Source organism: Poecile atricapillus, chromosome 1 (assembly GCF_030490865.1).
Source record: "Poecile atricapillus isolate bPoeAtr1 chromosome 1, bPoeAtr1.hap1, whole genome shotgun sequence".
Classification (NCBI taxonomy): domain Eukaryota; kingdom Metazoa; phylum Chordata; class Aves; order Passeriformes; family Paridae; genus Poecile; species Poecile atricapillus.
Window position 1 is genome coordinate 84,653,710 of NC_081249.1, and position 72,089 is coordinate 84,725,798.

Consider the following 72,089-nt stretch of genomic DNA (forward strand, 5'->3'; position numbering starts at 1 on the left):
AAGGTCTGTCTGGCAGAAAGCCTCGTTTCTGTACAGAGTTTTGGGTGTTGATGGGTTTGGGTTTTTTTAATTACAGAATCTGAGTGTAGCCAATCATGAGACTACACTAAATAAAAAGGTGCTTCTGGTGCATTCAGCACTCAGTCAAAACAAAGAGCAAAGAGGTTTCATTTTCTCTGTGAAAATTCACTAATCTATTTTTATCCCATGGTACAGGATTGTAAACAAAATAATTTTGTAGTATCCATTTCATTTATCAGTACTGTAAAATTTCAAAGCTAAAACCTTAAAGCTTTTTTTCTGCTTCATTGATTCAACCTGTATTTTTACTCTACATCAAGCAAAAAAAAAAAAAAAATCCACTTTTAAATGGCAGTGTGTGCAGGGGTTGTCTTAATGGAGAGAAGTCTGAACTGGGCTTCAGAAGATCTGTACTTATTTTCCCTTTAACCTACAGTCTTGATGTGATTTCATCTAACAAATACACTAAAAGATAGCTCAAAAGTAGAAATACAGAGAGCTCATAGACTCAACAGAATTTGTAAGTGATACATAGATGGTTCCCAATAGACTGGCAAAACACATTTTTAAAATAAAAAAATTCCCTGTCTAAGGGTGTTCAAGACTTACAGCCAGACTCAGTCTCCAATAGAGAGCTTCTCATTTCATTTTCACTCTCAGACTTCATCTGGGATTAGAAAAAAAATAGCCTTGTATTACTTGAAGCTGGGATTCTCATAACTGCCAGAAATTTTCTCTATCTGCTGGATTTTTGCTGTCTTTGGAGGTTTGGATATGCTCCACAGGAGAGGCTCAGTTCTTGGAAGCTTATCTGAAAATCACTGATTATATGGAAACAGAGAGCAAGACAGACCTTCATGAGATGTCTCCTAATTCCTACTGGCTTTGGGCACCCTTTCATTCTTTGTGACACCAGTCTGCAAGTGCATGCCAAGAAACAATCAAAACACATTCTTGAAAGTTACATGTAACTTAAAACAAGTAATTTAAAAGTTATGTGATTCTTTGAAGAGCCAAGAAGCTTCTTTGGGTGTCTCATCTTTCCCTGGGCTCATCTAATACAGCTCATCCTCCACAGAATGGAGGGCAGATATGATCAGGATAATTCAGTGATGTGTTGGGGAAACCTAAGCAAGTTCAGAGTTAGATGGGGAAGGTAAAAAGTGCTGGAAAGAGTAATTATATAGGGATCATGCTGAGACTGAAGGTGGCAATTCTCAAAGTCATCACCTTTTCAAAGTTGTCATGCTGCTTTCCATTCTAAAGCCAGTCTGAGGGATTTTTCATTGTGCTCATAATATAGAACAAGAGCACCCTGAATTTCCACACACCTTGAGCTGTAAACCAGGTAGTCCTTTGAGGTCACATCTGTCTCTTCCTAGCCTTGTATGATCCAGGGTCTGCAAAAATTGAAAACCTTTTTTCCTCTCTCTCTACTCACAGTCAGGCTGGAAGGAAGAGATATTTATTTGAGTCAAAAACAGGTTAGAAACAGAACAACCTAGAGAATTAAAATATTAAGAGCAGTGGCTCTGCAAATGGAAGACTGAGCATATAGATTGAGAGAGGTTAAAGGCAAGCAAGTGGGCTGTGTGTGCATCACAAGGTGTTGGATTCAGGAGAAATGTATAACATCACTGTAGGTCCAAGGATGATGAGGAAACTGAGGCCCGATAACAAGCAGGAGGGAATAAAATGGACTGGAAGAACAAAATAAACTGGGAGGGATTAGGACTGAGGAGAAGTACGTGAAAGCAAATGTGGAGTTATTGAAGGGAAATAAGAGGATTCAAAAGGACACACTGAAACTGAACAACAAAGGAGGAAACTGAAAGGCTGAGGAGGAAGGAAAGAGCCACTCCGGGCTAGAAGTCTGGGAGTAGCACTAGGAAAGATTGGAACAGGATCCTTTCATTAGCAGAGTCATAACAGGTTAAGAAACATAAACAGCAGTTAAGAAAGGCTGATTTTTTGTTCATCTAGAGAACCCATTCATACTACTGGTGTTGTCTGAGTCGAGAACGAGCCTGTGCTCGGTACTATCAGCCCACACGAGTAGTCTGCACACCTATCAGCAGCTGCTTTACTGGCATGCTGCTCCTTTTAACAGCCTGAAGAGATTTTGCCAGTGGAAACTCTGCAATTCACATTTGCAGCATAAAGGTTTATGGGCCTTGCAAAAGGTGTGCCAACCATGCCTTAAGAGACACATCTCTGCTCTTGGTGTTACCTCTTATTTTAGTGGCAGAACTCTGTGAAATCATGGAATCTTAGAATATGCTGGGTTGGAAGCAGCCCACAAGGACCACTGAAATCCAACTGGCTCTGCACAGGACAGCCCCAAGAGCCTCACCATGTGTCTGGGAGTGCTGTCCAAATGCTTCTTGAAGAGCTGTTTGCTTTTCTGCTTTTTCCTCTTTCAGTTACGCTGTGTGGTACTGAGGGAGTACATCAATGGCCCTTAAGCAAAAGAACATGGTCAGGAGGTGATAGAAAATTTAAAAGAGGAATCCACAAATCACAAAATGTCCTCCTGTGATAGGGAACAAATTAAAAATCCTACTGTCACCCTTGCCAGTGGAAATGGCAGAAATTCCTCCTGCAGTACTGTGGGGGACAAACTCTTCATGTCAGGAACATGCACAACCTGAGGAGGATGTCCTCCAATTTCCCTGGGCTCCAGATTGAGAATGCTAGTTAATGAGAGAGAAAGACAGAGATCCATCCTTACATGGTGGTTTTTTGGCATGTAACACAATTTAAGGATTAGAAAAAAAGCCTGTGCTTTCTCTGACCTGCTAACACTGAACTGTAGCATTCCTCTGCACCTACATGGATGATATATTGACATTTCATCCAGTAAAAGCATCATCCTAATCCACACCTAATCTAGGTGAGAAAAAACTACACAAGAAAGGAAAGTTTGATGAAGAAATCAAGGGAGAAGGAAGTTTAATAAAGAGAAAAGGGATCCAGCAAGAGAGTTATACAACAGCAACTGCATTATAAAAAGTTAGTAATCCCAGAAGAAAATTCTTATAAAATGTTTATACTTATTAAATCTTTTAGATTACCATTCAGGAGCTCTTAATTTTTAATTTCGTTGGATATAACTAAAGTTTCCAATCCTGCCAGTGAATCATGTAGATTTTAATACTATGTCAAGGGATGACTGTTTTGTTTTTTACAATTGTAATTTTTGAAAATCTAATAATCTACTGTGAAAACCCTCCCTAAAAGCATAATTATAATAAGAATGCAACAATCTAGCATCCAATGGCTAAATGCATGAGAAGCCTTTAATTTTATTCTTTTCTCATACTCTACCCTGCACTGAAATACAGCTGGAATTCATTAATATTTTTGAAACATTTCAAATGACATAAACTCCCATATGGAAATGAGCAGAAAAGTTTGGCTAGATAGTGTTCAGAAAAAAAAAACAACAAACAAAACAAAACAAAGTAAAACAAAAAACTAAAAACCCCTCAAAACAAAACAAAAGAAAGACTTCCATACAGTATAAAAACAAGAAAACAACATTCTGTATTATTGCATTTCTGTAAGAGAGATCAGGTCACTCAGAAATAATACTATATGATCATATAAGACATACAAATACAAACACACACACATATATATCTATATATACATACACACACACATCCTTTAGGTCAGTTTTGGTATGAGGAGATGGATGCAATAGCTTGGCCTGCTGAAGATGTACCTCCACAACCTCTCTAATATTATAAAATGCACACTGAAAAGTCAAACTAAAATTTGTTTCCCTCTGTCATCTCAATGAAATGACTTGGTGATCCATCAAAAATAAAAATAAATTTTAAAAATAAAACTATATTTCCTATTTTTAAGTCCACTTCATTTTCATAATCAAAGGCAACCAGCTTTGAAGGTGTGAAAATACAAATCATAAAGGACTTTGTTCCCTTTGTACAATCCAGTTTTCTAAGGGTACAGCTGAAGAATGTTCATCTACGAAGCAAGAATTACCAACAAACACACTATATAAATTTTTATCAGTGTCCTCTTTACTACAGATTATCCAAATACATATATTAAAAAAATGCAAATAATGTCTTCACAATATAAGAGCCTCTCCTGAGAAAATGTTCTGCCTTGTAATATTTCTTCCTGTGAGGTCAAAATGAGAAAATGGGACACCCATGACAGATGTTTCTTGTAATGCTGAATTTTATGCTATGAAGGCACTCAGCCTATACTGAGTAGATCTGCAGCCTGAACACTCAATAAACAGGGTTGGTCTTCTTTCAAAAGGTGTTTCTGATTAATGTTGACAGATCACTGTGGAGCTGATGATCAATTAGTTAATGTTTGTACAGTACTTTGGAGATGTAAAACTCTGTAAGTACTGAGCATTGCTATTATTACAAGTACACTTCAAGATCCTTAGGTAACTGTTGGGAGTACAGTAGACACGATCTTAATCTATTAATAGCCTTTTATAAGTGCAGTAGTTCCGAGACTGCCAAAACATCCCTATTGTAGCATAATTCTTTTTCTTTTCTTTTTTATTCCCAGATAGCATGGGTGTCATGAATGTTAATAGCAAGGAACCAAAATTGCTCCTGTCATCTTCTTCCCATTTTTATACATACAGTGTATGAAAGAATCTGTTTCCTTAAAATGACAGGAGAGAATCACATCCTCCTAAGACTCCAATCCTCTGCAAAAGGTCTTTAATTTGGGATTTGAGTGCCAGATAAATAGTAGTTGAGGTAGAATCACACTGTTTTGTGAGTCCCGTGGCCCAATTAGTAAATCAGATTGCAAAAGGTTACTAGAAGGGGTCTTTAATCTTACCAGCATTTTACTGTTATTGCATGTGGCAGACAGAGTGATACATCCTGTATCAGGGACAGGAGAAAGGAGAAATTTAGTGTCATAGCAAATAATCTGCTGGTGAAAATTGGTACAGCTCCTTATTTACAGCAGCTCAGAACTTGGCTCCTGGCCTTATAAACGCTTCACATAGTGTCTGCAAATGGGTCTCCAGTAGACACTAAGGGTAAGTGGAAAGCTACTCAGTGAGGATGCACATATCTACTGATGTAAGGCAAAACCCAATAATCCAAAAACAGAAGTAGTAAGCTTTCTGAACAAAGAAGTCAGTGTAAATTCAATTAAGACTAGGGAAGAAAGAAAAAAACACAATTAGAACAATAAAAGTGTATTTTTGAGTGGTTCTCTGATGTCTGCACATGCAAACATGCACAATGACACTCTCACAACCCCAAATGTGTAGCAGCATTTGTAACTTCTGAGAGAGGGTTTGTCAAAAGGATGTGTTCAGAGACAGGGTGGGGCTGCAGGTAAAGGTCATCAGGTGGCTGATTTAATGTTTGCTTTTTCCAACCTGCCCTGATAAAAACACCACGCCTGAAATGGGGCCAGCAGGAAGGAGCTGGAAGGACTTTCTGCCAGTCTGCACTGATGCTGGAGGGAACATAACTGTCTGAGGTCCCCAGGGGTCACCCAGGGTCGAGAGAGTGGGAGCAGCATGGGTCAGAGAGAGACACCTCATCAGTGCTGTGTTCCAGTTGTGCAAGAGATGGGAGGGGAGAAGACAGGATGGCAGAGGTGGCCCAGGAGCTTTATCCAGTGCATCACAGCATGCTGGGCAACAACTGAATCTCTGTTCTATTTATGGTCTTTCCCCAAAATGAAGTAACAACTCCACAAAATGCTGTGTGAATGTGAAGTAGTGGCAATAACAACTCTGTTTACAGGAGTATTTGTTCCTCTCATTGTTACAGAAATCTGTTATTAGTCTCCAGATCTCATTTAATTTTACTCAGTGCTGTCCACACGATTACCAATTCTCATTATGAAAATAATTGCTGCCTGTATCACTGTGTTTTTGTTTGATAATATATTTTATGTTCAGAAGGGCCTATTAAAATTATCTAGCCTGACCTCCCACACAAGGCAAGCATCGTATTCTCACTGAGACATTCTTACAACAATTCTCACAGTGGAGCTGTTAAAAATAGCAGCATATGTTCATTGTCCTCTGTACCAGACTCATAACAAGGCATCACCCCTTCCCTGAAAAATTAATAATTTCACTGGATCCTGCAGTAGGGTGAGAAGAAAGAAATGTGGCTGTCCTTAAGATTATTAGTAGAATATGTGGAAAGCCCAGAGAATAAATATAGCTCCCACTGTATTTATTGTTTTCCCTCCACAGCCATCCTTCCATCCTTTTTGTGATGACTAAAAGAAAATCTTCCTTTGTTGTGGTAATTTTCCACCTCCTCTTTTTTAAATCTGTGCGATTTTTAAAATAATATTCAATTTATTTCCTGAGATAGGAGACCTCTTCCAAACCTCTTTGGTTCTTAAGAACACCTGTGTCGTTGTGACAGGATTTCTGCCTGTGCCATGGTCTGATCTTGCTTGATATTACACAGCACCCATCACTGTCATAGCCAGCAAAGGAGCCTCATGAAGATGGAGAGCCTACCATGTTAATTTTCAGAGCTGTGCTCTCAGCCTGCTGCACGGGGCATTAGCCTCACAGCTCCCATTAACCCCCACTGTGTTGAGTCAAGAACCAAGTGCATAAAGGATGTCAGGCATTATGCACTGGCAGTAATCAGATTTGCTGGTCACTTAGCCCTATCTGCACTTAAAAATGTGTGTTTGGAATAAAAATATTGAATAGCAGCAAAGCTGAAGTGCTTGACAGCGGGGGTTGTTTTTTCAAACCATCTAAAATATACTTGAGATGTGAACGTACAAGGAAAATTGTCCCAGATTGCTAATGCAGTGTTGGAATTTAAGCAGACTTTTACCCGAGCCGTCATTGGTACTGTCAGGGCAATTAAACTTTTCAGCACGGTTTTCCTGCATGTGAGGAGTTATTTATATGATTGTTTGCACTGTCCCCAGGCCACAGTCTCTCTCAAGCCTCCACTGTGCTGAGTGTTGGATAAGTCCAAATAACCAGACAGTCCTTGCTCTGTTGAGCCTTCAGTCTGCAAAATGACATCCTTATTCCTCAGCTTGGTGTCACGGTTAAAGCAAAAGCACCCTGGCTGGAGGGGAAAGAGCTGAAACTGTAGGAGTGGTTCTGTCTTCCCCCTTTCATGGGGGAACATAACACATAACAACAGCTGGCTCCTTCCTCTTCACCCTGTGCTCCTGCTGTCAAATCCTTCTTGCTGCCGTGGCATCTGACAGCCAAACCTTTCCTTCACCCTCACCTTGGACTTCTTGTTTTATAGAACCACATTATTAGCAATATAAATTATGGTCTGAGAATGTTGTCACTGAGCACACGGGATTAAAATCGCATGCTTTAAAATAAAAATGCCAGTCAGACAGGTGGACACAGCCAGGTCTGGGGAGTATTTTTAACAAATATGAGATTTCTTTTAACACAGAAGTTTGTAAGGGAAATATATTTGCAAATTCATTTCAAGTTTGAGTAAGAAATTAATATCAATATATTTTTCTAGATATTCCTACAATTCATTAAAAGTAATCTATGCTGACAAAAGGAAGATACGTGGAATTACTAATTAATAAATGTTACTTCAATAAAATAAAGCATTGAAACTGAATTAAAAATGAAATATATTAAGCTTACTCAAAAAAAGCAAAATATTAGGGAGAGAAATACACATGGAAAATAACATTTTTTCAGCTCTCCTCTCAGCTTCTTGATTTGTTTCAATAAACAAGCCTCAGAATTGTAGCAGTTATGCAGGCCTGTTTATTACTTGAATTTTAGGGGCAGTTTTATTTAAATGTCATGGGAAAAGAGTTCCAGGGAAAGGTCACTTGTATTTGAAATTGTCCAGACAGAAATTCCCAATACCAAAACAAAACTACAGTGGGGGTTAGGTCTGAGGTCAGACTTGGGCTCCTCTTCAGCAGCAATTCAAACACTTTGGACTTGTGCACTACATTTAGATTTGCAAATGCAACAGACAGAAGGAGTTATTTAGGTTGTTTTGGGCTCATGGAGAGTTTGAGATGAATATTTCTTATCTTGTTTTGAAAGCACTGGACATGTTATAATTAGAGGTGTGATAAAACGTCTCCATCCCTTCCAGCTGGCATGGCACCTCTGTTAGCCCTTTATTAGCTGTGAAGTTTACATCAAAAATTTGCATTGTCCAAGAACACATGGAAACTTCAAATTTCAAGTGGCAGTACAAGGGAAACAGGAATATTTGTAGATCCCTCTTTAGGAGTGACACCACTGGTGGTTGTGGGTCACTCTGCTTTCTAAATTCCTCACCTTTCTCCTCTAGGACCCTAGATGCAAAAACCACAAACTAAACTAATCCCTTCTTAAATAGTGTTTAAAAGTTCAGTTCTAGTGTTTCCTTTCTTTTCTTGTGTTTTCTTGTGTTTTCTTCAAAAAAAGTCACCCCAGGACACATGTGCAAGAGTTATTGTGTGTTGAGGGGCAGCAGGGGTAGAAATTTCCTTCTAATTATATTTTTACTTTAATTTGCACAAGCACACACTGGAGTGGATCACAGAGAGGCAGTAAGAGCTTTCTGGGCTCATCTGAGGGCTCTGGCAGCTCTGCGGGGTTTCAGCTCTCAGCTCTCTCAGCAGCCCTTATTAGATTATTTCTGCTAAATACTTTGCAACATTCAGCTCTCACTTAGAGCCTGGCACTACTTGTCCCTTAGTTTGTGCCTGAGGATCCATCCCTGAAGTGTATTATTTTTCCCCAGATCTGTTGTTTTCTGCAGGACACCAGAATGAAAAAAAATTGCAGGCATTTCTTCACTGAGGTCTAAATGTCAAGCAGACAGCTCTCTGCAGCTTACTCTCTTATTCTATTTCTTCAACAAATTTAAGGAATAGAAACTTTTGCTGAAGAATAGGTCTATTTTGTGTATCAGAAATATGTGTCACACCAATATTAAAGTGGAGTAGCAGATCACTTGGCTACAGCTAGAGTCTTTTAACTTACCATCATGAAAAAAAGAATTCTTGGTAGGACAGAGGGCCCCTAAGGCTGTGCAAAAGCAGTCATAAACATTAGTCTTAGATGAGAATAGCAGAGAAATTCCAGACAAACATTCTGGCTAAGATCGGACCACACATGTATTTTCTGATAGTGCAAGAGACTCTCCCTGAGAAGCTGTGATTGCAAGATTACAGCTGGATATTGCTGACAGCATCTTAGGCTTTTTTTCTTCCTTCTACAATCATTGCTAAATATGAGCAAAAATCTTCTCCATTGTCCATAATTTGAGGCATATGAAATGGGAATAATAACACATTAAACAAGAAACCACAATGCTTGTAGGGGTAGGAGGCCCTTCTCCAGTAACACACAGTTTATTTGCTGCATTTAAAACAACCCTTCTGCTCTGGCTCTGAAGTATTCATCTATTTTCCCCCAGTTTCTCAACACTTACACTGAAAAATTCCTACTGACCACTCAACACCCCAGGGCCTTGGGTCACTGGTAGCCCATGCAATGGACTTGTACAGGCATTACAGCAAGAGCTGAGGACTGAGAACTTCATGACTCTTCCTCCTATGGTCCAAGCTAGTCCAGGAATTGTTCAAATACATTTGCCTAGGTCTGTGACTCGCTAATTAGTCCCACCGTGGTCACACTTGTTTTTAATATTTCAGACAACTTACCCACCAATGTATATTCTGCAATTTCAGTCCTAACTGCAACCCAGACCTCTGCTGGCTCGCATTTCACCATCACAGAGTGCTGTGCTAATATATTGACTCCTCAGGAGCAGGCACAGGTTTCCTTCAGAGTCATAGAGCTGGAACCAGCTGTCACTTCTCAGTCACTAGAGTTCTTTCACTGGAAGCAGTGCAAAAATAATGAGCTGGCCATTGCCTCATCTTGCAGGGCTGCAGGAACCCTTGCATGTACCATCTCGCCTTTCTGAGACTCCTGGGAAAGCACAATTCACGTGTTATGTTAAGGTGAAACACAGAGTTTGTTTGCTGGGTCTGTGCTAGCTGTGTGAGGCTTTGTCCTCCAGAAAGCCCTGTGAGTGTAAATCCATAGAATCACAGAATAAAATCATAGAATCATTAAGGCTGGAAACAACCTGAAGCTTCCCAGTGGTGTTCTGGAGGTTTTTTGTGTTCTTTCTTTATGTGCTCATATGAATGTCTCATCACTTTTAACAAAGGTTTTTGGGCAGTGATAAACAAAGGAAAATTCCACTAATATGCAATTATCTTCATTGAGAAAAAAATTCAAGAGCTTAAATGCTCTCTTTTGTAAGATCTTTAGAAAATTTACCTTTGTGGATTTATAATAAAATGGATAGGCAGTATCTTTGAGAAAACCGAATTTGCCTTTAGGGAAGAATTAGACCATCTAAAAATTCCTCTCCAAAATATCTCTTTTGTTGAGCAATTGAAGCTGCCATAATTAAGCAGCATTTTGTTCTGCCACAGGTTTGTTTACATTTGAGAAAATGCAATAGAACAATTAAAATTTAATAATATGGTAAACAAGATCTGAATAATTTATTCAGAGCAAATAAAATGAACGTTGATAACATTTTTTTTGAGACTAAAAAGAAAAAACTGACTTCTAAGACTGTATAGAAATTTTGTTATTTTTCTTTTGGAACAAAATTTGATTGGATCCATCATCAAAGAAGAAAATACAGGTATTGCAAGAAACAATTACTAAACTCATAAAATGCAGATTCGACACCATTTGTGGACCATCTGAGGCTTAATGTCTCCTGCAACCAATGGAGAATGTGATGAATGTAGGACCAGGTCCTGTGTCATGCCTGGACTGAACTGAAAAACAGCTTTCAAACAGCATAGCAGAACCCCGAGAAACTTAAAAAATAGCTCAGTTCACACCGTGTTTTGCAGCTGCGGGGCTCAGACTGTCTCCCACTGCTGTTCATTTCTGTGGAATCAAATACTATAAGAAAGTAGAAAAACTGAGGCCCATAGCACTATTCCAAGTTAACAAAAAATGGGTCTCAAATTTCGGGATTATTTTCCATTCATGTAAAAGGCTACAATCCTATGTGACATCCACAGCAATTTACAGAGTCGTTCATGTAAATATCCATCTAAATGGTCTAATTGTTCTTTTCATATCCTGTGCTTTTTCCCTTTCTGTCCTATCCCAGTCCCTCAACCTAACATTAATCTAGAGAGAAAAAAAATCAAAGGATTACCCTCCACATTTCTTCTGATTGCACAACTGCACAAAGGTTAATTTTGAATATTTTGGTGCAAGTTTTCTCTTTTTAGAGTGATAAATGAAAGCCCAGGGCTTGGGTCTACAAATACCTCCTCAGTGTGCTGCTGGGGCAATGTATGGCAATGGTATGAAGGATACAGATATCAGAAAAGTTAAGTGAAACACCAAGTTGCTGAAAAATTTGAAGTCTGCAAGTCTCCTCTGGTCAGTGTTGAACCAGATCTCCACCATTGTTGCAGTAAGTGAAAAGAACCTTTGACATGCATTATATATTTATGGCAAATGGTTCAGTGTGTCCAGAAAAGTGTTAAAACAGAGAGGTTTTTGCTTTGGCTGGGGAAAATGGGCTAAAGATTCATTCTCCACCAGTAGAGCTTAAATAGTTTGAAGACCACATATGAAATGGGGCATATGAAAGGGGATCACCACTCCACCATTCCTCTGGGAATGTGGTGTGAATTCACTGCAGCTGAGGAGTAAGACAGCTTCCGTGAGCCTGTACACACTCATAGCATAGTTGTGATGTTGACATGCCAGACTGGAAGAGATACTTGCTGTGGTTACCAGAAACAATAACTTTGAAATTTGAGAACATAAATTTGGTCTTCAGGCCTAATGAAATGTATAGTAAAAAAGTTTTTCTGAAGTCTCCAAAATCTTGAAGTAGCCAACACAGTAGCTAGAAAGAGCTCACTGAAGTCTTCAATCTGTGCTTCACTGCAAAATCCATGGCTTAACCTACAGTACCAACTCCGATAATATCAGACATGTCGTGTTAACTGCCTGAAACTGCTAAAGCTCATTAACTAACCTAGAGGTTTTTTATTATTGCTGTAAAGTCCATAAATGAAAAGATCCAGTCATCAAGTACATAGCATAAATCATTTGTACCTGCAGATTGTGTATTTAACAAATCAAGAAGTCGTGTACAAGCAACAAACAGCAAAAGCCCAACAAAAACTCACTATGAACCTAGTCATCTTGGCTGGTTTTATTCTTCCTCATCCTTCACCACAAACTCTTGTACTTTATTCTACAAAAGTTTCTCATTTTTAGCTCTTTGTTATCAGTGAGCAAAAATGCCTCCTACAGATGAACAGATATATTTTTTTCTCCATCTGTTGAGGCATTTTCTTTGCTGTGCTCTGGAAATTTGCCAGAAGGGAAGGAGATAATACTTCTGAACACAGGATGGATGGCAGACATAAATCCGATGAAAAGATGGACTACAGCAGCTGACCGATGATTTCACAAAGGCTGTTTTGTTGATTCTGACTGAACCTGAGGTTTTCTCCTTCAATTTGTGTCACTGAGAGCAAGGATGTTCAAATCACTCACTGGAAGGAAGTGCAGGGTATTTTTTAATTACATGACTTTTGTCCTTCTTGGATCTTTAGCACTCCAATTTAATGGAGCCAGACCTTACCTTTACAGGTGGGAATTCACTGAGGAGGTAAGAAAGTGCTACACAAGGTATCTGCCTATACTTCCTAGCAATAACCAATTGTATTTTCACTTTTCACTGTGTGTGAATTATACAGTTTAAGAACAAGATATTGAGATAAATGTTCTTTGAAAGCTGTTCAAGATTTATGGGTTTTGGTGGCCTTAGAAAAAAAACCAAACAGTTTGCTTCAATCAGGGTATCTTGCAAGGCTGAAGTTTTTGTTCACAATTAGCTTGCATTAAGATACAGGAATAGTGGAAGACATATTAATGATTTCAACCTATGTAGCATTCTTTTGTGGAATGTTTGGATTTTCCCTTCCAACTCAAGGAGGTTATACCTCACCAAGTCCAAGCTGGTGATTGACTCTTTCACATAAAATATCCATTCAAGCAGCAAAACCCTTTTGGCCCAAGGGAGGGTTTGATATATGCCTCAATGTTAGTTATGATGCCTTTGCTCTAAAGAGCAAACACAGGTACTTGTCCAACACGTTGGAATTCATTGTGTGGTGGCTGCTATTGTTGGATGATGCTCTTTGATTTACTGACCTAAGGATAAATCCACCTCCCAATGTCTAATGGTAGTCAATGGAAAGGCTCCCACTCTATCAGAGCTTTATGGATTAGGTCTCTCCTGTACAATTAAAAGTAGCTCCTTCTTAGAGAAAAAGAAGAGAGAAGAAAACAAGCTCTAAAGCCAGTTAAGAATGCTCCTCATTTTTTTCTGAGGGCTGCTTTAGGCATTGTATTGAACAAGTATATACAAACAGCCTCTCAGCCTCTTGTGAATTACAATTGTTATATGTTTCCTTTGAAATAAAGATTTGGCTCTTTGCCCTAAATAACACAGAAGTTGCATTTTTTTGTTGGTTTTTTTATGTTTTTCCATTAAATTACAAGCAGAATATTAAGTTTAAACACTGGCTTTCTTCCCTAAGGAATAGAATGATCTGTTCATGTCTAGGCTAGTGTGTCTCTGTCAGACCTTTTTTCTCCCATTCTCTTCATTTATGTTATGTTTAAACAACCTTTTTTTTGTTTTTTTTTTTTGTTTGGTTTTTTTTTGTTTTTAAAATGTGTTTAGCTTGGACAAATAAATATCTCTAACCCTTACATAGCAATTTATGAGAAAAGTGCCTCCTTTTACTGTCCACCTGCAAGTGTTCAGTGAGGCTACTTATCATTTTGCAGTTATCCTTTTCCTTCCTGTTAATATGGTCCTGTTAACATACAATATTCAAAGGACTTCCTATGGGACTTCCTACTTTACATGTGGTATTTCAACAGAGATCATATAATTAAACAGCAGAATGACAACAGGAATACACATCAGTCTAACTAGATGAGCAACAATGATGATTTACTAGCACAAGCTGTAAACCCAAGTCCTCTTCTAGTGGGTACATCCAGTTGCATTGATAGCTCTTTTACAATTTGTTTATGACAACATTGCAAACTTAGCACTGCAACCTGAAGAAGTCGGATCATTTTTTCCAGCAGCTCCCACTTGGAGTGTCTGCAGTGGTTTGACAAACATCAAACTGGCCCCTAAGAAGGGGCAAGAACAAGGATCACAGAATCATGGAACCAAGGAATCATAGAATCATAGAATGGCTGGAGTTGGAATGGACTGTAATGATCATCTACTTCCAGGCCTCTGCCATGGGCAGGGACACCTTCCAGTAGACCAGGTTGTTCAGAGCTCCATCCAACCTGGCCTTGAACACTGCCAGGGATGGGGCATCCACAGCTTCTCTGGGCAACCTCTGCCAGTGCTTACTACTGTTGCAGTATTGAATATCTTATCATCTAATCTAAATCTACCACCTTTCAGTTTAAAACCATTTCCCCTTTTCCTGTCACAACATGCTCTAAGTATCCCAATAATAGACGTCACATCCTCCTCCCAGATGTGTCAGCTCCTAATAGGCTTAAGTTTTTAATTTAAATTCTTATGAGAAGTCCTTCATTCCTTAAAAGAACTTATATATTTCCTAAATTATATCACTAAACTAGTTTCTGATACCCTGATGCAGTAGTGAATTTGGCAGTGTTTTGATTCTAATTTTAAACAGTAATTTCGTTTTAATCAATGTATCATCCTCTCCTGATTTAGTTAGCTACAACAGTACAATGACCCCAGAAAAGAGGTAACGGAGTAGAAGAAGTAAATTTAATGAGAAAATTGTTTCTGGACTGTCTGGTAGAGGGAATAGTGTCTGATTTTCCTGCCCTCTCAATTTACATAAGGCCTGTCCGGCCAGGAAGAGCTGACCTTGGGCAAAGCTGGGAGTGGCAGTACCATAAGCCAAACTTTCCTGCATGAGACAGTCTTCATTACTGAGGCAGCATGCACTCCTTTAAGCAAATCAAGAATTACAGAGCTGAATGAAGATTTATTTTAGTGAGAAGTTTTTTATGGACTTGCATGTGGCTAAGTCCTCAGTGACGCAGCAGTTCTAGCACCATTCTGGATTGGTATGCTGTGCCTGAATAGGTTAGATATCTGAGTCAGGGGAACAAATTTTATGTCACCATCCAGCCTAATTACTGAATTATTAGAGGATATTAAGGATTTAAAGATGGGTTGCTTTTCAAGCCACCCTCTTCTCCAGAACTCCTGTGGTCATTCCAGTTTTCAAGGTTTGGCATTTTCTTCCCTTAAGCAGCTTCTCCAAATGTAAGGCTTATCCTACCTTCTCTACCAGCTGTAATCAGCACCAGGTCAAAGCAATTAATTCTCTTCAAAGAGTTGGAGCTGCACAGACCCATATGGTTGCTTCCCATGTGACTCTGTAAGCTAATTAAACTTGACTTTATTTTGCCCTATTCCATTTTCCTCTACCTGAGGAATCTGTTCTCCAGTGCCTCAAACTCTGCACCCATGTTCAACCCCTTTGAAGTAAACTTCTTGCCACTAGGAAGTTTTCCTATGTATTAAACTTAATTCTTCCATATATTTATTTCAATTACATCACTTTAATTGTGTAATTTTACATCTCCTTAAGCAGGAGGTTTTGGCACAGGTACAAGTTTATAGCTGAGTAGATTTAAAGGGACTACTGTGAACATCTTATTAGAGAAGAAGTCTACGTTTATTCATGCCATGTTGAGGAGCTGGGCTTAGGGCAGAGAAACCAGGGCAGTTTTCCAGAATGTTAGATGCTGGGGTCAGCAGGCCAAGTTATATGGCAAAGAGAATTATTCAATCTAGAAACAGCTTCTGCTTGGGGCAACCACATTTCTATTGCAGTTATTTGTATGGTTTTAAGCTGAAAGGGGGTAGATTTAGGTTGGATATTAGGAAGAAAACCTGTACTGTGAGGGTGGTGAAGCACTGGAACAGGTAGCCAAGAGAAGCTGTGGATGCCCATTCTTGGTAGTGTTCACTGCCAGGCTGGATGGGGCTCTGAGCAACCTGGTCTAGTGGGAGGTGTCCCTGCTCATGCAGGGGGTTGGAATGAGATGGTACCTAAGGTCCCTTTAAACCCAAACCATTCTCTGATTCTATAAAGTTTAATTTGCATTTGGTATACAGTGGTTTAGAAAGCAAAACTAGAAAAATATTTCATTCTTATGACATCCGACTGCAAGATTGGTCTTTATACTGTATTTTTCCAGTCCTTTGTACAATTTAGTTTTAAATATAAATTTTATATGATGAAATGTCTCAGTTCAAGAGATTTATCAGAATATGAAGTTTTCCCTTTGGTCAGTTTAACAAAAAAAGTAAGAATCCTATTCCTTGTGTGACCTCCTCCCACATACTTTCACTCACTCTTTCTGTCCTCCAGTTCTAGATCTCACACTGAAGTTGATGAGTTATGAGAAGCCTTCTATAAATTGTTAGCCAGTCCTTTGATATTTATGCATTTTCTAGAGTGGGCTTGTGTCTAAAAAATGCAGATTTGATTCATTGGTGAGTAGAGAAACTTAAGACAGACTTTTGAGGCAGAATAAAACATTTTGTTTGATCTGTTATATGGTCTTTTATTTCAAGGTCTCTTTACCCTTTCTTAAAATCTCTTTCAAAAATGGAACTGATTTTGTCAAGAAACAGTTATTTGAACTGGAAAGTCAAAACATATTGTTTTAATGTTGAAAAAGTAAAGCAAATAATATAATTTTTTTGAGCTTTTTACCCTGGGTAAGGTTGGGTTGTAACAGAAATGGGTGAGTAAATTTGGTCATGTTCTGTCCATCCTGAATCAGCACCCTTCAGAAAGAAAATATTGCCTGCCACTTCTGCAGGTAGCTTTATGGCTATAATATTATGGTTATAATATAATATATTGTTATAATATAATGATTATAATACATTAATAATATTATGATATTATAATTATATATTATATATTATAATAATTGTAGAGGAGTTTGTAATTAATTTTTAACACAAGCCATTCCCTGTAACACTGTCCATCATGTTCTCAGAAATATTTGGTACAGAAGACAGCTCCAACAGGATCAATGGTTTTGGTTTTACCTCTTCCCACTGTCTGTTTATTCAAGGCTTTTTCTTCCCTTCCACCACCACCACGCCCAAAAAAAATAAATCTGTGAATAAAATCACAGAATGGTTTTAATTAAAAGGGACCCTACAGATCATCTAATTCCAACCCCCCTGCCATAAGCAGGGACACGCCCCACTAGATCAGGTTGCTTAGAGCCCCATCCAACCTGGACTTGAACAATTCCACTGTTCAAGAAGCCATATCTCTTCTGAGCTTCAACAATATCCATCTATTGTTTTATGTATTAAGTGGAAAATGAAATAATATCATTTTTGTATAAGGAATGAAATAGTTAACATTCTGAAGCCAAGATCATCACTTGAATCCCAATATACCTCCCATTTAATCCATCTGCTGAAAAGGGTTGCAATATTGTCAGTCATCAAGCAGGAGGATTTTAGCTATGCCCATAAAAATACTTGCATGAGTTCCCTTAGCTAAATGTTAATTAAAACACAGGCTTAGCAAAAAGTGGCCTGGGAACCCTAGTGGTTTTTCTCTAGCTTTGCTATGTCAGGACTCTCCATACATGAAGTGCTCAAAAAAGTTTGCTGTTCCTTAGAGACATAGGCTAAGTGGTCAGTAGACCTGATTCTGATCTTATCTGAGCCACAGAGAGCTTGTCCAAAATATTTTCTTCTGCTTCAGGTTCCCCATGCACAAAACTGCTCCGATAGCATCTGCCTGCTCACCAAGGAGCACTCGCTGTGAGGCCTAATTAAGAGAAGTGTAAAGTCTTCTTGAAATTATTGGGCAAACACTAGATAAAAATATAACAATTGCATTTATACACAGCAAAAATACCATTTTAGACAATTCCACAGGGAATTTCCTGAGTGAAAATGGTTAAGCACTATCCTTAACCTGACAAAATACAAACTATTAGGTATACTGTCTACAGCAAACAAGCAAATAACCTTGAGTGAATGAATCAAACAAGCAAATAACCTTGAGTGAATGAATCAAACAAGCAAATAACCTTGAGTGAATGAAGTTTGGAAAAGAGCTCCAAGATCATCAAGTCCAGCCTTTGGCCAAATGCCATCATACCCATTTAAAGCACATCAAAAAGTGACATGTCTACTTATTTTATTAACACTTTCAGGGACGGTGACTCCACCACTTCCCTGGGGACCCTGTTCTGAAGTTTAACCACGCTTTCAGTGAAAAAAAAAATTAATTGGTGACAGAAAGCATCTGCCTAGAAACATTCAATAAGTATGATCACCTTTTTTTTCATTAATTTTTGTTTCTTTTCTTTATTGTTGGGAAGATCCAGAAAGAAGAAAATTTCTTTAGAAGTACCTATAATAGGTGTAATTCTCTTTCATTTAGTGAGATAACAAGGTGATTTCAAACAGAATTCTTTCAGGGTATGCATGTGAGAGCTGGCAGTTTTCTTCCCTCATAGTCTCTCATATAGATAAAATTATAGAACCCATAATGTACATAGTAGAGTAACAACACTGTGCAAACAACCTTTAAGTCTTACAGGCTGGGTATTTCCTAACCCCACCATTATTTTTAAAAATTTCTTCTGAAGCCTTCAAGTGACTCAAAGCCCCATTTAGAAAAGTGTATCCAACCTTATTAAAAATGTACACAGTTAATTATGCCGTGCATAATTTACATACAGAACAGTGTCACCACAGCAGATCAAGCCAAATTAGTGTAAAGAAAAAGTACCAAACCTTCTGGCTTAATGAGTTTTGCTCATGACATGGACAAGTGCTGTCTTCCCTCTGCCTTGCCCTGGTGTATATAATTGACCATAACATCACATGGTTAATTATTTGAACATTTAATCTCAACATGAAAAAATACAGAATGCATTACCACTTTCTTTTGTCAACAGTTTTTATAATTAATATTGAGGGATTAAAATAACTGATTATAGCTTACATTGCCATAGAACTGTTGATACAAACTGTGAGATCATTAGTTTGAGTCACACAAGTCTCTTCTTATCCAGCTCTGCTTTATGATTCTTAGTATGTTCTGGCAGCTCATGTGTCTTTTTACATGGAGCAAAATTTCCCCTTTCCTGTTTTATCTAATTTGACACCTGCAGTACTTCATTTCAGAACCCCATAATATGCAAGCAGAATGTGTGTCCTGGGAGACAAATTTTCTGTCTTAGGTTTAGGGGACTGTGGGTTGAAACCTTAAAGGGTTTTCTTTATTACATATTTTGTATGCCAAATTCCCTCTCACTGGAATATGGATGGCTACATTTGCACCACAAAATTATCTTTATTGCCTATAAACAGGCTGCATTTGACTTGAACATTTCAGCTTTTTTTTTTTTCCTAATGTCTGGCAAAGAAACAAAACCTATAGTAAATTAAGTCTGATTTCCATGAAGCTCTGTGTATGTTCAAAGCTTGTTATGTATTTTGTGTGAAGTCTATAATCCTTGTATAAAATGTTTAATTAAACATTAACCTCTTTCAGAACATTTGTAATACATTTCCATTGAATTCATGGGACTGTGTGAGCACCCACTGCTGGCTAAATTACAAGAATATGTTTGCTTCCACTTCCCAAAATGTTGTGTGTAACCTAGTGGATGATCCTAGATACAGATGATGTCATTGCTAATTTTATTGCTATTTACACCAAAAAGATTTGTGTATTTTTTCCCTTTTTTCTATTTTTCTTCTATTTTTTTTTTCTTCACATTTATTCAACACAGGGAGCTGAAAGGTCTGCTTTGCTGTTGGTCTTTTTCTTGTAGAATACCATGGTTAGCAATGTAAAGCATTTGTACTGTTACCAGACTGAAGGTTTCTTATGATTTATAGAAACATAGAGACACTGAGGTTGGGAAAGACCTCTACAATCATTGAGTACAGCCATAAGCCTAACCTTTTAATGGCCATCCTTGCTGTGCCTCAATGGCCAGCTCACAGCCAGCAGTAGTTGGAGGCGCTTTTTTACAAGTTATATCCTCTGAGATGGGCTCAGAACATGCTCTTCAATGGCTTCCCCCAAGTGGTCTCATTTTGTGCCAGGGAAAGTTCAGACTAGGTATTAGGAAAAACTTCTTCACTGAAAGGGTTTTCACTTATTGGAATAGGCTGCCCAGGGAAGTGTTGTAATTGCCATACCTGGAAGGTGTGTGGATGTGACACCCGAGGACACGGTTTATTCACCCACACTGTGGTGCTCAGCTAATGAACAGATTCATTAATCTCAGAAATCTTTTTCCAGCCTTAATGATTTATGATTCTTTGATTCTATTATTCTTTGATTCTATGGTCTTTGTTCTTGACTTTCCCAGAGGTAAAAAAGATCATGTGTAGTTTGAGCCTGGAGAAAAATGTCCTTTTCTTTCCACCTTTGTGGATTTTTGTGCTAAGAGGAAGAACTTCCTAGAGTGGATGATTATAGAGGAAAAGGCCTGTTTGTTTATAAAGTATGGGTGATCAGGCAAACAAAGATTAAGCATAATCTTTGGATATCTGACAGATGCTATGAAGGAATTATGTGTTCAGGTTCAGCTGTGTTGACTGGGTACAGGGAAAGCAAGGACAGAAGTGATTGACATGGTATGACTAACGAGAGGCTTCATAAAGCAGTGGCCAATTTCCAGTTGAAACACAAAACTAGGCCCATGTTTGGGCCTTTTTATGAAATTTTTGCTGCAGGGCTTCCCCCTTACCAGGAAGTCATAAACTCATAAAACTCTAAATCTTAGTGGTTACCTCTACTTCTTGAAGGGGAGGGGACATGAGTAGAGTGGAAAAGAAATAACCAGTGCACAAATTTAAAAAAACAGTTAGAAGAGGGATAGAAGTTATAAGAGACAGAAATGCAATTGATACCAAAAATTCAGGATCATGTATCAGCTTTTTCAGCATAATATCTGGCCTGTATTACTTTACTCTGGGAAGGGCTTCCTTACCTTTTGGATAAGATTTAAAACAGAGGGCATGAGATATTGACACAGAGCTGAAAGGAAAGGTCTTTGTATTATGGATACCTTCCAAAATACCTGACAGTGACACTGTCCTTTACACTGGCTGTAGGATAACTCTTAGGTCAGCATTTTCAGGGGAAGATGGAAACACGCAATTATGTACCTGCTTTGACCTCTCCATGAGACATACAAGATGTGTGGTTAAGGATTAAGGTTACCTGTAACAGGGTGCAAAGCCACCATTGGCAGCTATCCCCAGTATGGGTTTTTCATAGGAGAAAATGGCTGCATGTGAAAGTAAATCTTGACAGCAGATAGCTTGGGAGGTTGTGAGTGGTGAAAAGCCTTTTGTGAATTACCTTGGCCTCAATGTCTCATTTTTGGGAGATGATTAGAGGTGTTATTCTGGGTATGTCATAGCACAGATAATGGACTCCATTGACTCTCACATGTATCCATCCCTGTGGAATAGAGATAGCTTATGTTATTGCTAATAAACTATTAAAAAGTCATAAAAATCGGCAAAAACATTCTTACGATATCAAACAGTTACAGAGGAAGAAGCTGACTGTTCTCAGTGGTCACCAAGGTAACAATATGCTGATGTTCCTTACAAGTTATTTCAACAGGTGAAAGGGAGAAGAAAGAAAAAAATAAAAGGGTCGTTATTCCTGTGTCTTTTGACATGTTTCATCGAGAGCAATGTTGGATGCCCTATGGGTACCTCCTTTCTACCCCAGAAGGCTCCAGGCTTATTTCATATGACTTAGTTTGCACCAGTGCTCCAATGATGGGATAAAGTCTTTACTAGATTTTATCCCTTTATCAGGAAGTTATTTATCTTTAAATTTCCCTAGCCTGCTACATACTTCTCAACATAATATTTGATGTATATTTTAATATATCAATCTATTTCATAATATCTATAAATACTGATATAATACAGTAGATCTATAAATTTATAGGAATTTCTTCCTTCAATCTGTGTAACTATATGGACTTTCCCTGACTTCTATTGCCACAAGCAGCAGTGAGGAGCAGTGCTACAGCTCTGGCACTGGATTTACACCTGAGATGCTGTGTTACACAGCATTTGCAAATCTATCTTGCCTTCCTTCCCCATGCTTGCAATCTGCCAAAGGAGATATCCTGATAATACTTGAAAAACACTTAGTCTGGAACCATGTGCAGATTTTTGGTTGTTGGTTTTGAGTACAAGGGAAAAACAGGAGAGGATTATGCAGCTGAATGAGCAGTAGTGATAAAAAAGAAATTCAGGAAAAAAATGCCTTTTTCCTGGAAAGTCAGGCAACATCTGAGTCTGAAAACAGATCACTGCTATGAGACTCTCACTGAACAGAGAAAAACAACTGACAATAACTACCTGGAAGCTGCCTGCTGTCCCTAACTGCTATTACATTCTTCCATGTCAGTTTGACACAAAATAATCTTTAGCTGCAGCGGTCTGCATGAATATGGTAGTGGCATGATAAAATGCTGGTATGGATATCTGAACGGGAGCAACAGAAACAGAGCCCATCTGTGCATCCCCTGATGCCTGGCCTACAGAACAGAGTAACCAAAGGACCCTCTGCAACTTGATCACACTTTCCTTTTTGAAGAAAAATGAAGACATGGTGACAGGAGATAGATGCCATGAACCTTCTTCTGAGGGTACCCTCATCCCACCTACTGCTTGCTCATAAAGCCTCAGCCAAGCACTCTGACCACAGGAATGAGCTCTTCAACCATCCAGGAGCAGCTGCAGTTGCTGTTAGCCTGGGCATTTCAGCAGTTTGGAGCCCAGAGCACATACTTAATATTTGGCTTGAGAGACAGAGTGCTGTTACCTGTCCTGTATTGGGGTTGACAGCTGCATCTATAAAACTGCCCAGACAACTGATTCAGTGAAGTGATTTAATCATCTGGGGACACAGACAGCAGCAGGCAGGGACAATTCATGCAGAGGCCGTGAGCAACCCTTTAGAAAGACTCAACAGTACTGCCTGAATCTGGTCAACCTTGGAAAACCCTTAAGAACTTTCTAACTCTTTTCTCTTTTCTTGTGAGCTTTGAAAACACAATTCTGTTTGGATAGGGTGGACTAGAGTCTTCTACAGAAATAAGGCTTTCCCTCCCTCCCTCCCTCCCTCCCTCCCTCCCTCCCTCCCTCCCTCCCTCCCTTCCTTCCTTCCTTCCTTCCTTCCTTCCTTCCTTCCTTCCTTCCTTCCTTCCTTCCTTCCTTCCTTCCTTCCTTCCTTCCTTCCTTCCTTCCTTCCTTCCTTCCTTCCTTCCTTCCTTCCTTCCTTCCTTCCTTCCTTCCTTCCTTCCTTCCTTCCTTCCTTCCTTCCTTCCTTCCTTCCTTCCTTCCTTCCTTCCTTCCTTCCTTCCTTCCTTCCTTCCTTCCTTCCTTCCTTCCTTCCTTCCTTCCTTCCTTCCTTCCTTCCTTCCTTCCTTCCTTCCTTCCTTCCTTCCTTCCTGCCTTCCTTCCTGCCTTCCTTCCTGCCTTCCTTCCTGCCTTCCTTCCTGCCTTCCTTCCTGCCTTCCTGCCTGACTTCCTGCCTGACTTCCTGACTTCCTTCCTGACTTCCTTCCTGACTTCCTTCCTGCCTTCCTGCCTTCCTGCCTTCCTGCCTTCCTGCCTGCCTGCCTGCCTTTCTCTTGGAAATATCTCATAGAATCACAGAATGTCTTGGCTTGGAAGGGATCTTAAAAATCCTCACTTTTCAACCACCCTACCATGGGCAGAGACATCTTCCAATAGACCAGGTTACTCAAAGATCCATCCATCTTGGCTTTGAACACTTACAGGGATGTGGTATCCACATTCTCTGCACAACATGTTCTAACACCTTTACCATGCTTTGAGTAAAGAATTTTTTCCTAATGTCTAATCTAAATCCTCTTCTTTTGGTTTAAAACTGATTTTCTTTGTCCTATTGCATCCTTCTACACTCATAATTCTGTTATATTGAAAAGAATCATGGAGTTTTTGATGTTCCTGGCTTGCAGACGGTGGCCAAGACATGGGAAACCTCATCAAATTAATATCACACAAAATGAAAAAAGGAAGCTGGCAGAAAATCTAAAGAAGTATAGTACCATACCATAGACATTCAGGCAGGGAATTAGGACTTAGTTATAAGGAAAATGCAATGAAGGAAGGACATTAAAATTCAGTGAACTGAGTATTGCAATGAGCATCACACGAAACACGGGTGACTATTATTTTGATATGAAAATATATCTGATCTAGAGAGCACATTGGTGTCACTCTTAGTTTTGGATTGTGATGCAACTGATCCAAAGTGTGTGTTACTGATGCTACAACTGTCCAGCCTGCCTGGGTGACATAGTTGGTAACTGGCAGGAGACAGAACTGACATTTCTAGTCTAAAAGGCACTTGTGTTCATTTCATTATGTCCAGACTACTGGCAGTTAGCAAACTGACTCTGAGACATCTGATGTTACATTGCTATGACTCTTAAGCTTCATTGCAGCTAGAAGATAGAAATCCCTGTCATCTGATAACATTTGTATTTTTAGCACCTATTTTACCTTTGTTTCTCCTCAAAATGCAAACAATTGGGCATTCCTTGCACCCTGCTTTTGTATCACTGGTGTGCACCAAACATTTTTGCTGTGGAGGTGGCAAATGAAAGAGATGCAGGGAGGGTCGCAGAGACCACCACACGAAAGTTTCATTGTAGAAACTGAGGGATGATAACCAATGTCCCAGCAGGGAGCTCAGGAAGGACACTGAGGGATCCTACTCAGACCATAAGACAGCACCAGCACCAAAAGGCTTTGGAGAGTCCCAGTTGCCCAAAACAATGATCTTAGGAGCCATAAGCTAAAACCCCAAATGCACTATTGGAAGCCAAGTCAGCTTTGGCCTGCTTTCTGCCAGGAATGGATTCCTGGGAGCTTGCCTTTGCATTGTTTTTGAAACAGAAGTGTTATTCTTATAAAATGAACCATGTCTGTGCCCAAGCTTTCAGTTACTGATTTGCTCACACACAAGGTTGTGAGTGATGAAACAGAGTTGAAGCAGAGAGCCTGCTTTATCTCGTCCATCTTCCTTCTGTTCATTACAATTATTTATGTATTTATTAATTAATTTATTTAGATATTTGGAAAGACCCTAATGAATAAAAAAAGGTACATATTTGAATTTTCTGATTCTTTCCATTTCCCTTAAGACTCTAATTGAAGCATGCATTTAAGTTCCCAGTAGAGCATTCCCATGTCTCGCCTATGTGCCTGCCCATGGCACTGCAGGCGCCACTGCTGTGCAGTCTGAGGTTGACCACACAAGATATCCCTGAGCACAACAGTGGCTCTGCAAATTTGTCTCAGTCTTTCCATGTTTTATGTTCCTTGTCACTTGGCTTCTGCCCACAGGTCCTCTGGCTTCATGACTGCCAAAAGAGAAGAGGTTCAGATCTTGGTTACTATGTCTTCCAGTTCTCTAGTTCAAGTAGAAGTAGATTTGGAAGGGTTTGATAAATACAACTTGTCTTTTTTACTCAAATAAACACAACAGATAATCCATCAAACATCAGACATAGATTGTGTGACTGACTCCTACAAGCTTATGTTTCTCTATAGCCATTTTCTTTGAAAAGAAGCACTGAATGGAGATGTTTAATTATTTTAAAGAGATGATTTTATATTCTTTCCTGTGCCACATGGACGCTTTCTCTCATCTCACCTGGCCTGTGGTTTAAAAGCACAGTCTAAGCAAATTTTAACTTTGACTGAGATATAAAAACTACAAGACTCATGAAAGAACAAGACTTGGTAGCATACATTTTCAGAGTTCTACAATACATGCTGCAAACATCAAGTAAGGAATGGCACAGGGAAAGTAAAACACCTTGCAAAGTATCTTAGTACATAAAAAAGAAATAAGGAAGAAAATTCAGAAATGAAAAGTAGGCAAAGAAAATATAGTACAAGGATATGCAGCCTGTAAAATACATTTCCAGAAAAAAAGCTTTAAGAATGGGGATAAAGCTGGGCTCCCTGGATGGGGGCACACCTCACCCACCATCTAAATGAGTACTGGGGCAAGACTGATCTGTGTGCACACCTCCCTTCTTTGTGGATACAAAACTTCTGCTTTAGGGTATAATTTAAGCATTAGCTGTTAGAATAAAGGGAGTTTTACAGTCTGAGACTTCTGATATTTTTGTCAAAGCAGCATGTGTCTGAGATTTCCAGAGACTGCATTCTGGCTATAATGAGCCAGTGGTCTGACCCAGAGCAGAAATTTCTTTGTACCAAAAGTGATGTATTTATGTATGATCTCATAATTATTCCTCTTGCTCACGCTGTAGATCCTGCCTTTGTTTTGACTGTGCTTGATAAGGTCTGCATATAGCCAGGCTTGTCCTGACTGGTGGCTCCTCTCCCCAGATAAAAACACGAGGAATTTCAGCACAGTTAACAAGGGAGAGTAATATTTTCAGAGACTCATAGAATGGTTTGGGTTGAAAGGGATCTTGGATGTCATCTAGGTTTAACCCTCCCCCCACTGCCAGGGGCAGAAATACCACCCACTAGACCAGGTTGCTAACATTTAACATAACTCTCCCCTCTTGTAGTTTAAAATTGTTCCTCATTGTACTTACCACTATCTTCTCATGCAAAAATCCTTCTCAATCTTTTGGCAACCCCCCTTAGACTACTGGAAGGTCACAATGAGTTCTCCCATACATGCAGAAGTACAGCCAGTTCAAGATGCATTTCAGACTAATATCCGATGGTTAGTTGTGTCTTTCTCAATCTAAGTTGTTAGTCACAGCAAATTTGGCACCTGACAAGACCTCTGCTGCTTGCTATAAACTTTTCAGGACCAGAGGATCAAATCTCTGGGAGGCTTGTCAAGTCTCAGCAGACAGTTGATGCTTTGGCTTAGAAGTTTATTTGGTGCTACTCATTCATTGTAAACAAAAGGAAGAGTCTTCCATCAACATTTATTCTCATTATTTTACTCAGTAATTGGCTCTAAAGTAATGCACTTACCAAAAGTTGACACTCTTGCATTTTAGGTGACAATTTGTTGTAAAATTATTTTTATCCTTTTGTGGATATTGTGATATGTAAATACACTATGCTGTGCAAACATTGTATTAGAGCTCAGACCATTAACAAACAAATGCCCATGTGCTTGATTAAGAGGCTTTAAACTTTTGTCCCTTACTTTATTTATCCCTCTGGAAAGTACTATTATGTAAGAGCATTCAGTGTGTATTTGTGTTCAAAGTGTGTGCAGCACAAATGGTGCATCCCAGGATTCAGAAGTAAACTGTGGTCAGATTTCAAGAGTGTTTCTAAGAGGTGAGAGAGTAAAATGACAAAAAAAAAAAAAAAAAAAGGTTAATAGAAAGAGACATAACCAGAATAAAGGCAGAGACATGCAACTGAAGAGATTTTGATAAACATTTTTAAAAGTAGTTTTAAAAAAGACTACTGCAGTTTCAATTAATTTCTTATATAAGGGAATTGGTATTTTAGTGGTAATCAGGCTGGTAAAAGCAGATTTGAATATATTGCTGGATATTTGAATTTAATATGGTATTTCATAGATTCACAGAATCACAGAATGTGTTTGAATTGGAGGGAATCTTAAAGATCATGTATTTCCAGCCTTTCTGCCATGCCCAAGGATACCCACCACTAGACTACATTAATCTTTGCCTAAAGCCATTGTATTTGCCCAAAAGTCTCTGTATTTGCCTGAAAGACATCATTTACCCAAAATAAATTTTTATACCTAGCATGATGTATGTTTAAGGAATCTGCAAAACTGAACAGAAGACAAAGTCCCTTTCTTGAAGGGTTTATGGTCCCTGGATCTGCAAAGCACAGAGCACATATCCCAGCAGCAGATAGCTTTCAAAATGTCCAGCAGTATTACTTAGCACACCATGGTGCTATCTTTAAATAGATTTTTTCCATAAGATAAGGCAAGTTACAGTAACAGCACAGATACTGTTGTGGCTTTATTTGAAATTTAAAAAAAAAATTGGGGAAAAAAAAACCCAAATAACTAAAAAATAAGCAAACAACAAAATCCACACCAAAACCACAAAAGCTAAAACTTACAGAATTACCAGCTACAGCTGCCAAAACCCACTAGCAAAATAAGGTTAATCCCTGAGTTCAGAGTGACAGGTTGAATTTCAGGACAAACAAGCCCTCCTGTGTTCTTTGGCCAAAAAAAAAAACCCTGCAATGATGTTCAGAATAAACATTCCCAGCAAAGCTAAGTGCACGTTCCCTGCCCGTGCTAAGTCGGTGGAGCTGGCAGACAGGCATGTACTGATTCAGCTGAGCATGGAAAATGGACACTGTCATGGTGATGGCTCAGTGTCTGAACAAAGAACTTTTTCCATTTAAAAGTTAGCCTTTTCATATTGATTTCAGCAGATTTAAGGAATAAATCAGATGAGTTTAGTGGAGGAGAATGAAGGACTTTTGAATATATTCTATTGGCAAGTCTCAGCCAAGACAACTTATTGCCTTAGGCCATCATTTACATGCAGAGGGCACAGGGACTGGAAAACACACAGTAACAACAGCTTTTATACTTGTTTTGCACCTTTTTTAACTATCTCCACAAAGCCAAGGCAACAAGTAGCAACTCTCACATACTGAATTTGTCCACTGATTTCACAGTAACTCGTGTTTGAAAAAAATAAGTAATTTACAAAAGGTAATGGACTACATTTCTGCAAATGCCCACACTTTTGCTTGATGGCAAGAAGAGAGACTACTGGTTTATTAATGCATGGCAACTAATGCATGTGCAGAAAGGAGAGATGGTGCTTTACAAACATATGTGTGCAGAAAGTGCGTGGAGTTCAGGATTTAACTTTGTTCCAGTGTTCTAAAGCATCATAATGTGTGTTTACATATCTGAAAGTTTCACCTCAGTTTTTCCCAGTGTCTCTGTAGAACCTGTCTCTTCCTGTGTGCAGTAATGCTCAGCTACTTGACAGAGCGATAGGTGTACTGGGGAGCTTTGATCATACTGAAGTTTTTCAGTGGCAGTGGATCAGAAGAGATGCCTGGCCCCTCTTGCCTGATGTGCCTAGAGACCACTGGGCACAGAAGGTGCAGGAAATGGGGTGGCTCAGGGCGTCAGCTCACTGATTTTTGAGCTGTCTTTGGCATGTGTTAAAGCAGCCTGGGGACTGTTTTAAACAACTCCAGTTGGGAATAAGCCAAATGCAGTAGTGTTCTGGCCAAGTCCCGGCACTCTCCTTTCTCCAGGGCCAGTCAGGATTGATGGTATATTAGCAGGGTTCATTGACTGCATGCCAGTAAGGGATGATAAAATGCCAAGAGAAATCTCAGCTGGTGAGATCTGAAGAGCTTCCAGGCTTTAAGCATTGCTATATGAAGTTTATCTGAAAAACAAGTCCGGAAAGTGTGAGGTTCTGGACACCATTTTAAAAATGAGAAAAAAGTGGCAGAAGTAAAAGAGAGCAAAGGGAAAGCACTAAGAAAGTTCAGTAATAGTAAGAATTTGCACTAGGAAAAAAGAATAATTTAGACTAGAAAAGACCTCTAAGAGCATTGAATCCAACTGTTAACCCAACACTTCCAAGCTCACCCCTAAACCATGTCCCCAGGTGCCACATCCACATATCTTTTAAATACCTCCAGTGAGGGTGACTCAACCACTTCCCTGGGCAGTCTCTTCCAATGTCAGACAATCTTTTTGCTGTAGAAAGTTTTCCCAATATCAAATCTAAACTTTCCCTGACACAACTTGAGGCCATTTCCTCTTGTTCTATCAACTGTTATTTGTCAGAAGAGACTGACCCCCCCACCTGGCTACAACTTCCTTTCAGGTAGCTGTAGACAGATAAGGTCTGCCCTGAGCCTCCTTTTCTCCAGAATAAACACCCCCAGCTCCCTCAGCTGCTTCTCATCAGCCTTGTTCTCCAGACCTTTCATTGCCACAAGAGCTTGTGAAGAGTTATGAAGCCACTTTGGAATAGCACTGGTTTGGAGAGAAAACCATTAAAGCCATCCAACACCCAAACATGACAAAGAATAAATACTGAAGAGCTAAGGGTGCCTGGTTTCTGCAGGTAGCCATAATCTATTTGCTGCTCTCTGGTGTTATGCTTAAAACTAGATCCTCTCTTTGCTCTAAGTCGACCAGATCATTTCAAGACAGAAAAGCTAATGTCTTGGACATCTCAGGCTTTAAAAATATATTGGCAGAATATGTAAATGGATTTCCAGTCACAGTGGTCAAGTTCCATCCTAAATCTGCCTTGGATTTTGCAGTACTTTCAGACGTAGATATCTCAGTTCCTTGCAAGTCTCTGTTCCTTTCCTTAGTCTTTTTATTGGAGAGCTATTATGTCCCTCTGCCCCTGAACTAATAAATATCTGACTAGTAGCCACTCCAGTGATGTTGATGGCCAGTTTATCTGTATCTTCCCTACATAATTATAATGAGGGAGAAGGTGAAAGGATATTTTGTATATGTTGCAATCATATCCCCTATACATCTTCATCTTGTTAAACAAATAAACTGGAATAAATGAATAACTGGAAAATCCCTTCTCATAAAATATGTTTTCTATCTGTGTCACTCTTCTTTGCACCTGTGTCTGTCTTTAGGGAAACAAAATATTTCAGCAATTAAACCTACTATACCCTGTCTTTGCAGCTACTTCTATACCCATACACTACTAATATCTGAGCACTTGTAGGCTTAGAGTAGTGGATTGTTGTTCAGTATTCCTGGTTTTGTCTTGGCAGATTTCATTGCTTGAACTTTTTTTTTTTTCTTTTTTTTTTTTTTTCTGTAGTTTAGTACATCTCTCATCACCACCACCATGGTTATAATTGCTGTTGTTGTTGTTGTTATTATCATTTCAAAAGGCTGCTCCTCTTAACAGCTCTTGATTAACCATGACAGCGAGATTACCCTTACAGTAGCTAGTGTTCCAGCTCTTCCTGGTGCTCCAGCTCTTCCTGGCAATGCCAGTATTGAACAGAGGGTAGTTGTTTTAAAAATCTGTAGCATGAAAATCTAAGGGCTTAGAATCATATTGGCATGTTACATCATCTAAAGGGCTTCTTCAAGGAACAGATTTTTAAGGACTGTGCTAATTAACATTGCCAATTGGCATTAGAAGTAAATAATTTTATTCAGTTCTGGATGAGAGATGCCCTTTAAGAGTACCTTCTGGTGAAAACCATCATTATAATTGGTATTGTCTCATGTTTTTTGGGCATTAGCACACCTCTTTTCTTAATACCAGGCAACATCTCAAATAGATGTCCATTCCTTTACCACCTTCTTTTTTAATTATCACTTTCTTTCTGCCAGTGCTCAGTGGGAGTTAAACTGGGACCTGGTTGAGCTCCAGAGGATTTAGTAACTTTGTGATATTTCACTGAATAGTTTCTGGGAGCCTGGTGCAAATTGAAACCTCTGCCTCTAGGGAAAGACATCTCTGAGAGGCCATCATGCTCCTCGGGTAATGCAGAAAGCCAAACCTCAGTCTTGTGTCAGGATTATTCTCACATTTTTGAGGTTTCATTTTCAAGTTCTGTGCTCCATTTTTCCATTTTCTTCATGCATTGTTTGTTACTGAGTGGGATGAACTTCTAAGTTAGAGACCAGATCTTGAGCTGGTCTGCATGTCTGATTGATGCTGTATGCTTTATTAGACATGTCTCTAATCATTCTGCACAAACATGAGCCCTAAAGGAATCATCATAACCTAAAAATTGTCCTCCTGCATGCCCCTTTTGTCCATTTTCCCCTGAAAATATATCACTAACAATATCTCTTTAGTATGTCCCACAAACACATTCAATCATGTTTTACAACTCAAAACAAAAAGAATCAACTTCATTGCCTATTCTTATAATGACTCAATCTCCCAGACTTCCACCTTGAGTCAGTGCAGTTCCATGCACTACTAAGTTGCAATTCTCCAGTATTTAAAATTTTTGTGCAGGAATACATATGGTCTTCTTTCATATTTGATTCATAGATGGTGATCCTAATAGAACTGGACAAGAACTCTTAGGAATTAAGTGGGTACTGTTGTCCCTAAAGGTCATGCACTTTCTCTGTTGGCTTGAACATATCTGACAAGCAAGTGTGGGACTTTGTGGCACAGCAATAAAGGACCCTTTCAACATATCAATGCTATGTGACTAGGTGATGCTCAGAAATACTTTAATAAATACCAGTCCTGTGGTTTTCATAATTTTCATCACTTAATCAGAATTGTTCTTACATTTATCTGTCTGGGTCAGACAACTTTCTCTGGTTCCTCAAAAAGATGAACCACTGGCAGCAAAATAACTACAACTCTCTTCTTAAAAATGCTTGTTGAAGACCTTTGAAGGTCATTGGTTGAACCTTCCACCCAGACTGGGACCACCACCACCACCAGATCAAGTCAGCCATGACTTTAGACAAATATAGAAAAACTCCAAGGACTAGGATTCTATATCCACCCTGGGTAACTCCTGTTTTTCACCCAGCCCTTTCACAAAGTTGCACACTGCTATGGAATGTCTCTTTTGTCAGACTAAACAAGCTCAAATTCTCTCAAACTCACCTCATAAGTCACTTGCCCTGGCTAGTTATAATCTTGGCAGCTGCCTACAGCATTCCCTCCAATTTTTTCCCTTAAATTAGGGAGGTCCAAAACTGGACCACTATTTCAAGTGTGGCCTCACTGGGAGTAAGTAAAGGAATATACTTGTTTCTTTTATCTTGCTGGCCTTGTGGAACATTTTTGTTGTATTCCTCACACAAACACATTGATTCATGCTCAGTCTGGTGTCCACAACAACCCCTTTGGCCTTTTCAGCATCCTCTATTCACATAAGTTGAATTGTGCCTATTGTGGTCATGCAACAGCTCAATTATTTGACTTAATATTTGATTTTTTGTCTTGTGAAGTAAAATGTGGCAGCTTCTGGTTTTGTTAAGGATGTTGCTTCCCTTAGCCTTTTCTTTTTTTTTTATTTTTCTGATAATCTCAGTTCTGATCTAGACACTCCTTTATTTGCTCTTGCATAGCATTAAACAAAGCCATCAATCTTCAGATTCAAGGATCTTCATGACTTACCACCTACTAAGAGACTGTCTATTAGTTACCAGCTAGAGAAGTCCAACCTTAGCACTTACGTGCAACATCTGCAAAAAGGCACCTTGGTGCTTTTCACCTGGCACTTTGCGGGAACAGAAAGATTTTATTGCAAACTTCTGTGAAACTGTATAATGAATATTTGTATGTCTATATACAACCACCTATAAAGATACAAATCTATTCAATACAGTAGCAATCTCAGATCGATTGCACAGTTAGCTCATAAAATATCTGCAAAGCCTCTTGCGGATGTTGTATTAGAAACCTTATGCTGCTCTGGGTCTCACCCCTCCCTCTCTGTTCATTTCCCACTTTGGTTTCTCGTTTCATCCTGAGACAATAAGCACTGTAGTCAGAAACTGATTTTTTTATTCTCTGTATATTTAGACACTGACTAATACAATTTAACCTGCTGCTTGAGCAGGTGTCCAGTCGTTATCATCATAATAATGATAACAATAATAATAAACCCAAACAAGGCTAATTTTAGCAGACACCTGATCTTGGCTTTCTGAAAATTAGTCACTCAATATTCTTAATATATAGCCTAAAGTCTGCTTGGTTTTGCTTTGTCATACGTAAAACAGAGATAAAGTACTTATGTCCCTCCCTGTAGAGTAAATATATTAAATGGTGCTTTTATGTACCTTAGTGACAATTTCTTACAACTAAAAATGCAAATAAGATACCCCTTTTCACATCAAGAGATGTAAGCTGGTCCTTTCTTCTTTAGCATTAAGAAAGAAAACCAAACTGCTTCCAACTCTTACTGAAGCTGGGCTCAAGATTTAAGAACTTGCACCCTGCTCACAGAAATTGAAAGAAAAACTAACACAAAGACTTCCAGACAGAAAAATGCAGATTTTTACTTAGATTCTGCAAAGAAGCCAAATGGAGCATGCTGTTCTAGGGTTTCCCACTGTGTTTAACTGAATGGGACCTAAAAGACAACAGGAGAGGAATGGTTTGTAGGGGCATTTAGTGGCAGAACAAGGGGTAACAGCTTTAAAATGACAAAGGGAAAGTTTAGATTGGGTATTAAAAATAAATCCTTTACTGTGAGCATGATGAGACACTGGAACAGGTTGCCAAGAGAAGTTGTGGCTGCTCCATCCCCAGAAGTGTTCAAGGCCAGGTTGGATGGGGCTCTGAACATCTTGATACAGTATGAGGTGTCCCTGCCCATGGCAGGGGCATTGGAACTAAATGATCTTTAAGGTCTCTTCCAACACAAACCATTCTATGATTCTATGGCTGTCTTTTCCTCCAGGGAAGCTAGATGGCCCATCACAAGAAAGCATGAAGCCTAAAGGGAATAAAAACATGCTAGAAATGTGTCACGTAGGATAACAAGAAAGCTAGAAAGGTGAATGTGGGTAACTGCTATTTAGAAGAAATTGTAGTAGAATACAGGATTATAGAACATCCTGAGCTGGAAGAGACCCATCAAGAGCTTCAAGTTCAGCTTCTGACCCTTCCCAGGATTATCCCCGAGTCACACCCTGTGCCTGAGAGCATTGTCCAAACACTTCTTGAACTCTGTCAGGCTTGGTGCTGTGACCACTTCCCTGGGGAGCCTGCTCCAGTGACCAGCCACCCTCTGGGTGAAGAACCTTTTCCTAATATCCAACCTAAACTTCTGATGACATATCAGGCCCTTGTGTCCTGTCACAGGTCATCACAGAGAAGAGATCAATGCCTGCCCCTCTGCTTCCATGGCAGATGCAGACTTCAATGAGGTCCCCCCTCAGTCTCCTGGTCTCCAGACCAATGACCTCAGCCACGCCTCATATGGCTACTCCTCCAGAGCCTTCTCCATCCTCATGGCTCTCCTTTCAATGCTTTCTAGTGGCCTAATGTCTTTCTTATACTGTGGTGCCCAAAATTGCCCCCAGCACTGGAGGTGTGGCTGCCCCAGTGCAGAGCAGAGCAGGACAATCCCCTCCCTTGCCCAGCTGTCCAAGCTGTGCCTGATGCTCCCCAGGACACACTCGGCCCTCCTGGCTGACAGGGCACTGCTGGCTAATGTTCAGCTTGTCATGCGAATAATATTTTAAACACTGCCTTGAGGAAAATTTGGTATTTCAGTATTTTTTCACATCTTGAAATGTGAGCTGAAATAAACAAACAAAAAATTATTGTCAAGGAGCTGAAAGTTTAAAAAAAATCACAGCTTGTAAAGGTGTGATTTCCTGTCACATTTCCTTGCCTGCTTTCAGAAGTATGTGGCTGGACTCCATGAATTTAGAGTTGTTTTTTTTTTAATTCTTAATGATTCTTAATGATTTTTTAATCCTTAATGATCCTACAATTCTATAAAAACCATGCATTTTTTCAGTGCAAGAGTCCAACACATTCTTTTTTGAGTCACAGTTTTTAAGTAAGAAAGTTGTCATGTCTCTTATCGATTTTTTTAATTACAAAAAGCTGTGTTTTTTTAAGAATAAGATTAAAATTCCAGCTCTACACTGTCCCCTAGCTCTGATCGATAAACTGAATCTACTTGGTAGACGAGTTAACTGAGACTGTAACGATATCCCGATTTCACTTTCATTGATGTAAAGTGAAAGTGACTCCATTAGAATCAATTGCGTTACATCAGCAAAAAAGTGCCTTTAAAAGATGTTGGATTTCGGCTCAGAAAGACCTTACTTACCACTAAATTAGAAGTTGATGATAAATCAGGATTGCAGTGGAGGAACCCAGTCTCCCAGGTTATTACTTTAACAGCTGATCCACAACAGAGCTCTCTAGGCCTATTTCTTAGCTTATAATTATGAACTATATAGATCTAAGTACCTGCCTCCTGTGTAAGAAAGATAATTTATTCTCAATCACACTCTTTAAAGTCCCCTTCTGTCCTGTTGCATAAACCTGTTTCACAGATTTTTGTTCTTAAACCACAATCAAAGGACAGAAATGTTCTTTAGTCTTATGCCATAAAGTAACATTCAGGAAAGCAGAAGCACAGTGACAATGTTATATGCCCAGGAAGGAAGAGGTGATGTTACAAAGTTTTGGAAAGCTAAAAATCAGCAGCATAAAGTATCAAAAAGTAGTTTTAAATGTCAGTTTAACATCAGTGACCGTACTGTGTGATTCACTATCATGATAGATTAGTTCAACAATGATATTTAAAGGTTTGAAAGAAGAAAGTTCTTATTTGAAAAGAACAGTGGTTAAATGCTTGTTTCCTAACTGCCCACTGTCACCCACAGTAGGAGCTGGGGGCAGGAGGGTTGGTGGCTCCTGGGGTGGGAGAAGACAGAGGCATCCCTGCAGAGCAGTGTCTCACCATCCAGGGCTCATCCCAACAAGCTCAGCCAGTCCCAGATGCAGCCCAGTGATGTCCTAGCAAGACTCCTAAGCTCTGAAAATAAGTTGTTGATACCCAAATTGCCTGTCAGGAACAGATCTTGGATTGTACTTGACTATCTTTGGCCTGCTCTGTGCAGGGCCAGGAGTCAGACTTAATGGTCCTCGTGGGGCACTCCCAACTCAGGATACTCTGCTCCTATCAGCAGCGTCTAGTTTTTTCCTGGGATGAGAAACATGCTGAGAACAGAAGAGAACATTGCATGCTAGGGTTCAAACCTGAATGTGTATAACAGTACACATGCAACCATGGTGTTTGCTGCCAGTCAGGTATGGGATTAGGATGGAGATTGCCTTGGGGACCTTCACCACCTGCAAGGACAGTGTCAGCTCTTTCACAGGCTTGGCTCTGGGCCACTTGAATTCACCCTTTCCAGGATCAGTTCTGTCAAGCAGCCATGGGCAGGTTGCATCAGTGCAGCAAATACAGTCCTGGCTTTGACTGTACCTATGAACTCATCCTGTGTGCTGCTCCATCACAAAAATTAGGGCATCTCTAAAAAGGGGAAGATCTGTCTGATGCCTTCTCCAAAATTTGTATTGTCATAAATGACTAGTGTGACGTGTAGCTTGAGGACTCTGGTGCATCTGATAAACAATGACTTTGTTCCTTTAAAAAATGCTATTGCCAATTGCAACTGCAAAGCATCATTGACATGCTTAATATGCTGCATTGTTTAAAGATTATTTATCAAATTAATATGATCATAATTTTTTTTCTTAAATAATTGACGCTATAATCTGGTCAACCCAGAACTTGTCCAGAAATAAACCTTCAAAACTCACTTTTATGACTGGCAAAAAGGCTTGAAGTGTACTGTGAATAACTTAGCAGCACCTGTGTTAAAGAGTTTTCAGACAGATGAGGAATTACATGTAATATACAGAACTGTAGAGCAGAATTCTCCTTTGTTAAAAACTAAATAGTATGCTTTTCTCCGCAGTGTACTCTTATGCATACTTGTAGTTAAGCAGGTTGTTTGGCATCTATGGATGTGTTCCTTCTTCCCCACTGCAGAAAACTACATTACAACTCCATGAGAAGCAGCAGGAGCTCATCCCTAAATGTAATATTTTCCCCTCTGAAGGCAGGGTCCGAAGTCTAACTGAAGCAGCTACACCACACTTCGAGGAAGCCCTTAAACTGCCTCACAGTAATCACAGGCAGATATTCTGATTCTGTCATGCAGGCTTCCTCATCCTTCCTGAAAAGGTAATAGTCATCCACAAAAAAAAATAATATGTAGTTTTGGGGAGCTTTAAAATACTACATTCCACACTGAATCTGTATTATTTCTTCTCATATGGCTTCAAGGTTTATATGCATTTAAAAGAACCTTTGTCCTTTGCAAGGAACTTATTTTTGCCAGTAATTCACTCTGCTATTCTGACCTTATTTGCTGATGGCATAATTTGTCTTGCAACCCTACATAAATATACTACATCAATAACATTTTCTCAAGGCTATTTTCCCCTGAACCACACAAGAGCAAATTGGTAATTTTTCTTTTAAGCAAAGAAACAGACAACATATAACTTTTCTTGTAAGACTCTAATGTAAAGCAGGCATGCAGACAAGGTTTGTTTTGGTTTTATTGCTATATTTAAGATGAAGACAAGGTGGTAAACTAGAGCTAAAGTTCAGGGTTTTTTAAAAACTACATTTGAACGTGACCTTTTCCTTTCTTGTTCAGTTTGCACAGAGGAATAATTTCCAAAGTAGCGTGGGAAGGAACAATTAAAGTTAAATGTTAATTTTCAGAAATGAGGCCCAGCTTGCCTTCTAGTTTCTGAATTGCCCTGGAATACAATTCAGGCTCAGCCTCCTGGGGAAAGGCATTGGAAAAAACCACTGGTGTAGCAAACAAGAAGGAGAATAATAACTGGTGAAATCAGACTGGTCTTTCTGAATAATTGAGGCTTAAGGTAGCAGTGTTCTCCATCAAAGCTGTTTTTGTTATCATTTCCTTTATTGTAGACTGTGGACTAATACAAAAGGGGCTAGGATCTGTACCCCAGGTGGCAAGAGCAGAAGATGTTGGAGTCTGTTTCTGTATAGTAAGGGGAATCAGATGAGAATATTCCATGTACAGACAAAAACTTTAGCATCTTCATTCATCAGTGTTGAGGTCTGCACCACAAACTACTAACTGGCTAAACCAAACACCACTTTGCATTTCAATGTTCCTCTTCTAAAAGTTCTTAGCTTAGGGAGATTTCCTCCCAGTGTGGGCACAGGACACCAGGACCAGAGGTGCTCAAATTTTGCAGCCTTCATGCTGAGAGCAGTTGTCATGCTGATCTACCATGCTCTCAGTCTGACATGTGCTTCCATGTGTGCAGCATCTGTAAGATCAAGTCATGCCTGTGATCTACTGCCTGTGGCTGAGAGACCTCAGCCTCCAGGTAGTCATAATATCTTAAGTGTACATAAGCTGTAAACCGGAGTATTTAATAAAAGTTCAAACAATTTTTTTGTTCACAATGAGAGGCAATATTCCAAATCACATCTGGAAGTGCCAGCTATTTCTCCGTATCAATAAACACCATTCATAGATTTTGGTGGGCTTTAGGGAGCACTCCAATTTTATTACCAGTTCAAACCATAGGAGCACCATGCATTTCCTAACCAAAGTGCAATAGTCAGAGTTGAAGAAAAGTGCATGGTGTCTTGTGGAACAAACATCCTGTTCTGGCTTTATAGTTTCTAATGACAAAAATTTCACCACAAAACTTTGAAAGTGATTCCACAGATTAATAATTTCCTTTAATCCTCTTTTTTCTTCCTGCTGAATTCAAATAATGGAATCATAGAATTTTTTGGGTTGTAAGAGTTCTTAAAAAATCACCTTGTTTCAACCTTCTGACATTGGCAGAGATTCCACCTAGTAGACCAGTTTGTTCAAAGCCCCATCCAGCCTGGCCTCAAACATTTCTGGAGTGGAACATCCACAACTTCTCTGGGCAACCTATGCCAGTGAATCACCACCCTCGAAGTAAAGAATTTCTTCCTAATATCAGGGCTAAACTTTCCCTCTGACAGTTTAAAGACATTGCTGTTGAGGAACACACTCAGTGTGGGTATCTGGGCGAGCAGCTGCAGTCTGAGCTGCAGGTTTCAAGCTCCGGGGGTGGGAGGCTGAGCCAAGAGGCCTTGAACAGCCACCCCTTTGCATAACAAACCTGTGGTCCATCCTGGTGACCAGGACCCCAGGCTTTCCCACACTTGGCTGTGACAGGGTTGTCTTGGTTTGAAAAGACAGGTGTCTGCTAAGGAAGGCAGAAACCTCCCTTGAGATAAATAAAATGCAAACCACCCTCCCCCCCTTTCAAAATATTATAACCTTGAAATCAAGGTGCTCTCAGGCAAAGATATGGGAATAGGAATAACAGTTCTTTACTAAGGAAAATAAAATAAAAAAGCAGCAGTACATAAAAGAAAACCAAGAAAACAAACAACCCACTGACAGAGTCCAAATACAACCTAACACCCTGTTGGTATTGTAGCAGCCTAATTAAATAGTGGCTGCAGTCCTCCAGGAATGCCATGTGATTCTGTTGAAGCAATGATCCTATAGAAGGGCTTAGTTTTCCTCTGAAGGTCCAGTGGTGTAGCTGGGTCCAGTCTCTCCTCTGGTATCCAGTGGCAAAAAGCTGACTGGAGTGTTGACGATCCCAGATTATGTCCAGGTAGGAATGTTTGGCTCCTCCCCCTGGGTGGAGCATCTCACACTGGGATGATGTAATTTTATCAGTCATGCAGTGAGATTCAATGGCCTATTGACAGATCTCCCCCTGGAGGGAGGATGGCTCCTGGAAGAGAGAAAGAACAGTGCCACACCTGGTTTCAAGAGATGGTAATAGAATACTTACTTTTGGTTACATCTTGCATTACAACCCAAGACAGGGTAAAAGTCTGGGGGCTCCTTTGTTCGTGGGTCCCTCCTCAGAGCCACCAGCTCGAGCTGTTTCTGGTTTACTGTGCCATGAAGAAATTGCTGTATGGAACGAGACATCACAGACCCTACCATGGTAAATCTAGGGTAGAACAGGTCAGGAAAGCAGGGTGAGTGTGAGGGGGTGTGGGGGGAGTGAAGTGGGGACCCATGGGGTCACTGGAGCCGCTGCTGTGAAGGGGCTTTGGTCCCAGCAGTGACAGTTCCTGGCGCTGACAGTGCTCCTGCTCAGTCTGTGAGTGTCAGACCAGGAAGTTTCCTTAACAATTACCATTTGTTCCATCCCGACACACCAGTCGTCTTGGCTTTCCTATATTGGTATTGTTTTGCCATAATATTCTACACTGAAAATACTTCTGTGGAATTTCTGTGGCCCACATGGACACTTAGAGACCATCAGCTGACCCCGTAGTTTTCTCCTTGGAAACATGGAGTACCTTTTGTCTGCTAGGATGTCACACTGCCATCCAGGTTTTAGTTACTCCCTCTGCTCTGCTCTGAATTCTTTGCAGGATTTTAGCATCTCCCAACTCACTAATAGCAGAAATGGACAAATTATTCCATGAATGGTTTCATTATTGTCAAATGCAGATGTGTTGTAATCTCACAACTCCTACTCACCATTCCATATTTCTATCCATTATTTCTTTTTACTGCAATGTCACCTGGGATCTCATTATTAGCTGATTATCCACCATGGCCTAAGTATTTCTCAGCATCACTATTTCCCAGGTTAGCAAACCCATGTAGTTATTGTATGTTGCATTCTGTTTTCCTACACACATGGTCCTTGTCCATATTGAAATAGCTACTATTTCACTGAAACCAAATTCTAAAATTCTTTCATTAACTCCTACCCCTCTTCTGTCACTAAGAGAATTTTTTTCAGCACTAATATAATTATCCCAGTCATTCTTAAAAAGCCCGAATAACATAGAACAAGAGAGTCCTTCGATGAACTGAGGGAAAACACAGATAGTCAGATACAGTTCCATATTAGTAATGATGTTTTCATAATTATACATAAAGCAGTTTGTAAAATAATATGCATATTTTTTATTGTTTTTGCAGCTTTTGTTGTTTGAATTCATGAAACAGGATCTGTCATGACACCACTTCAAATGTTTTGCAGAAATGAAATACATTACATCAACAGTATTTCTCTATCATTTAAACTCATCAAAATCAACATCTAAGTAAAATGACAAAATCCATTTACTGCAACACACACAAACTAGTTGCTTGTTTGGAGCTGTAGGTTTTTAATAATTTATTCATTAGTTCAGTTCTGAATCTACTGTTCAGTTTCTTTGCATAGGTTACTGCAACAGAGTATATTTTTGTGGTTTGGATTTACATCTTTCCATTTATAAGAAAAGGGCTGTAATTAAAAAAGATTCTCCCATTCCAAGTGATATTACATTTCTTTTTTTTTACCTAAGTTCCAAACTAATTTGTCAATTAGATAAAATTACTGGATTTTAAATAATTCTTACAATAATTCTAAATATACAGGTATTCTAGCCATGCTATAAGAAAAATTGTTTTCTTTTGCTTGTTCATTGTTTTATCTTGGGAAAAATACTTAGTTAAATTATCTCTGAAAAATTACTCCTAAAATGAAAATGAAACATTGATAGAATGGAAAAACTGAAGAAAAACAAATTCTAAATTATGTAAGATTTTGATATGAGATGTTTGTACCTAGCAAAAAAATTAGTTCCTTTGAAAACATATTTTCTGCAGGAAAATAGTGAATATTTTCAGAATCCTAAGTACCCAAATATTTAATCCATATTCATATCCCATTAACTGAATCTAACTACTGCCAATGCTAAAGGAGTATAAAATAAAGAATACTTATTGGAGCTGTGATCACATTTATAATAAATCTGAAATTTCTGTACAATTTCACCAAGAAAAAAATATTTTTTAAAACATCCAGTCATACTATCATCTTGACCCTTTATGTCATTATCAATTCCCTGTCCAAACACTGAGATGCCCTGTTCTTTCCAACAAGATCTGTTTGGAAAACAGGAATTTTGTTTGTTTCCTCAGGAAGCAGGGACCCTTGATTAAACACCCCTGTCCCCCATACAAGAAATTAATTTCGAATTTTGGCACTTTTTTCCTAAACCAATGTTTCTCTTCGAAAATATTCCAGTGAAGGTGGAACTAATTAAGCATTACTGTTTGTAATCCCTCCAAGTATGCCTCCATCTGAGATTATTGCCCTGTCTCCCATTTCTAGTTGCTGGAGGTCCTTTCAGGGCACAACTCATCTGGCTGAGTTCAGATGTCTGTTTTAGGAGAGATAAACTGCACTTGAGCAGGGGCTGCTTTTCTCACTACTGGGAAAGGCTGTCTGGGTTTACTGGCTCAAATGGAGCTTTACCCACTGCACAAATCTCACATTAGGGAAGGTGTTGTAGCAGATGCCTGTGGCTACATGTAGTGCTATTTTTCTGGGTCTCCTTAGCTTGGGAAGGCCTGTCTGGACTGTGAGAGAAGAAATAATCTTCTAATCTCCAATCTTTCTATTTTACCGATGGGAAGCCACTAAGAGTTTAATCAGCAGGGGAAACCAATGTTTCTTTTTAATTTTCCCTAAGTGTGCCTCTATTATAAATATATTCATTGAGTGGGGGAGACCATGAGGGTACTCATTGTCCTTAAAACCCCTTTGTGTTGCTCAGCTGTTGAAAGAAGATATAATGCAAATAGAAATCATCCTTAAGACAGAAAAGCAGCTGATTTGGACCAAACCATCTCCCTGTAGAAAATGTATCCCAAAGAATATTCAAAGACAGCAATGGTGCTGTAAGACTGTGGAAGGCTTCTCACAGCAGAAAAGTATTAAAGGTGGATCAAGTGCTTGGAAGTTAAAAGTAGAGAAATTCAAAGTAGTAAGAAATAAAGTATATTTAACACAGAATTAATTTCATAATTCTAACACTTCTATGCCCAAATTGGATTTAAAGGTTATACTCCAGTACAATGAGAAGTGACTCAATGAAGATATTACTAGATTGATTTCTCTGACATGTTTATGCAGATTATAGTGGGTGACCATACAATGATGTCTTTTTTATGCAAAGTTCTATTCTTAAAGAAGTCATTGATGGATGTCCATTAGGAGCAGAATTACAGTGTTAGTCTCTATTATACTGTACCTAAATAATCTGGTTTCTCAGCCTCTGTGAGTTTTTACAGAGTGCACAGAGTTTATAGATGGATTATTTTATATTTTTGAGCTAATGTTGTATGTTGATACCTGGAGAGGATGCTAGAATCTGAATACATAGAAATTGCAAATATCACAGAAACTCAGCTGAAGGGAAAAATAGGAGTTAAAGAGCAGTGTACACTATTTATTGCAATCAGTATAATTACAGCATTACATAAAATGGAACTTACTGCATTTTTTGTAAGCAAACTAAAATTCATTATTTAATCTTTTGTCCATCTACTGAATGATCCAGTCACTGAGGTGCACACTTCTGGCATAACCTAAGACCTATGTTCATAATCATAAACCAGTATAAATTTCTGTGATTTTTGAGTATCTACCATTTTGGATGAAGAGAGAATTAGAACATATTAGCATACAGCAGAGCATGTGTTTGTTTCTGCCTGTCATGTTAATTGGTATTTGTCTTCAGGCCCACATGGAAATGGCTTCTCTTTTTTGAAAAGAGGAGAAAAATTATCTGTTATATTAAAAATCATTAGGTGTCCAGAGCTGCACTAAAGAGTCAGTTTTAAAACTGTCTGTGAGGAACAGGTTTAAAAAAATAAAATAAAAAAAGCAAAGGCATTTTTTATGTTCTTTACCTCCATTTCTTTTTTTGGGGGGGGGGGGGGAATTTTTTTTCTTTTTCTTTTTCTTTTTCTTTTTCTTTTTCTTTTTCTTTTTCTTTTTCTTTTTCTTTTTCTTTTTCTTTTTCTTTTTCTTTTTCTTTTTCTTTTTCTTTTTCTTTTTCTTTTTCTTTTTCTTTTTCTTTTTCTTTTTCTTTTTCTTTTTCTTTTTCTTTTTCTTTTTCTTTTTCTTTTTCTTTTTTTTTTTATAATTCTACCAGAAGAGACATTTCTGATTGAACACACAATAACAATAAGCCCCATCCATTTTAGTGAAGGCAGCTGGTTTATTTTCATGTAGGCATGGAAAGTAGCTCCTCTGTTAGCACAGTATTCATAACACCATTTGAACATACTTTTTCCGAGTGCTTTATTATACCATATATTTCTAGCATCCCTTATGGATAAAGGGAGAGTGGGGTGAGAAAAAAATCTCTACAGTTCTCTTGTTGTTCAATGTATATTTTGTTTATAATGCCATTTGAACACACTTCCTCCAAGTTGTGCATCACTTATGTGTGTTCAAGCTTTCCTACTGATGGCAAGAAAAACAGAGTAATTTTTTACCTTGTTTTTCCAAGTAGTGGGGGGTGGTCCTTGAAATACAGGCTCAACTCTTCTCTTTCTTTGTTTATGGATTATTGTTCCATGTGGGAGCAATTTTAACAAGTCCTGATTGGATTGTAATCCAGACAGAATTAAACCATGACTTCTACCCTGAATTTAGTGCCATTAGGAAAAAACAGGGGCAAACTCAAAATAGCCAAACTGTTTTTCTATTGACTGTATTTTTTAACAGATTAATTCCTTTGTGTTCTGCTATAGGTTGAAAACCTATTGAGTTTGCACGCTGGGAGGACTGACACAGGGTTCTCTGGTGATAACTGATGGGCAATATCAGTAAAGAAACAAAGGGGGATTACAAAATAAATAAAAAGGATAAATCAATGTAAAACTACTTGCAGAAAACCCAGCATTTTACGTGTGGGTTAATCCCACTTCTGTCAAAACATCAGAAGGTGATAGAAGTGACAGTTTGAAGGGGCTGTGGAAGCCAAGCTCAGAAAGGACCAGGGCCAGCACTGGAGCAGGATAGACAAGGCTTTGTATAACCATGTACTTCAGAGCAGGTTCAGACATAGACAAATATTCTGAGCTCCACAATTATAACACTGACTTATTTACTCTGGTTAATTAAATGTAAGTTAAAGAAAAAAAAAAATATATAAGTCCTTGTTACTGACATTTACCAGGTTGTGCTAATTATCAATGCATGTTTTAAAGCAGGGAAAAATAAAAAGAAAAAACCTCTCCCCAGTGGTCACTTCCAGCCATTGCCATTCTATGATTCTAAAAAAAAAAAAAAAAAAAAGAGAACTGCTGAATTTCTAGGATTTCCAGGTGATAGATATTCAACTCATCTTTTAATAAAAATCATGTTTTATTAATCTCTACATTATGCTGGGGACTGAGAAGAATTTAGCTCCTATTCAGCACTCCATTAGTAATGATTATATTTTTTTTCTGCATAATGGTTTATAAACTTTATTGCTGTGCAGGTATTTTAAGTCACTGTCATCTATCCAGCCATGAAATGATGAGGTGTACTGCATAGAATCTATTCCAATTTTGTGTTAATTACTGTGTGATAAAAAACTGAAAAATGGCATTTTAAAATATTTATAATGTTCTCAGCAATAACCAACAGTATTTTCTTTCAGATTCCACTTATTAGAGTGCTTTCTCTAAAATCTAGGGTATAAAGTTAAGCTCTTCTGAGATAGATGCTTGATTCAATGCAACTAATAATGGGAGATCTTAGAAGTGGTTGAAACTGTAATGGTGTGCTAAAGAGCATAATGTGAACATAAAGTATTTCAGGGTTCATTTTGAAAGGAACTTCTTATAAAACCGTACATACATGCAGAACTGCCTGTATCCCTTTACCTTTTCCCTCCAACCATAAAACTGAGGCTGCAGAACTTGGAATCCACTTTTACAGTTTTATAATATTTTAACAAGGAATAGCAGAGCTAATTGAATTTGCAATAATGGTGGGGTTTGCATGAATGCAAAAATGTTCTACTATTACTGATGAAAATCCCATTTTATTACTGATTCGTGCTCTTTGGGAATAATTTATTGATTTTCTTCTGAAACTCCTGATATGCCTGATGCAGAGTGGGGCTCGTGGATATTTCACCAGCAGTTCCAATTTTCTTGGTAGATGACTCAGAGAGAAATGCTAGCTGTGTGGTACAAGTCAACTGTAGATAAATACAGTCAAAGAACATTTTAAGATCCCCAGCCAAAGCAAAAGTAGCTGTCTTGGGACCTGTGAAAGGCACTGTTGCTGTGTTTATTGATACAATTAACATCTGACTTCTAAGACAATTCAATGAGCCACAGATACAACTTGTGCAAAAAAAACCTGCTCCTTCAGTAAGTTGCAAATGCTGTGAGACCATCATTCCAACAGCCACGGCTCCTCTGTTAAACAACCTTCTTAGTAAGCAGCTGCAAGAAACCTGAAAGGTGTATTAGCATGCTACATATTAATTTAACAGGTTGCTTAATAATCTGTAAATAAACAAAGTTATCAAGCTAATTATCATTCAGGGAAAAGTTATGCTGCTTGAATCTCTGGAGTTCTGAGACTCAAAATTGCCTCAGACAAAGGAAAATAAGCACATTCAAACAATAGTGAATATTGTATTATGAGGTAGTCCAGCAATCTGGAAAGTTGAAACCCAGGGTTTACTGATTTACCGAAGTTTTATGCAACAATCTTAAAAAGAAAATATAAAAAGCTGAAAGGGCTCAATTTTTCTAAAGGTATTAGAAAATCAGATCTACAAAGAGAGCTTTGGTGTCTCTTTAAATGTCTCTTGTCTTTGTCCTCAATGATCATCACCAATGTAAACCAGCACAGTAGTTTCTGAAAGTTTCTTCAAATTCAGACATATACAGTCAGCTGTTCATATATCATGCCAACATCAGCCTCCACTTGCTCCTCTAGATCCTTACAGGTGTAGATGCATAGAACTGCAACTGACATGTAGATGTCCATGTCAAATGGGTCTTGGGCTTCTGACCCTCCTTTGTTAGCTGAATGTAATAGAACTGTTGTTTTCTCTTCCAGTCTTACCAACGTCTGCATTTCAAAGGGTTTTGAGGCTCCAAGGCATTATAGTAGTTGTGCATGCACATAGAATATATAAAAAATGAATATAAACAGTAAAGCTGCTTATAAAATACAGAGTAATCTCTAAATAGTCTGCATGAACTTTTTCTTCAGAAATGCAAAATAATTTATTACACTTCTATATTACTTGTTACTTTGTGTAGCCATACAAAAACTGAGTTCAAATTTCCCACTTAACTATAAAAGAAGACAAGTATAATAATTTTCTGCAGTAATATTTAGACATAAAAAAATTAAAAGTAGTAATTTATTGTTTTATGCTGTTATCAGATGCTAAGAAAAGTTGTACCACTGAAAGTGGGTGGAAGGCATGGTGAGAAAGCAGCACAGGAGGATAAGCGAAGGGAACTTAGAGCTCCTTGAGAGAGGCTCTCCTTAAGAGCTAAGAATTGTGGAATTCCTTTCTTACATTGAGTAGCAGTGTAATGATATTGAAAAAACTGTAAGTGCAGTGAAATCTTTCTTGTTTTTCTCATATGGGATATGTACTCTCTTAGTGTGGTCTGTGGGCAGACAGTCCTACCTCCATGCTCTTCCTTCTGTGCTCTTGGGTGTCTCCTGGGATCTGTGCACTCCTACTAAAGCCTTCTGAACGGCAATTAAAAAGCAAACCTATTGGCACTAGATGTAGCTTTACTATAAGGTGACCCATATCCCTGCTGGAAAAATGAGCAAGGTGCTGCAAACCAAAAGATGTAGAAGATCATATCTCTGGAGGGAAAGCAGTCATCAATAACAGTCCCATTTATTTTCTTACTTAAACACTTTCTTATTCTCTAGACACCAGTTAGTTGCATTGTGGTATGGATCATATTCCTGCTAGGCTCTTATTTTTTTTATTAATGATGGCTTAGGATGCTTTTCTTGGTCAGGCATTCAAAACACACTGACAAAGGAAGCTTAAACATTTCCTCCTGACCCTGCTCCAACAAATGATTCCTTTACTCATCCACACTCACGTATGTGCTTTATGTCCCTGTGAGAAATCTGTAAAGGGCATAACTAACAGGGTTCCCAGCTTTGCTTTGGAGGTGCAATCCCTGCATGTAACTTGATAATTGTTGCAGTGGTTCATCGGTCTTCCCCTTCCCCTTCCTCTTGCCCTTCCCCTTCCCCTTCCCTTTGCTATTGTATGCAAATTACATTGTAATAAAAGGTGCTCATATACTGAGATCCCCAGAGCACATATATGAGGAAGGCAGACTGCATTTGCAGAGATGCACCATAGGTTAAATATAATTTCCATCCAAAAAGAAAACAAAAGGTAAAATATTAATTTTTAATACTTCACAAATTATTAAATTAATTCTTGTACATGTGTCTTCCCAAAAGTGACTACACTCCTTCTAATGTTACCTTGATCTCTTAAATCAAGCTATACTCAGTAAACAAGACCGATCCATTGTTTCTTTCTGCCTGTGTGGTGTGTGTGAAATCTGAAGAGATTTGTCCTGTTGCCTGAAGTCAAGTAAATTATATTTCTTCACAATTCCTAAAGGAAAGCAAATCCAGTGGAAGAACTTCTCAGATTATAACTTCATTTCTATGAGACATCCTGGGGGAGATATTCCTTGAGGTGTCTGAATTACACTGTCCAAGGCACTCAACATGCTCCACACTGCCAATGTGCCCTCAGATCTCACACCTTGTCAAGCACCAGCGATGCCCAGAGATGAGAATTAACCCATCATAATTTAGAAGTGCCGTAGACAGGACTCTGCTGCACCAGCCTGCAAGCAGATATGAAGGGATGGATGAAGGCACGCAGCAAACTCTTTGGAAAGACTTCAAGAACTATCTTTTCATGCAATATTTGCTCCCTCAAATCATATGTAAAGGCCAAGACTCTTCTTTACCTTGAAATTTGTCCTTCAGAGAAATCTGTATTACTTAAGAAACATCAGTACAATGAAACAAATAACTTTCCAGTTAACATTTGTGCCATCTTGCTTTAGCATGATTCCCAGTCATGAAACAGACACCAGCCTTGCAGTGTTAGAATGTACAAAAATATTTTGAAAAATTAAAAAAACTGAAAAAGTCTGCTTTTAATGAGACTGGACATCAAAGAGAAACACACAGCTATGTGTAGGGATACATGCAGTGGAATCTGTTTTCTGAGAGACTGCCATAAGGATCAAGTGCTATCACTTCTGTAGAGCTAAATCTCTAATTTAAGCTGCTACTTTTGGGATTGCAGCCCTCCAGAAATCCTGTATCACAGAATTTTAAAGTGGAGACTTATACACAGACTATTTTAAAGCAGTAATAGTGGATCAATCTAGGACTTCATTTCAGTGTTTCAAAAACATACACGCTGGCAGTGCCTAAATGGCACAGCAGAATGCAGAGCTGGTAGTAGAGCAGATGCTGCTACTTCTTACCCTTCAGCTATGCTTCTTTAAATTTTATTAGAGCAAAATAAGCTCAGCTAAAAATACGTGTTAATATGTCTGCATTAGTTAACAGCATGCTAGGAATTCTAATTATTATTGAGTTTATCGTGGAGTACTACAGTATGCCCTTTCTTTAAATTTCTAGGGACCACTTAAGATGCAGATTGTTAGCTGTATAAATATTTGTTGATATTTAAGATGCACAATTCATTTGTTTCCCCAAAAAAGCTGTGTAGCCTTTTTTGAAGTACTGTTCAAATGATGCTATTTTATTGAAAACTATGCTGCTTAGCCAGTTAGGGTTCTTGCAAGAGATGAAGAGTTGTGAATTTGGGTAGATGAAGGTAGGTGAATAGGGTATAAAAATAGGACAGATGAAGAGCTGTGAATTTGTAGAAAGTTCTGATAATCCCTTTTAAAATTATTCTTGGATATTCACTTAAACCTTGTGACCTTATATTTTTAACCCAACTTGTAAAAGACAAGGCATAGGATTTGTAATTTATTTAACAAGAGAAAAGTATCACTTGCAATAATTGTTCATCCTGAGTTTTTTCCTCATAAGGCACAGCAGAATTCCTCATATTTTCACATTTTCCTATGAAGGTGCTGCAGGAATTCAGTAAGCTATTATTGGTCAGAATTAGATCAGAAACAAATAAATAATCCAAATTTCCATCTAATTCACAAAGCAGGAAATCTCTTTGGCTTGTGTATTTCAACACATTTCACAGAAAAAATATGGCCATTAGCTACTGCTGCCTTATAAATAATATTTCAATTAAAAATCATAAACTAATAAAAATAACTGCAAATCACTCTAAGTATCTCTTTGATTTAATGCTTTCCTTTTTCTTGGAAAAAAAATAGCCTAAATTTATCATTCTGTACTCAGTTTAAAAATATTGATTCAATTAATCTTTAATCATTAATTCAAAATACCACAAATATGTTGATTTTACTTTTATTCAAGCCCCAACACCCCTTTGACTAGTGCTACTTCCTTATTCATTTGAGGCTGAGTAGCAATCTTCACTTAGATCAGAGTCACTGTGCCCATGCCAGTATCAGCTGGTTTTCTGACGGAGCTCTCTGTGGGTTAGCTTTCCCTCTTGTAGCTGGAAATGTGTAAGATAAAGCCTAGAGAGAGAAAAAAAAAACCTCCCCAAACCCCCTCAAAGCTCCCCAGGATTTGTTCATGTACAGCAACCTGTACTGTATTTCAATATACTGTTTTGATATAAATGTTGCCTGCCAGAAATCTGAGTCTTTAATGTAGAAATAACAGCCTAGTTCTAACTTCTTTGCTTATTTGCTATATTATCATGTGCTCACTCTCTGATCACTGACCTCAGTAGCCCTTTCCAGCTCAAAAATTGTATTTTCATGTCTTTTCCATTTTGTCTGGAAAAATATCAAATCATGACCTTTTTAAAAAATATATTTTAGCATATGTGTCCTCTGCAAGCAAAAACCTTGCAAAAGAACCCAAACCAAAATGGAAAAACATTCCCTCAGACTGGTAGAATTCTTGTTTATTAGGTCTTGGAGACAACTGGGCTTTTTTCTCTTTTCAGTGAAGTTTCATTAACACTTTCTTGTTCCATATTAGTAAATTTGGACCTGCTCATTTTACGATAAATTGGAAAATTCACCAAAGACAAAAATGGAATGTGACATAAGTAGGGATGAATTATCAAAGGGATGGGGAGAGGAAAAAATATCACCAAATATTCCTCTAATGAAACTTGTCACTTCCTAATGAAAGGAGTTGAAGGAATTTCTCATTAAAAACTGTTTCCTCTATGAATGCACATGTGAACTATTATTTAGGGGCAAGAGCTTCTCCTCTGAATCCCACTTTTTATACTCCATGTTTAATTGCAATGTGTTCAGACTCCTTACTATGATTCACCATCACTTAGTTGTTGTTTCTCTCTGTTATGCTGTTCAGGTTTAATTTCTCCCTCACTGAAATACGCATTCCTTTGACCAACAGTTAGCTAATATTTTTTTGTCACATTGCTGAGCTCTTCCTTTTTCCTTCTTAATTTTTTCTTGTTTGTTTTTCTTTTCCTTCTAGTCATCTGCAAAGTTGTTTTTTTTTTTTTCTACTTGGAAATTTAATGCACCAGGATATCCACAGTAGATGTATGAAATTAATAAAGATACTGGTCTGGAGTATATTACCATGTTTTGACCCAAATGATAAAATAATATTGAAAAATTGAGAGATAGAAGGAAAGACTATTTTTTGTAGCTTTGAATGTCTTTAATTTATGTGAGTTTCAATGAAACAAAGGAATATGTTCTTCCTTAAATAGTTTCAGGTGGATTTTTAGTAAAACACTGTGTGCTGGTTTATTACTATGTGGACATGATCATCTAATTATAAAGGCAAATGGAAGTTTACAACTTGGGAATCAAGTCTTCCTCAGACAGCTCTCAATGAATAGAAATTCTGCATACATATTTATGGTAAAATTTTTCACTGAGTACTTAATTCCCTTTTGTTCTATGAGAACCTAGATATAAAATCAAAAGAGATGTTACATTACACTTTCTTGCCTCTTGGCATTTTCCAGGAAAAGCAATGTAAAATTTGAGTTGACCTTGCTTTAATACAGTACAAAAGTATGTGCTTGTCAAAGAATTATGACATCGTACTAATAGCCTCTTTCTCTTAAATTGTAGCCTATGTAGTAGTATTTTGCCCTCATGCAGAACAATTGCGTACTGTTGCAACATACAGAAAAAGAAGAATTTAAGAAACTTATTTTCCACGTGCTCATATACACATAAATGTACAAAATTCCAAGTAAGAGCTTCTGATCTGCCCTCAAAAAAGATAAGCTCAACTATTTTAGCCTTATTTTTCTGATGCACTAGCAATTTCAAAGGGCAGCAGGATAACAGGGCTTCATGCATTCTGTTCTCAATGGATTGTACTTGCCCTTGTACACTCAGTGGGCCAGTTATGGTAATGCCACTTCCAAAATTCCCTCTTCACATTACATCGTGCCACATGGGCACTGCCTCTCAGGTAGCTCTAGTTTCTGGGTGTTTGTGTTTTATTCCTCAGCCTCACACAACATGAAGATCCCAGAGGTAGTCCAACAGGAATACAGGACTTCTGGGTATTAACACAGCAAAGGTGGCTGTAGTTACCAAGCCCATGGTCAAGTAAATGTGATCATTTTACTTGACAGTCTCACAAAAATTCTTTCATGCATGCCTATGAACTGCAGAGCTCAATTAAGATGTCATTTGAGAGAACTGATGGAGTTATTGAGCTGTCAATATCAGCCACATAACCACCTTGCTCTAGGTGGAGGTGTGACCAGCCCTAAAAAGTTCATAAAAAGAAAATGTATCTTAGCTGTTGATCAGAACCCAAAGTCTCTTGAAAATCTATATTAGTGCATAAGTTAATAAGACTTATACCTTGTCCTTCATGAAATGGATTCCTCTTGGGATTAATAGAAATATAAGGATCGGAGTCTAGGAGAAATTAATACACTGGAGAGGAGAATAATGCTTCCCATCTAGCCTGGAAACAGGAACACAACTAAAGCCCACAAAGAGATGGATACTCGTACATCTTCATACCAGCACAGAATGGATCCTCAGCTAGCAGAGACTGTGATGTGGTTTTGCATGCTGTTCCTCAGCCAGGAATTATTTCCACAGAATAGTGATTTTTCCTGTAGGTAGCAGATGGACCTTGCAATTGAGATCTCTTTCCTGCTCCTCCACCGCCACCTTTATTGCCTGTTAATCCTAATGAAATTTTATATTCTTAGAAATCCAGCCTTAATATATTTTATTTATGTATGTCATGTTTACATATAGCAGCTTTTTCTTAAGGTGCAGCTGCTACTAGAAAGCAAAATATTTTTTAGTAAACAAGGAAAAGAAAGAACAGCATCATAGATTATGCCATCCCACACACCAGTGATGTCCCTGTTTAAGTGCTGAGTAGAAAACTAATCTCACACTGAATATTGCAGAAACTGAGATTTAGAAAAGATAAGCAGCATGGAAAAACTCAAAAAGAGAGTAGCATTCTCATTGTAGAAAAAATACCATTGATCAGTAAAATCAAACAAAATTCATAGCCATTTGAGTGTTTAATGGGAGACTGAATTAATCAGACTGGACATCCAAGTGAAAACTTGTCAGTGAGATAAGCAGAATTCTGTTATCAAGAGGCTAACAACAAGAGTTGGGCTGTATTTATTACCTATAAGAATATCCAGAAATAACAGCTAGAACCAAAGAAGATTCTGTGAGAGAACAAAATTGCAGCATTTTTTAGGCTTTAAAAACTAAAATATGATTTTGTAGATTAGTTAAAACCAGAAGAGATCTCTGAAGCCAATTTTGTCCAATCTGCTCCTCAAAGCAGGGCCAACCTAAGCCAGATTTCTTGAAATCTTTTCCAGTTGGATTTTTAATTAAGAGGTAGAGATTGCACAACCTCTTTGTGCCACCTTATCCAAGGTTATATTACCTTTTGTAACATATAATCAGAATTTCCCATCCTGCAGCTCGGCCTTTGCCATTTTCTGATCTGTTCTGTATTTCTGTGGCTGTTTTCATCCACATTATACTCTCTGACTAGAGAGTTGTAAACAACAGTAAGGTCTCCCTTTAACTTTCTGTTCTACAGATTGAGGAAATCCATTTCTTACAGTCTCTCACAAACAGATCCCAGCCTGTGTAATTGCCTGAGATTATTCCATCTCAGTTCCAGGACTGCACACTATCTTTGTGGTGAAGTTCCTTTGAATCCTTATCTCCAGCCTTTTGAGCATCCTCTTAAGGACTGACTCTATCCTGAGTTTATTGAGTGCTCCCCACAGCAACCTGGCTTTACCCAAAATCTTGCTGAGGTGCCCTCTGTCCCATGGCCCAGACCATTAGCACTAACTTTAAGCAGAATTATATTTTGGAGTGATTCCTGGGAAACACCACTGGCAATCAGCGGTCTTTTGGACTTCATTCTGTTGATCACAACTTCTTGACCCAACAATACCCATTTGTGTGAGGTTTATGTATCCTTCTGTTGCCTCTGGTGCAGGCCAGATCTACAGATGTCTCTGAACATGAGAGCATTAACCAGTAACCCAATATGACCTTCTAATAAATACTTCTCTGTGGGTTTTAGTGAACTATTCAATAGAAATTTTAAATAAATGTGTCCCAATCATGGAATGTGCAGAACTATAAAAACAAGTAGAATAAAATGTTGACGTAAGAAACATTCCGGTCTCCCTTATTTCAAGCTACAGTTGATGTTTAGATTTGGTTTCTTCTAGCAGACTTCTGTGAAACCTATTTTCACCAGGAAGATTCAATTTCTGAGAGTCTTTTTCCTTTTCTTTTTATTCAAAATACTGCAACCAGTCCCTGTCATAATTAAGTTAGTGTGATTTGCTGTTCTGTCCCTGCTTGCTGTTGTACTACTGTGAAGTTGGCTCCTGACAAATCAAAGACCAGGGTAGGAGTACTGCAAATCAGATTTGGAAAGTGTTTACTTCAGGGAAATTTGCACAGTTAGTACAGAATATTACATTCTAAGCAATGATTCACTCACTGTTCTCAACATGAAAAAAAATGAAACTAAGGGCAATATTTTGATATGCTACCTTAAAAATGCAAGCCTTCTAAAAAAAAATTAATGGACTTTATTGTTTTATGTAAGAAATAAAAAGCCTGGTTGGTCATTTCACAACTCTGTCTAGTAGTAAAACAGCAGGAATTAGAACATCAGCTCAAGTATTGTACTGTTATGATGGAGCAGGTATTTCTTCTCACAGTATCTGCTGCACAATCATGTCAGGTGGGATTTTTGGTATATGGGGGTTATGGGGGTTGGTTGTGGAGGTTTTTTGCTTTTTTTTATTTCTTCCCAAGTAAGCAGATTGCTAGTATTGAAGTGAATTCAAATTTGCTCAGCATCATTGGCATGAATTATTTTTCCTTCCATAAAAGTTTTGCTTCAGTTTCTTTTAGTAATATTTGTTGTTGTTTTTTATTAGCATGCCTAGGATAGTGGGAGTAGAGATTATAAAAATTCTTAGCTGGAGTGTCAAATAAGGAAGATTCTACACTGAGAACAGCTTTTCCAAGCTGCAGGCCAGATGGTAGCTTTGGGACTGAGAAGCTGAAAGAAGTAGCTGGAGTTATGTCAAGAGAAATAGTAAAAAAATAGGAGAAAAAGGAAGCAAGAGAGATTGTCAAGTCAAAATCAGCACAAGTAACTATTTGTGCTACCCTTTTCATGTCTGAATGAACAGATGTATTACTCACATAATAACCTAGCAAACAAATCTAAAGAAAGGATGAGGAACAAGGTGAAAATACAGAAGATTTGTATAACCCTATACAAATATAATTCATTCTGTTCACCTGTGGGATATTGTCAACCCATGATGTCATAACATAAATTTTGAATTACAGATTGAAACTGCTACTTGTCCAAACCTATGGGTTAGGAACTACATGGACACCAAAATCCCAAGACAGCACGATGCATTGAAAAGCCAGTGTCTTCTACTAGTGCACCTGGAAACCTCACACCTTGATGTGACTGCACCAGTTTGTAACCCACACTGTACCACTCCCACTCTGGAACCAAAGCAAGGGCTGGTGAAGTTCTAGCTTCATATTTCAGAGGGATCTTAAAACATTTTTAAGGACAATAAAGTGCTAACATAAAAATACCTTCCAGATTTTTCTGGAATTTTTCTTTTTTTCAACCCCACCCATAAAAGTTCACCAGGTCTGCTCAGAATAAAGTTTCCTGCTCAGATGTGAAATTTTAATGTAGAGTGATAGATTTCTTACCTTTAGCAGCAGCAAACAGGAGTCAAAACATGATTGCTGTTATTGTGCTGTGCTATCACAAAAGAAAAAGATGCATTGGTCCCCTAATTTTTTACAGAAAGTGGTAAAAAATTCATTCATATATATATATATATATATATATGGATATATAGATATACACACACACAAGAATTTTACAGTCCAAGTCAGATCAATCCAAATCAGGTGTAGAGCAACCAATTTTAGTAGCAGGCATTGAAAGCAAGTGGTAGCTGAACACCATTCAAAGAGGAATATATTGTTGCTGCCATGAATTGATCTCAAAACTAGTAACAACTATTTTTCATTCTTATAACATGTTCTTGCTGGAGGAGACATTCCAAAGTAGCAAGTTCCACAACAATTTATGGATTGAGAGAGAAGCGGAGACTGTAGGGCTTGTTGAAGTCAACTGTAGCTCTTAGCTAATTGTTTAACACTGAGCTTCTGTCTAAGTTTGTGAGATAAAACAGGTTTACATAGCTAAGTTTTATATATATGATTTGCTTTGGATAACAACAGGGGATAATTTACAGATTAAAGGAGCTGGATTCTTTTTATATATAGATGTGTCAAACCTTTTGTATTTAGACATTATGTTTCCTGTATATAAAATTAGAAGGGGAAATTCCCTTATTGACAGATGATTGCTGCTTGAAGGGAGCAGCAGAATGGATTTTATGGGCAGGATTTTTAAAATTTTTTGAGAGCCTAACTGCTTCCTTTCTCAAAAGATGAGAACTGCTGCATTTTGGAACATTTGGAAAACAAACTGTTAGGCTTGGAAGGCAGAAAGGGGAAGACTTTCACAGCTGAAGAATGTAAAACCATGCCTCTCTTTTCTGAAACTTACTGCAGGCTGAGAAATTGCCAGTATACACTGATAAGGTTTGTTTAAAGAAAGAACTACCATTTTTGAATATTTGGCTTATGACACACCAGAGAGGTTATGAAAGTCTTTAGAGAACATACTGGTATATTTGCTACCTAATAACTTCAACAAGCAGTTAATGTCCTTTGAGGAGATATAGTAAAAATTCTCAATCAATTTATTTTATAATGGAGTTTAAGAGGTGGTTTCATCATGGTCTACAAGCACTTAAGTGAGGAAAGCCATCTGATGGTAATGACTTTTTAATTCACTGGAAAGTCATAATGAGTTGCAGTGGGTAGAAGCTGATGCTAGATAAACCCAGGCTAGAAACGAGGTACAGATTCTAAGCAAAGCTAATTAGGCATTGAAAAAGCCTTCTTGGATGCATGATGTATTCCTCACCTCCTGAAGTCTAGAAGTTGAGGCTGGATATCCTTTACTGGAGTTTGTGATAGTTTAAACAGAAGCCATAATATTGATACAGGAATTAATGAGTGAAGTTCTTTATTACGTGCTTTTCCAGAAATTAGACAGCTATTTTACTAATCTGCTCTGACCTTAAATTTACAAAGACTAGGCAAATGTCGAATAATTATTTTTTATGTTATTCAGAAACTCCACAGATGTTTGCACATAATGGGATTTAAACAACACCTTCGTGTAAGTACACCGGTGGAAGAGGGTGCTTACATGAAAGAGGCGACACATTTCCACCCTCCCGAGTTTGTTTTCCAAAACAGGTTTCATGATAGTTATCCAGAGCATTGGAATGGAGTCTGTTCTTGAAATGACTTTCCAGGCTGTAACAGAGATATATGAATCTTCACAATGCAGAGGATGAAAGGTGGCAATAATCAACATTTATTTTCCACCCTCAATTTTTTTATTGCTGAGTTTAGTCCTGGACACTGGTGCAATGTCTTAGATTGCCATGTTCCCTTTTTCCAACTAAGGCAAAAAATGTTGTGATTGAAAACTCTTGATTTGAAGCAGAAAGTAGTGACTGAAGTTCTTGTTACATAGCCAGGATCAGTAATCAGTATTTTTTTCTTTTTGTTTACCTAATCTTGCCAAATGTAAAAAAAAAAAAAAATAAAAAAAAATAAAATTAAAATGCTCATGAGTTTAATGTTGGAAATGCTGGAAGAATATATAGTCTCAAACTAAAGACTGAATCAATGGCATTAAAAATCAGAATATTTCCTCGCTTTTTATTTGCAGAACTTGGGTGAAAAAGAGATGTTAGGTCTTTGCTTCCTAGGGGAATATTCATCAGAATCCAATCTAACCTTTCTGTTTAAGAACACAGTATAACAATGTTTTTATTTTAGGTCAATGGATACATTAAAATTCTGCCCATTTAATTTGATCTCTCCTGATTTCTCTCAGAAAGTAGAGGGAGTTTGGATACTTGTCAGCACATAATAAAATAGCAATATTTAGGCTCATTCTGTTGATAAAGGAACTGATACACCTAACTCAATTTTTACACAAGCTATATAAAATTTTAAAGGACTTTGCCTTTCTTAGCAATTGGATGCTAATTAAAGGTATTGATTCCACTTAATGAGTTGCAAACACTTTTAAAAGGTCAGACCTGAAGTGGGTTATGTAGAAATGTATAGAACTCTCAATATTTTTATTTCATTCCTATTTAAGTATGCACCTGAAGAACATTTGATGAAATGTTAGAGAGCAATGAATAACACTAATGTTTTCTAGCTACGTAAATGAGTTGGATTAGAGCTGACAAGTGTTCTCTGTTATTTGGCCACCATTTCACATTGTACATCCTCAGATTTTCAATTTATGTTAAAGGGGGTTGAGCTGGAGAACCTGTGCTCATTTAGCAGTTCCCCTTCTCCATCACTGGCTGCAAGCAGACTGCAGGAGAAAAGGATGAACTGAGCATGCAAATTTGATTCTTACACCTAATACTTTCCCTTCCTCGAACCATCTTCAGGTCAGGGGATTTCCTGAATCTTTATAGTTTAGCTGCTATCTAGGAAATCACAAAAGATGCTTTCCCAAACGCTTCTTTAAAGACTATTTTTCTTAATTCTTGAAGGTATATACAGAAGAAACAATCTTTTTTTATCTTGTGTAGGTTTGGATGTAAGACAGCATTTCTTGAAAATAAATATTATTGTGAACAGTCTAAATGCAAAACAGTATTGGATAAGGAGTAAAAAGAAGTTGCATGTGTTCAAAAGGGTTGAACCACCATGGTTATGAAAAACATGGACAGGAAAATGTCTTCACTGGGAGTTAAAAAGATGTGAAAGTTCTTACTGAAAATATTTATCAGGAATTTTGACATATATCTCCTACTTAAAAGTGTGTAATTTTTTTGTCGATTATGAGACCTTTCAAAAAAGCTGTCAAAGACCAAGTTCCATAAGTGTCTATTCATAAAAATCATTAAAAATGACAAGAAAAATTAATTTATTTAGCTATATATTTTTATCAAAAACTTAGTTGCAGTGAACTCTAGCTCTTTGCTTTTCTCAAATATTGTGAGAAAGTTCAACTTCAGTGACATAGTTCTGTACACTCAGCATGGCAGCTGGTACTGGGAAATTCCCCATGCTCACTCTGGAAAAATTTGGACATAGCAAAGGTAGGATTTTCATATCTGATTTTAAACATCTCCTATCTGAGCTAGTTAACCAGACTCCAGTTATAATCAAAGATGAGAAACAATGGGTTTTAGGGTGAAAAACATGTCATCTTAAAGAAGAGGTCTAAAAGAGACAGATGTCTCATAGTGTAGCAGTGCTGTTCACTCTTCCTGACTGAAAGGGGAGCCTAGGGTGACTGGCTCAGATGCAGATGTCTGACTTAGGTGTGATGAATCTCTCTCTAGGGTTTCTCCTGTCCCTCCTCGTTAACTGCAGAAATAAACCTTCTTCAGATTGAAAACTTTGGAAATAACTCTTGTAGGAAGACAAATATCATCATGGTTTTAAAGCATTATAAAACTTTTGCCATTTCAAGCACTTGTGAGCAGTGATTAAAGAATATTTCAGCTGCAAGCTGGCACCACTGTGTACTTTCGCAGTGTTGGCTTACCCAGGTATCCTGAGCTCTTTCTCATGCCTTGAATATAATATCATTTTGTAGTAGCACTCTTATCTTTTCTCGTTTTCAATACTTGGTTGTTAAAAAACACAAATATGCCCCGAAACAGATGTAAAATTGCTGAGCTTTTCTCAGATCACTCCAGTTCAGTTTCCACTGTGTTCATAGGCATCCTTCTACTTATATTTTCAAATACTTAAAATTAAAACCTTCATGTTGCCATTTCTTCCAAGTTAAAACTTGGTGTCTTGGACTAATTTCGATAAAAATATAAACTCCAGATCTATCTACAAAACTATAATACAGAAAGTAACAACAAAAATGTTATCATGAACTGTAAGATTTTGGATTTCATTTTGTAAATATGTAGCACCTCAGAAGCTTGCTTTCATTTTCTTTGCAGCATGACTGACAGGTTTCTAACTATTCTAAACCAGAAACTAGCTGCCACTTAATAAATTTTATGAATGAATTGCTGTTAAGTGACACTAGTAGCGCCAGTTAGAAATACATAAATGAATCATTACAGTGACCAGATACATCACCACATTCAGTTTGTCAGTCTCTTTCTTTCCATAAAATCTATACAGCACTCACAAGAATATCTGAGCTGCTGACAAGGAGCTCAAGACTTTCTGTTTAAATCACAGATGAATCCTGGAAAGAAATACATGATTCTTCACATTACCAGATAACAACATTTGACCTGTCTTAACAGCGCTGGCTTCATGAGCACTTTATTCTATGAAACTCCAAGGAGAAAATTGATTTCCACATAAAGAAACCAAAACAAGACAGTGAAGGGGTTTCAGAGGGTACAATTGTGTTGCTCTTCATCCTTCCAAAGATCACACTTCTTTGGATATTCATGTGGATATGTGAATGCAAGTAAGTGCTTATTCTTTTTTTCTGTGTTTTTCATCAGAACTTACCTTCCATGTTAACTCAAGGAGCATTATCTTTAACCTGGTGTTGTGGTTTTAAACTAGTAACAAAAATTACTTATTTTTTTGTTGTAAGATATGGATTAAAATAAGAGCAAAACAGGCTTAAAACTTAAAAGGAATAAAGAGAGTTTATTAACAAACTATTAGAATAAGAATACTAAAATAAATTTTCAGAAAACTCTTTTTCTTTTCACTACTTGACTATTTCCTTGTACACATAACAACATAGAGACAAAAAAAATAGTTTTACAATCTTGGTGGTCAAAAACAGTCTCAATTTCTAGAGTCTTCTCATCAGTTCCCGTAGAGAAACAGAAGTCTCTTCTTGCTAATCCATGGAGTTTCTAGAGTTCACTCCTCTCATCTCACACTATTCTGAGGTGTGCAATGGGTCAAATTGAATCTAGGGATGTTATTTTTAAGGATAAGTGATTCAAAGGTAGAAATCCCCTTCAGTTGTTTCTGTGAGCCTTCCTGGAAAACAGCCATCTCTTTGGCTCCTTTAAGGCTTTAAAATCTTCACTTCACTCGCAAGTTCCAGCAACTCACAGTGTTACAACTATCCTCTTCTTTTCTTTAAAGCCCACACTTTGAATACTCTATTCCTCCCATACTCTAGCTATGAATTAAAGGAGTCTTTAAACTACTGTCCATCTCCATAGCTGTAACAGAAAGACTTTTCAGCAGCAAGCATCTTCTTTTTTCTCTCTTTCTTATTTAAACTTAACTCTTTTCTTCACTGTTTTTGGTAGTTTTATGATGTCTTACATGTTAATTGTCTCTTTTTCTCTGTCTGTTTTAAGAAAAAGGAGTAATCTGTTGTTTATCTAGGTAGTAAAGGAATTAAAAGAAGAAAGCTACAAAAGTTCATAGTGTCAGGTTTCAGTCTAGCAGCAGACCTTGAAAATTAAACTAAACTGCTAAACTTTGCTTTTCTCTCCTTCCCCCCCCCCCCTCCCTGCGGCCTTGTCCCGGGCCTGGGAGGGGGGTGGAAAGCCAAGACGGAGCTTGTTACCTCTCTAGAGCCGGAAACGAAAAGAGAACGAGACAGCTCTGAGTGTACTTCTTAAGGGGGTGTTTACAAGTTGAATTCACTTTTTAATGGTCAGATCTGCTGTCAATTCTTGAAAATGACTGATAATTAGTCAAAAAGAAAAACTCCCATCAGTCACTAGTAGCTTCAACTTCCCCTTTTTTTATTCAGTCTTAAAGGTAAAACTAACCCATGACACCTGGGCATTGATCAGTCATAAAGAACTCTAAAAATGGACTACCTAGACAAATAGGTGAAGCATGGTTTGACATTTCAGTGTAGGGGTTCTGAAAAAGGTGATGTAGTGATGGTTAAGGTGCTGAGTGCTGCTTTACACAGATACTCTGCTGCTAAATTGGTATTTTGCAAAATAATTGTAAGAACTTGATAGGAATGGATGCTACTCTGAAAAATCAGTGAAAATGCCAGCAAGAGACCAATTTTATGCTGTCTGTATGTTTGAAGTAGGTGTTTATTTGCAAAAGAATTGACTGACAACTAGTCATAAAAAGATCCTGTTTGGGGGACAGTCAGAAAAGCTAACAAAAGTTAGTCTTCTAATCTGGATCAGTCTCTGGAGGATCCCTTCCCTGAACTGACTATAATGGAAGGCTGGGAAAATTAGTCTTAAGTTGTCCACAACTTGAGTTAGCCTTTGTGGATATCCCTCTGTGAGATATATCAAAGTAAACTGTGTAAATGCCTACTATCGTCTTTAAACTGACTGCTCCTTCACATCACACTTAAAGTAATACATAGGCAAAATGGATGTAAATATAAATTAGTTTTGAAGTACACAGAGTTCTAACATTCCCTTTGTCAGCCACAAAATCTGAAGAGGAATCAAAGTGTGGGTGACCTACATCCCTGAGGTAACTCGAATGACAATAGATAGTTGTGTGGAAGATGGAAATTCAAGGCCAGATTTTCATTTCATCACATAACATCTTTCATACTGTGCTCCTAGTCTGTCTTCCTTTCATCCGTCTCCCATGTGTGTGATTTAAAGCAAAATGGATTGGACAAATTAGGGGCCTGAGGAGGTACAATAGAATCCTATGTGTGTATATAAATACAAGCACTCATTTTTGAGTAAGGGAGTGTTCTGCCATTCCAGAGGTATTGCAGGGTACATCCCAGCCGTTTACATGATGATGTGAAATCTAATGCAAGACCTCTGAGGTGTGCCCTTTTGGAATTGACATGCTCTTTGGAATCTGAGGGTGCAATGCATTACTCTATTATGTAAGTGGAAGAGGCCACTTGTATCTGGTGTCTGGTGGAGGCCAGCAATCTGTAGCAACTAGGCTGAGTCAACTGAGCTGCCTTTTAGACTCCCTAAAGTCATATGTTGTTGACTTTCTAATTTAAGAAAAATCTCCATAGAATTTACATTCCCTGGCTCTAAATTGACTTCCACTCAGAATCACATTTCCAAGCAGCCACTTATCCTAGCAAACCACAGAATCATATAGAATTATAGAATGGTTTGGGCTGAAAGGAACCTTGAGGGTCATCTAGTTCCAGCCTCCCTGCTCTGTTTCTTTTAGCAATGATATCACACTGCAGATGTATCTTTCTTTGCAGTCCTGCTCTACCTTCTATTCTTATCCACATGTCAAAACATCTTCAGTACTGCATTGTAAATCCTGAGAATTCAGTGCAAAATAATCAATAAACATGTTGCATAAAACAAATACTTAGGTTTCTTATAGCTATATTGCTGCAACTATTGAAACTCATGGCAAAAAAGGATTTTATTGCTCAGTTATGTCTCAAAAATCACTTTTGCCCCATCAGATTCCTGTTGGCTACATTAGTTTTTACTTTAGGCTGTCAGTAAAAATCACCACTTTCTCTGAAGGTCAGAGGAACTATTTTAGGAGGGTGGATTTGTATTCCTTTGTGACTGATTGTCATAGATAATGGAAAATGGCGACTGGTTTTGTTCTCAGTGGGATGTGTCTGTAAGTAATTATTAAGAAAGACTAGAAATTTGTATGGCTGATTGTCTCTTCTTTTTAAAACTATAAATAAAAACTGAGAGCAATTAGGGCTAAAGGACAATCTGGATGTAATTTGTTTTCAGTGCCTAACACAGCAGGACTCTAATTCAAATGGTGTTATATGCCATGATATGATATTTCCACAGTTCTGTGATTTGCAGATTTGAGCCCAAAAAAGCTCAAATGCTATAAGAGGTTATTTCTAACAAAGTGGACTTCTGGAAATGTTTGAATTACATGAATCTATTATTTTGTGATATATGGCATGGGTCCCCACATGAAGGGCTTTCCCAAAGCTCTGGCAAATAAGTTTTTGACACAACTTCATCCCAAGAAAAATCTTATCTACAATAAAGCTGGCCCAGCTATAAAATACATCATAAATACAAGGTCTCGGGGACAAAAATAATGTATTCTGAAGTTAATTTTTTTGAAAAAAATATTTCAGAATGCCAAGAAAAGTAAAATATAAAGAGGCAGAACACCCTCCAGCAACAGTGGAAACACTAACAAGGATTATTTATCATAAACAAAAGACACTCAAAATGACACGGCAAAGCACAATAGCCCCTAGTTGTGCAGGGACTGGGTTACCCAATTATGCAATTCATATTGGAGACAAATGATATCTTATAAAGCTCATGACATGCTAAATGCTCGGCTCTGAACTGCAAAATGCCTGAAGTTTTTAAATTAGAAATGCAGCTGTGTCAATTAGATGCAGCATATAGTACTTACACTTTCTAGTAGAACAACTGGGGAAAAATACCTGAAAAAAATAAGCTTGTCTGTGTGAAAATTAAATGAGCTGATAACTTGTGTACATGTGTGGCCTGAAATTTATCTTCAGCTTAAAAGGTAGAATAAAAAATAAAAAATACAACCCAAAACTTTTCAGATATTTTTTCATGGTAATTACTCTGCAATAACTTTCTTCATTTACTCTGCATTCAGATTACTTAATACTTTTCACGTCTTGTTTACGTTATTTGTATATAATAATATAAAGCAAACAATAACATTTCAAGGTTGCTTGATCTGTTATTTTGATCTAGTGCCACTGCATTTAGATCTTTCTTCAAACTCTCTCTTTCTCACCAGAATGGCAAAACACTTTCAATAAGTCATTTGTGATTGCCAAAACCTGTGTTGTGACTAATTTCTGCAAACACAGAAGCAGGTCAATTAGCTCAGCTGCTTCAGAAGGCTTCTGGTGTTCCAACACAGAGGATGAGGTATATCCCTAATGTCCCATTTTTTCCAATCAGGTGTGTCTCCAGTTTATTACCCTGACTCCTGCTCCTCAGTGCCACCATGTGTGTACTCCATAAACCTGTGTTACAGTCTAGGACAGCTGTCCATTAACAGCAGCACCATGGAGCTGCAGTTATGCAGCCATCATCATAAAAAAACCCAGAAAGCAAACAAACCAAACAATCTAAGAATTACCCTACTTAGGACTTATTTTGATGAGTAGCACAGATGTTATTTTAGACATATCATTCTGCTTATCCAGAGAAGGGCAGTGGAGCTGGGGAAGGGTCTGGAGCACAAGTCTTACAAAGAGAGGCTGAGGGAGCTGGAGCTGTTTACTGGGGATAAAAGGAGGCTCAGTGGCCTTCTCACTTCCCACAAGTACTTGAAAGCAGGTTGCATTGAAGTGGGGGTTGATCACCCAAGTAACAAGCAATAAGACAGGAGGAAGTGGTCCCAGGTTGTGCCTGGGGAGGTTTAGATTGGGTATTAAGAAAATTTCTTCCTCAGAAAAGGTTTATATATCCTTGGCCAGATTTCTGCTTTCTAAAGATCTGCTAACCAAGTACTCTGACAGCTGCAATGCCTCTCCAATTTTATTCCGGAAAGGGATAGAGGAAAAAAACACACATACTTCTCTTCCTAACAACTGACTGGATGGTGATGCTGCTCAGATCTCCCAATGGTGATGATCTGAGGCAGGGCTGGTATGCTGTCTCTAATTTATTTTGGCCATCTGCTTTTCCTCCTTCTAATTGGTGCACGTTAAGAGAGAAAATATTCTTAAAGAGCATTTAAGACGAGGATGCTCCTGGACTCACTAAAAGCAGATTGAAATGTAATATTTGTTTCTCATTGGGCAGATTGGTCTGTATCTCAGCAACCATTTCATATTTGGCAAGACTATTTCTTTTACATAAAGTGATTACATGTACTAAGGTCGTTATTGGTATGAAAGATGCATTAGTAAAAGTGAGAAAAGATCTTTTTTAGCAGGTTCTGCACACTTGTAAAATATTTATGTTGTAGCCTTCATATACTGCAGTTTATTTGTAAACATTGAGCTTTATGTGTCCTACTAATGCTCAGGAGATGAAAAGTGTATTCAAATAGGGGCCCTGAACAGGGATTTGTGCACTCAGATCCTTCACTCTGAAACAGCTTTAAGGTTTGTCCATTGACTTCTCTCATCATCTCAGGGGACACCTTGTGAAAGGTGCCTGAAGTTTAATCTGCTGTACTTTTCTGACCCTAACACCATGGGTTTGCACATGGGGAGTTAATTTTATTAAAACCTGAGCTCTCATCTGAGAAATTTCACAACCATGAAGAAGTCTGCCTTCTGAGCCACTGCCATTTTGCAGATTGCAGGAGTAGGAGACAGCTAAACATTGTCAAAATAAAAATAGACAATGTAATTCTTGTTTCCCCTGCACTTTCTGGTGGCATTCATGTTTTCTATGTTAACCAGCTGGCAGTGCAGGCTGAACTGACCTTCTAAACTGTTTGAAGAGAGGAACATCCACACAGGTGACTTGGTTTTCTCTCAGAGGTGCTTCTCTTTCTCTACCACCTTTAGACAAGAGTCTAATAACTACCTTAGACTTATCTTTAAGGAGGTAAAGACAAGCAACACAAATTATACTTTCAAACAATTTTTTTCTCTAGTGAGACTGACATTAGATTTTCAAACAGCAGCCAAAAATCTCTTCATTCAAGTATATACACACAATTTAGTTTTTATTCATTTTGTATCATGAATATGTTTTTTATAATATAGATTAATCAGCCTTTTTTTATGAAGTAAAACCTACCTACCTGCCAGTACTTTGCTGTATTGTTTTCAAATGTCATTTTTCCCAACAGTAATCTTAGTTAAAATGCCTTGTAATAGCTACGCTGTCCTAGTAGATAAGATACGAAATTTCAGTAGCATACAGTATTTCTCACTGATGCTGTACTTGCATTCCTTATTTACAATATTCTTCTAAGAATTATGGGGTTTTCTTGTCTCTATCATTTTACAGGGCATTGGTAATAATATATGGATTCTGTTGGAGATACAGTATCATACAAGTATTGGATGAAATATTTACTCAGCAAACAGCCTTACTGGTAAGTTGTTGTACTCTTTCTTCTCTTTTGCCAAATTTCAGGTCCAACAATGTTAAGGAAGGTTTATAATCCTGTTCATTCGGATGTTTACTAAAAAAACTGAACAAACATAATAGAAAAAATCAAATGAAATAGTATATTTTAAATATTTGCAATTCCCTTTCCCAAATAGCTTCATACTACTGCATCCTATTTCCTCCCTCCCTTAGTTAACATTTTTAATTTCCACTTCATGCCATTGCATATCATGAGGCTTTGTAGGTTGTTTTACCTACAGGTACTCCCTCATCAGAAATGTCCAAAGTTCAGTTTCACAGGCTAATGCAAGAGTCATAAAAGTCCTTGCTATTTTTTTTAATCCTTTTTTTCATTGTTGGGTTGGTTTGTTATTTTTTTTAATTTTAGGATCGGTATTATTTTATTCACTATAGATATTGTGCTTTTGGTTTGGTTTTGATGCCAAAAAAGTGTTTGTGGGGCTAGAAACATCAGTGCAGCTTTTATTTGTAGCTGATTAATATATGTAAGGTACTAAAGGTATTTGACTAGACAGTATCTTGAAAATCACACATTTAAAAGATTAGTTATAAGGTCAGTGGACAAAACCACCCAAGCTATAGTCCTATTGGCACCTCTGGCTTGTTGTATGATGTTGAATGAGTAATTTCTGAAGAGCAGGAACTGTGTGTCTGTGAGGAGATAGAGTAATGCACGTACAGTAGTGTATGAACTATTCTTCTTTACCTAATTGGAGAGCCAACTAGGTAGCTGTTAATGACAAAACTCCACTAGGCCTGATAAAACCTATTTCTTCTTAAAATATTTCCAAAAATGAATAATATAAAATATAACTTTTTTGTTCCAAATGGAGCTTCTTTAACTCTTTCATTTTCAATTGTCTCCAATGCTGATTGCTACTTTCATCCATTGGGTGTAAGATCTGCACTTGAAATGCTGTTAATGCTGGGATTTTGTATCAAATATGTGGAAAAGAGACAAAAGGTGAAATCACCATGTTTGAGTTGCTAGGTTGCTGTATAAAGGTACACATTCTAGAGACTGATGAAATACAAAGGATATTTTTTTGTTAGCCACAGTGACTGAAATACTTGACACTTTGAAATGCCTCGAGTTGAAAACAAATAGGTCTCTTCTGTTAAGCCTCCATCAGGAAATAAGAAAATATCTGGGAAAAGTATTAGTGTTGTATTTTCACACATTACCTGGATATGTAGCAGGAGGAGGGGATTAAAATCTGTCCCTGGCAGAAGGGGGATTATTTCCACAGATACTGTTCAAAACTCAACTGGACAAATTCCAAAGTAACCTCATGCAGTTAGACTTTCTTTTGAAGTAAGGGTGAACTAGACATCCAGAGGTCCCTTCCAACCTAACTTATTCTAACTTTCTGGGGTTCTGTGTAGTTGGGTGAAATGTGTGATGATCAGAAAACTGTTTTATGATATGCACACACCTAGGTGCTTTATTTAATCTTCAAGAGAAATTACATGTTTTAATATTCAATGGATGAGAGCAAGTGGACTCTAAAGATGCTGAGAGAAGTTGGGGAGCCAGAAAAGAGGAAGTGGGATTTCTTTAGTAAGGTTAGGATCCAGCTGTGGAAGATAATTAGGTTCCTAATACCATAGATGTGCACATAATTCGTCCTGTGGTTTTAAGATTTTATTTTAAATGCTTTTGTTTTAGAGTATGCCTTGCTCTCAGAAGTCTGTATGATCACTGGCTGCTTTGATCACTGAAGTGCACAGATTTTTACATGCTGAGCAAAACTTAAGCTCACTTGGGGAATCACGACTGATTTTACAGAGGGAAGTCTGTCCAGTCTCCCTAGAAGAGGGCCATAAAACACCACAGGGGAAAATGAGTGAAGAACACTATGTTTCTGTAAAATGGGAAAATGTCATTTTGCAGTGTGGATGAAAGTACAGCCTGCAAAATGCAAAATAAACCACCTGCTATGCTCTGTTCAGTATTGGTACAACCTCAGGAATATCCATGACGGGACACTTAAATAAAGCTGGAAAAAAACCTCTGAGGGGAAACAAGGAGGAGTATGAAAAGTTCATGAGCAAGAATGAAAGGAAAAGTGTAATTGCTTGAGCTGATTTACAGTAATGAGCTTAAAATAAATGATAGGTGTTACAAAAAAAGAAATAAATGCTTTATTCTTTCCATTAAAGTCATACTGAAGAGAAAAAAATGTTGGGAAATTAAACTGAAATCAATTCAGGGCAGGTAGCAGAGAACTTGGACAGATTGGGAAAATACAGTGCTGGAATATACTACTTGGATATATTGTGGAAGGCTTTCAGAATAGGTGGAAGAATCTTCAGTCACATATAACTGATCCTTGCTGGGATGTAGGATTAAATCCATCTCCTGTGGTCTTTCCTGCTTTTCTGCTTGTCTCTAACCCACTGCTCCTGAATCCAGAGCAAAAATTACCAGTGGCTCTTATTCAAGGAAACTGTGGTTTAGAAAGGGTGGGGAGGAGGGGAGAGGGAGGCTGTGGATAAACTCACCTCTTTCCTGTACATTGTAGTGGCCAATAAATGCAATCTTCACCTGTGAAATCTGTATTGTCTATCTCAGGAGTAAAGAGCATTACTTGGGCTTGGTGGAAGCTGAATCTCTGACTGGAGACTCTCATTTACAATCATCTCAAATTGCACTCTCAGCATGCTGAGAAGCATATAGACAATATCTGGTTGTCCTGTTTGCTTTAAAAGGGTGTGGCTTAGATACCCTATCTGAAACCAACAGCCCTTGTATTGCATACATTATCATATCACATTGACATATCTACTGATTAAAGTCGTGGATTGATGCTTTTAGCAGCAACCAATGCCAGATTGGGAATCTGAAGGCTTCTAAACACACCACAAAATAGCTGTGATGGACACACACAGCAACTGTACCACATGCATGGGCAGAATATCATTTGGGATGCACAAGAAATTAGTATTGTGTCTGGAAATGAAATTATGATGAACTCAATAGATAATTACAAGAAGTAACAGCTCAGTGTTTCCAAACACTAGGAATCATAATCCTTTTAGCAAATAATCATGCTGTTTATATGCCTTACAATTAGGTGCATGAATTGGCAGATGAGGCACTTCTCTGTATATCTCAACTGTGTAGAAATATAAGTAGTTATAACAGTTCTTTCCTGTGTAACTAGTAGAATCTGAACTCTTTTGAAAAGGGCTCTTTAGAACTGAGCACCAGCTTTTCATATTTTGTACTCTTTATCTGCACTTCACCAGATTGAATAATACCAATTAGAGCTGGTGCTATACAGTCACCTTTTAATTTTCTGCTTCTCATGCCTTAGCATACTCATAAATTTGGGTGTTGACTGTTCTTCTGGATTGTTTGAATAAGAAAAAATCAATTTAAGATAAAAACAAGTGTTCTTCTTGTCTGCAAAAATTTCTGGCCTTAATACTCTTGATATGCATCCAGCACAGGTGCTCTACTATATAATTATTTGAAACAGCTTGAAATAACACAGAAATAGGACTAGCAACCTCAAAAATATTGCCATTGAATTAGGTAAAGGCAGTTGTAAGATTGCACATATATCATCTTCCAGTCTTTCACTCTCTGATGACCAAAACTGTAGCAGTAGTACAGCAAAAGACAATAAAATTGCTAATATCCACTCAAAAGCATTTTCTTGTGTTGCAAATTATTGTAGTCAAGTTAGAATTAGAGATTCACTCTGCAGAAATCATAGGCAGCCACACCCCAAAAAAATCCAGGATTGAATCCATAGATCAAAAATGTTTTCATCATTTCCATTTTCT